This window comes from Arachis ipaensis, chromosome B3 (assembly GCF_059453495.1).
Source record: "Arachis ipaensis isolate K30076 ecotype BB chromosome B3, ASM5945349v1, whole genome shotgun sequence".
NCBI lineage: Eukaryota > Viridiplantae > Streptophyta > Magnoliopsida > Fabales > Fabaceae > Arachis > Arachis ipaensis.
Genome location: NC_142438.1, coordinates 22,814,938 through 22,887,026, shown reverse-complemented (window position 1 = coordinate 22,887,026; position 72,089 = coordinate 22,814,938). Strand labels below are relative to the sequence as shown.

Genomic DNA, 72,089 nt, shown 5'->3' with positions numbered 1-72,089 from the left:
TTATTTTTCTTTTTTTTTTTCAAAATGATTTTCGAAAATTTTAAAATAAAAATACAAAAAAATCATAAAATCATAAAAATAAAAAATATTTTGTATTTCTTGTTTGAGTCTTGAGTCATGTTATAAGTTTGGTGTCAATTGCATGTGCATCTTGCATTTTTCGAAAATTCTCATGCATTCATAGTGTTCTTCATGATCTTCAAGTTGTTCTTGGTAAGTCTTCTTGTTTGATCTTTGCATTTGCATGTTTTGTGTCTTTTCTTGTTTTTCATATGCATTCTTGAATTCTTAGTGCCTAAGCATTAAAGAATTCTAAGTTTGGTGTCTTGCATGTTTTCTTTGCATTAAAAATTTTTCAAAAATGTGTTCTTGACGTTCATCATGATCTTCATAGTGTTCTTGGTGTTCATCTTGACATTCATGCCATTCTTGCATGCATTCATTGTTTTGATCCATAACTTTCATGCATTGCATCATTTTTCTTGTTTTTCTTTCTCATCATAAAAATTCAAAAATAAAAAAAAATATATTTCCCTTTTTCTCTCTTATAAATTCGAAAATGAGATTTGACTTTTTCAAAATTTTTAAAAAAAAAATCTAGTTGTTTTCATGAGTCAAATCAAAATTTTCAAAATCTTTTTCAAATGTCTTAGTTATTTTCGAAAATTTCAAAAATATTTTTCAAAAATATTTTTCTTATTTTTATATCAAATTTTCGAAAATAACAATAACAATTAATATTTTGATTCAAAAATTTCAAGTTTGTTACTTACTTGTTAAGAAAGATTCAAACTTTAAGTTATAGAATCATATCTTGTGATTTCTTGTGAATCAAGTCATTAATTGTGATTTTAAAAATCAAATCTTTTTCAAAAACTAATTTCAATCATATCTTTTCAAAAATATCTTCTTATCTTATCTTTTTCAAAAATTTGATTTCAAAATATCTTTTCTAACTTCCTAACTTCTTATCTTTTCAAAATTTGTTTCAACTAACTAACTAACTTTTGTTTGTTTCTTATCTTTTTCAAAACCACCTAACTAACTCTCTCTCTCTAATTTTCGAAAATATCTCCCTCTTTTTCAAAAATTCTTTTTAATTAATTAATTATTTTAACTTTTGATTTTAAACTTTTCAAAAAAAAAATTACTAACCTTTTTCAAAAATTATTTTCGAAAATCCTCTCCCTCTCTCATCTTATTCTATTTATTTATTCATCTACTAACATCTCTTCCTCACATCATTCACCAAATTCGAACCCCCTCTTCTATCTGTGTTCGAATTTTTTTCTTCTTTTCTTCTTCTACTAACAATAAGGAACCTCTATACTGTTACATAAAGGATTCCTCTTCTTTTCTTTTTCTCTTCTCTTTCTTATGAGCAGGGACAAAGAAAAAGGCATTCTTGTTGAAGCTGATCCAGAACCTGAAAGGACTCTGAAGAGGAAACTAAGAGAAGCTAAATTACAACAAACCAGAGACAACCTTATTGAAAATTTCGAACAAGTAAAGGAGATGGCAGCCGAACCCAACAACAATAATGCAAGGAGAATGCTTGGTGACTTTACTGCACCAAATTCCAATTTACATGGAAGAAGCATCTCAATTCCGGCCATTGGAGCAAACAATTTTGAGCTAAAACCTCAGCTAGTTTCTCTGATGCAGCAGAACTGCAAGTTTCATGGACTTCTATCTGAAGATCCTTTTCAGTTCTTAACTGAGTTCTTGCAGATCTGTGATACTGTTAAGACTAATGGAGTAGATCCTGAAGTCTACAGGCTCATGCTTTTCCCTTTTGCTGTAAGAGACAGAGCTAGGGTGTGGTTGGACTCTCAACCCAGAGATAGCCTGAACTCTTGGGATAAGCTGGTCACGGCTTTCTTAGCCAAGTTCTTTCCTCCTCAAAAGCTGAGCAAGCTTAGAGTGGATGTTCAAACCTTCAGACAGAAAGAAGGTGAATCCCTCTATGAAGCTTGGGAAAGATACAAGCAGCTGACCAAAAAGTGTCCTTCTGACATGCTTTCAGAATGGACCATCCTGGATATATTCTATGATGGTTTATCTGAGCTATCAAAGATGTCATTGGATACTTCTGCAGGTGGATCCATTCACCTAAAGAAAACGCCTGCAGAAGCTCAAGAACTCATTGACATGGTTGCTAATAACCAGTTTATGTACACTTCTGAGAGGAATCCTGTGAGTAATGGGATGCCTATGAAGAAGGGAGTTCTTGAAATTGATACTCTGAATGCCATATTGGCTCAGAATAAAATATTGACTCAGCAAGTCAATATGATTTCTCAGAGTCTGAATGGAATGCAAGCTGCATCCAACAGTACTCAAGAGGCTTCTTATGAAGAAGAAGCTTATGATCCTGAGAACCCTACAATAGCAGAGGTAAATTACATGGGTGAACCATATGGAAACACCTATAATCCATCATGGAGAAATCATCCAAATCTCTCATGGAAAGATCAAAGGCCTCAACAAGGCTTTAATAATGGTGGAAGAAACAGGTTTAGCAATAACAAGCCTTTTCCATCATCCACTCAGCAACAGACAGAGAACTCTGAACAAAGTACCTCTAATTTAGCAAACTTAGTCTCTGATCTATCCAAGGCCACTGCAAGTTTCATGAATGAAACAAGGTCTTCCATTAGAAATTTGGAAGCACAAGTGGGCCAGCTGAGTAAAAGGATCACTGAAATCCCTCCTAGTACTCTCCCAAGCAATACAGAAGAGAATCCAAAAGGAGAGTGCAAGGCCATTGACATAAGCACCATGGCCGAACCTGTGAAGGAAGGAGAGGACGTGAATCCCAAGGAGGAAGACCTCCTGGGACGCCCAGTGATTAATAAGGAGTTACCCTCTAAGGAACCAAAGGAATCTGAGGCTCATATAGAGACCATAGAGATTCCATTGAACCTCCTTATGCCATTCATGAGCTCTGATGAGTATTCCTCTTCTGAAAAAAATGAGGATGTTACTGAAGAGCAAGCTGCCAAGTTCCTTGGTACAATCATGAAGCTGAATGCCAAATTATTTGGTATTGAGACTTGGGAAAATGAACCTCCCTTGTTCACCAATGAACTAAGTGATCTGGATCAACTGACATTGCCTCAGAAGAGACAGGATCCTGAAAAGTTCATAATACCTTGTACCATAGGCACCATGATCTTTAAGGCTCTGTGTGACCTTGGTTCAGGAATAAACCTCATGCCCCTCTCTGTAATAGAGAAATTGGGAATCTATGGGGTACAAGCTGCTAAAATCTTATTAGAGATGACAGATAATTCAAGAAAACAGGCTTATGGACAAGTAGAGGACGTGTTAGTAAAGGTTGAAGGCCTTTACATCCCTGCTGATTTCATAGTCCTGGATACTGGAAAGGAAGAGGATGAATCCATCATTCTAGGAAGACCTTTCCTAGCCACAGCAAGAGCTGTGATTGATGTGGACAGAGGAGAATTGATCCTTCAATTAAATAAGGACAACCTTGTGTTTACAACTCAAGGATCTCTCTCTGCATTCATGGAGAGGAAGCAGAAAAAGCTTCTCTCAAAGCAGAGTCAACTAAAGCCCCCACAGTCAGACTCTAAGTTTGGTGTTGGGAGGCCACAACCAAACTCTAAGTTTGGTGTTGAACTCCCATATCCAAACTCTAAGTTTGGTGTTGGGGGAGTCTCAACAATGCTCTGAACATCTGTGAGGCTCCATGAGAGCCCACTGTCAAGCTATTGACATTAAAGAAGCGCTTGTTGGGAGGCAACCCAATTTTTATTTATCTAACTATATTTTTCTTAGTTATATGTCTTTATAGGTTCATGATCATGTGGAGTCACAAAATAAACAAAAAAATCAAAAACGGAATCAAAAACAGCAGAAGAAAAATCACACCCTGGAGGAGCATCTGTCTGGCGTTCAACGCCAGAACAGAGCATGGTTCTGGCGCTGAACGCCCAAAATGGGTAGTGTCTGGGTGCTGAACACCCAGAACAGGCATGGTTCTGGCGTTCAACGCCAGAAATGGCCAACAAATGGGCGTTGAACGCCCAAAATGGGCACCAACCTGACGCTGAACGCCCAGAATTGTGTGCAAGGGCATTTTACATGCCTAATTTGGTGCAAGGTTGTAAATCCTTGAACACCTCAGGATCTGTGGACCCCACAGGATCACCTCAGGATCTGTGGACCCCACAGGATCCCCACCTACCTTCACTCACTTCTTCTCACCCCTCTTTCACACAATCCCATAAACATTCTCCCCCAAAACCCTTCACCAATTACCTCAATCTCTCTTCCCCATCACCTCTTCACCACTCACATCCATCCACTCTTCCCCATAAACCTACCTCATAAACTCCACCTACCTTCAAAATTCAAAATCAATTTCCCACCCAAACCCACCCTAAATGGCCGAACCTTAACCCCCCTCCCTTCCCTATATAAAGCCTTCCATTCTTCCTCATTTTCACACAACACAACCCTCTCTTCTCTTCTTGGCCGAAACACAACCCTTCTCCCTCTCCTCCATTTCTTCTTCTTCTTCTTCTATTCTTTCTTCTCTTGGTGTGGTAAAAGCATAAGCTTTTTGTTTTTCCATTACCATTGATGGCACCTAAGACCGGAGAATCCTCTAGAAAAGGAAAAGGGAAGACAAAAGCTTCCACCTCTGAGTCATGGGAGATGGAAAGGTTCATCTCCAAAGCCCATCAAGACCACTTCTATGATGTTGTGGCCAAGAAGAAGGTGATCCCTGAGGTCCCTTTCAAACTTAAAAGAAATGAGTATCCGGAGATCCGACATGAAATTCAAAGAAGAGGTTGGGAAGTTCTAACAAATCCCATCCAACAAGTCGGCATCCTAATGGTTCAAGAGTTCTATACTAATGCATGGATCACCAAGAACCATGATCAAAGTAAGAACCCGGATCCAAAGAACTATGTTACAATGGTTCGGGGGAAATACTTAGATTTTAGTCCGGAAAATGTGAAGTTGGCGTTCAACTTGCCAAACATGGAAGAGAACGCATGCCCCTACACAAGGAGAGTCAACTTTGATCAAAGGTTGGACCAAGTCCTTATGGACATATGTGTAGAAGGAGCTCAATGGAAGATTGACTCCAAAGGCAAGCCGGTTCAACTAAGAAGATTGGACCTCAAGCATGTAGCTAGAGGATGGTTGGAGTTCATTCAATGCTCAATCATTCCCACTAGCAACCGGTCTAAAGTTACTATAGACCGGGCCATCATGATCCATAGCATCATGATTGGAGAAGAGGTGGAAGTTCATGAGATTATACCTCAAGAACTCTACAAGGTGGCTGACAAGTCCTCCACTATGGCAAGGTTAGCCTTTCCTCACCTCATTTGCCACCTATGCAATTCGGCTGGGATTGACATAGAGGGAGATATCCTCATTAAAGAGGACAAGCCCATCACTAAGAAAAAGATGGAGCAAGCAAGAGAGCCCATTCATGGAGCTCAAGAGGCGTATGAAGCTCATTACCATGAGATCCCGGAGATGCCTCAAATGCACTTTCCTCCACAAAACTATTGGGAGCAAATCAATACCTCCCTAGGAGAATTGAGTTCTAATATGGGACAACTAAGGGTGGAACATCAAGAGCACTCCATCATCGTTCATGAAATAAGAGAAGATCAAAAAGCAATGAGGGAGGAGCAACAAAGACAAGGAAGAGACATAGAAGAGCTCAAGGACATCATTGGTTTCTCAAGAAGGAAACGCCACCATCACTAAGGTGGATTCATTCCTTGTTCTTATTTCTTCTGTTTTTCGTTTTCTCTATGTTAAGTGTTATCTATGTTTGTGTCTTCATTACATGATCATTAGTAGTTAGTAACTTTGTCTTAAAGTTATGAATGTCCTATGAATCCATCACCTCTCTTAAATGAAAAATATTTTAATTCAAAAGAACAAGAAGTACATGAGTTTCGAATTTATCCTTAAACTTAGTTTAATTATATTGATGTGGTGACAATGCTTCTTATTTTCTGAATGTATGCTTGAACAGTGCATATGTCTTTTGAAGTTGTTGTTTAAGAATGTTAAATATGTTGGCTCTTGAAAGAATGATGACAAGGAGACATGTTATTTGATAATCTGAAAAATCATAAAAATGATTCTTGAAGCAAGAAAAAGCAGCAAAGAACAAAGCTTGCAGAAAAAAAATAGAAAGAAAAAGCAAGTAGAAAAAGCCAAAAGCTCTTAAAATCAAGAGGCAAGAGCAAAAAGCCAATAACCCTTAAAACCAAAAGGCAAGGGCAAATAAAAAGGATCCCAAGGCTTTGAGCATCAGTGGATAGGAGGGCCTACAGGAATAAAATCCTGGCCTAAGCGGCTAAACCAAGCTGTCCCTAACCATGTGCTTGTGGCGTGTAGGTGTCAAGTGAAAACTTGAGACTGAGCGGTTAAAGTCAAGGTCCAAAGCAAAAAAAAAAAAAAAGAGTGTGCTTAAGAACCCTGGACACCTCTAATTGGGGACTTTAGCAAAGCTGAGTCACAATCTGAAAAGGTTCACCCAATTATGTGTCTGTGGCATTTATGTATCCGGTGGTAATACTGGAAAACAAAGTGCTTAGGGCCACGGCCAAGACTCATAAAATAGCTGTGTTCAAGAATCATCATACTGAACTAGGAGAGTCAATAACACTATCTAAACTCTGAGTTCCTATAGAAGCCAATCATTCTGAACCTCAATGGATAAAGTGAGATGCCAAAACTATTCAAGAGGCAAAAAGCTATAAGTCCTGCTCATCTGATTGAAGCTATGTTTCATTGATAGTTTGAAATTTATAGTATATTCTCTTTTTTTTATCCTATTTGATTTTCAGTTGCTTGGGGACAAGCAACAATTTAAGTTTGGTGTTGTGATGAGCGGATAATTTATACGCTTTTTGGCATTGTTTTTAGTATGTTTTTAGGAGAATCTAGTTACTTTTAGGGATGTTTTCATTAGTTTTTATGTTAAATTCACATTTCTGGACTTTACTATGAGTTTGTGTGTTTTTCTGTGATTTCAGGTATTTTCTGGTTGAAATTGAGGGACTTGAGCAAAAATCAGATTCAGAGGTTGAAGAAGGACTGCTGATGCTGTTGGATTCTGACCTCCCTGCACTCAAAATGGATTTTCTGGAGCTACAGAACTCAAAATGGCGCGCTTCCAATTGCGTTGGAAAGTAGACATCTAGGGCTTTCCAGCAATATATAATAGTCCAATTCTGGCATTCAACGCCAGCTCTCTGTCCAATTCTGGCGTCCAGCGCCAGAAAAGGATCCAAAACCAGAGTTGAACGCCCAAACTGGCACAAATGCTGGCGTTCAACTCCAAGAAGGACCTCTACACGTGCAACACTCAAGCTCAGCCCAAGCACACACCAAGTGGGCCCCGGAAGTGGATTTATGCATCAATTACTTATTTCTGTAAACCCTAGTAGCTAGTTTGTTATAAATAGGACTTTTTACTATTGTATTAGACATCTTTGGATCATCTTTGGACGCCTGGTTCTTAGATCAGAGGGGCTGGCCATTCGGCCATGCCTAGACCTTTCACTTATGTATTTTTAACGGTAGAGTTTCTACACTCCATAGATTAAGGTGTGGAGCTCTGCTGTTCCTCAAAGATTAATGCAAAGTACTACTGTTTTCTATTCAACTCATCTTATTTTGCTTCTAAGATATTCATTCGCACTTCAATCTGAATGTGATGAACGTGACAATCATCATCATTCCCTATGAACGCATGCCTGACAACCACTTCCATTCTACATTAGATTGAATGAGTATCTCTTAGATCTCTTAATCAGAATCTTCATGGTGTAAGCTAGAATGATGGCGGCATTCAAGAGAATCTGGAAAGTCTAAACCTTGTCTGTGGTATTCCGAGTAGGATTCAATGATTGAATGACTGTGACGAGCTTCAAACTCGCGATTGCTGGGCGTAGTGACAGACGCAAAAGGATAGTAAATCCTATTCCAGCATGATCGAGAACCGACAGATGAATAGCCGTGCCGTGACAGGGTGCGTTGATTATTTTCACTGAGAGGATAGGATGTAAACCATTGACAAGGGTGATGCCTCCAGACGATTAGCCGTGCCGTGACAGGGCATTTGGATCATTTTCCCGAGAGAAGACCGAAAGTAGCCATTGACAATGGTGATGCATCACATAAAGCCAGCCATGGAAAGGAGTAAGACTGATTGGATGAAGATAGCAGGAAAGCAGAGATTCAGAGGAACGAAAGCATCTCTATTCATTTATCTAAAATTCTCACCGATGATTTATATAAGTATTTCTATCCTTTATTCTATGTTTATTTAATTATTATTCGAAAACACCATTATCAATTTATATCTGCCTGACTGAGATTTACAAGGTGACCATAGCTTGCTTCATACCAACAATCTCCGTGGGATTCGACCCTTACTCACGTAAGGTATTACTTGGACGACCCAGTGCACTTGCTGGTTAGTTGTGCGAAGTTGTGAACCATGGTATTGGCATCATGTTTTTGGCGCCATTACCAGGGAAAGAAAGAGCGATGAATTTTACATAATCAAAGTGTAATCACAATTTCTGCGCACCAGTTATAAAGGCAATACGCTTTGATAATGCTGTTGAATTTAGATCACAATCATTTAATGATTATTGTGTGTCAACTGAAATTACTATAGAAGAGCCTGTTTCTCATGTGCACACTCAGAATGGTCTAGCAGAAGGGTGGCTGATTTGTTAGTCCCAACTATCTTTAGGACTAACGTTAGTCCCTTAGTCTAATTTTTAATTTAAACTGTTAGATCATTTTAATATTATATCTAACGGGTGTAGATTAAATACAAATTTATATGTTTAATTTTATTAAATACTCCCTAATATTTAATGTTTTTACAAATAATTCTCTTCATCTTCCTCTTATTATTTGTTTTGCAGATGGGGTCTCTTCTTCTTCTAATCTTCTTCTTCTTCTTTTTCTTCTTCACCACTGCAATGAACTCCGGCACTAACAGCAACTACTAGAGTCTGGATGGAGACTACCCATGAACGCATGCAACTATCAGAGCCTGGATCGAGATTATTCCGCACCCCTGCTCACCTCGCCACTAAAATTTGTGATGTTCTTGTCGTCTGTATGGTCATCGACGTCGTGTGGTGTTTTCCGAGGAGGAGGTCTTTTTCATCGAAGCTACCACACATACATACATAGAGACACACATTTCACACTTGAGACAGAAAAATCAAAAAAGAAGAAACAAAAGAAAAAAAAAGGAAAAAAATGTTTGCTGAAGAGAATGGCCTCAAAGGAGACCCACGACTTCCAGCCATTTCTCAAGCATCAGAGTCGTTCTTCACTTCCCCAACTAAGGTTTTCATTTTTTCTTTTTCTTTTTTCCTTATAACGTTTTTATTTTTATTTTCATTTTTTAGAATAACATAAAAAAATATTTTATTGTAATTTCTTTAATTTTTGAACCTTCTTCATCAATAGATCTATAGCTGTGCCTGTTTGGGTTCATAATATGCTTAGAAGTTTGAAATTGATGGTATGCCACACAAAAGATCAATGAAAAGACATGCATGAGACCAACTATAAGCTAATAGAATAAATCTAGCCATGGAACAAGAAAGGTCAGTAAATAATATTGCATTTTTCTTAATGCAATATATTTGTTGAAACTTATGGTTGAGCAGGACATAATTGAACTTTGTTAATTAGAGGGAGTGAGTGAAGGATTGTTGATGAATTTTTTTAATAGTTAATTGGTATTAAAAATACATTCATGAGAATACTCATAACTCTTTAAAAAGAGTTACTTAATGATAATAATTGAACTTATTTAACAGGGGTAAATATATAGATCATTTAGTATGATGTCAATTTTTACTCAGTTTAATCTCAAGTATGGCATATATTGTCCTGTTTTATACATCGAATAGCTTGTATTCACTCATTTATTTTGTTTTTATGCTTACGGAGAAAATGATTGTGAAACTAATGGAAAAAATAAAGCAAATAGAATCCTAGGAAGACTATTTATAGCTCAAAATATGCTCATATCACATAGAAAATAATGTTAGCACTATGGTTAGGACAACAATAAAGAAAAAGTGATTTTACTAGAATTGGTTTTACTAGAATTGAGTGAAAAAATTTGTATTAAAAATTTGAATGCCTCTAGAGATAGTTGTGATAAATATAACATGTGCTTGTGAAGGATTACCATGTGTTCATAACACGCAGCGGAAGAAAAGAAAGTAATCCTTAAAGATCTATTTTGTGTTTAAACTTTATTCCAATAATATATAGATCAGATCTAAATACCTTTAGACGCTTTAGTAAAAATCACTTTCTCCTTCGATGGTACGAAGGCGCTATGCGTATCCACACCGAGACCAACCTTTGCTGTCAACTCCTTGACCAATGGACATCTGATCTAAATTGAAAAACCTCTTGCAACTCTTTGCACGCCATAAAATTCTTTTCCAATAATCAGGCTCACATACGTTTATGTCTGTAGCGGTAAAGGAATAAAACCCTTATGTTTTATTCTCTCTTTTCTGTGTTTCCTGTACTCTTGGCATACATATATATAGTATGAGATTTGTTACTGATTTTAAATTTGATTCTCAATTCAAATTTAAATCATATCTTTAAATTCCAAATCTGAATCCTTCAAATTTTATGAATCATATCATAACAATTTAAAACATAATCAATTTGGATCTCATCCAAATTTATAATTCAAATTCAGAAATAGAATAACTAATTATTCTCAAATCTCATTTAATACTTTTAATTATTATATTATTATTATATTCTTGGTGCTAGCAAAGAATATAATAATATTTTATTTGAATTAAAATAATTATTTATTTGATCAAATCAAAATAATAATTAAATAATTCTACAGCAAAGATTAGAACACTCGTTAGTGTGTGACCCCATAGGTTCAATACTAAGCGGGTAGTAAATTATAGTCATACTAAATTTACTAATCAAGGTTTGCATCTAGCAACACTCCTCAACGACCCGATAGTTTGAAGTAATATATTTTTACTAAGAACCTTAGAAGAACAAAGTATAATTCCTTCCATCTTTCCAGCTCTTGGTTAACCTTTAGAGTATGGTTTAATTGTCAAACTCTAACTTGTTACCATTATTATAATGAACTGTGAATGACTTAAGAAACTCATTTCTTCATTCATTCAATCCCCTTGGCCAAGGTTTTATTCATCTCAGTCATTATAATCATAGAGCTCAAACTCTTTACCGAGAGTTGACAGATTCCTTATTGACTAATCATTAATTCTACAAGTATTTAAATCATACCCAATATCCATTCAACTAGCACCCTAGGGTATTAGGTGTCCGGAATCAAAGTATAATAAATACATTGTTAATTACTATGATAGTCGCAGGTCAAAGAAAACTCTATTACTATGTTCATCTTGAGAATATCCTATTGACAACTATGCGGTAATTATAACCATTAGAAATTCTCAGAGTGAGTCAGTTCAATGGTCATATCTCTATATGCACCATCTATATATATAATTTAATAAATGAGATCTATTAATCTTCATCTAATGAAGACCATTATATATATATTGATCTTTCCGGATTATTAATGTCCTTTTTAATAATCCTATAACCAAGAACAATTTAGATTAAATTATAAAAGATTTATCTCTTAATATTATGATCACTATCACAATGATAAATCTCTAAATTTAATCAAGGACGTTATTATATTAACATTTTAATATAATAACAATAGCAAATTATATGACATATGATTGATTAGATTATGGTCATACTCCTTATTCCCAACAGCTTGTATAATAAAAAAATTGTCAGTGTTCTTTTTAAAGAGTTTATTAATGAGAATAATGAAACCTCATTATTTATGAGTGAAGGGTGTTCTCTTATATGGTAACTTGGTTGATTTTAATAGTTAATTCATGTCTTCATGAAAAGTCCTAGAAATATCCCTGATTATTTTTAAATTTAACTTATAAAAAAATATAGAGTTGGTTTAAACTTAGGAAATGGCTCAAATATGATGAAGATAGCATATATTAGTTCAAATAAGTAATATACATGCATATATACATTAAGTCAAGTTATGAGCCAACCAGTTAAATCCGTCTTTATTCAAGTTCCACTCACTAATATATGGATCCAACTTCTTAAACTATTAATGAGTTTAGTTCAAATAAAGGAGCTCACGGATGCAGTTCCATTAAATCAAACTTATGAGTTAGCCAAACTCGTTAGAATAAATGTGTTAAAATAGTTTTATATTTTATAGTAGAGTAAAATATTTTTTATATATGTGAGTTGAATTTATACTTGAGATTAAAGTAAAAAAGAAAAGTTACAATATTCATAAATTTAGTGTGTTGTGGTTGAATTTATACTTGAGATTAAAGTAAAATATTTTTTTATATATGTGAGTTAAATTTATACTGCAACTTCCGTAACTACCCTATTTTTTTATTTCAGTTTTCTAAATTTGAATTTTGAAATTTGACATATTAAAATTTGAAATTTAAAATATAAAACTTAACATTTGGAGTAACATCCAGATATTTCCAAAAATTGAATGCTCATGAATGTGATAGCAAGTTTCTGTATTTGACTTTGAATTAAATGTGTACTGGATGACTTTATTACCACGTTCCTTTTCCTATTTTTGATGAGTGATAAAATCTCGCGATATCTCAATTAATTTCACTTGATTTGTTTCCTGTAATTGTTCCTTTATAAAATCCATAACGGCCAGCCAGTTATAAACCCTTTTTGTTGTCAACCTACCTAACCTTGTCGGCAGTACGTTTTACAATTTCAATGGCCATTACAGAGAATGTCACTGCAGTTGCACCTGATTCGGTCTCAAATTCCAAGTAAATAAATTTACTTTTCATCAATTTCAATATTCATTTTACGTATATTAACAGTTAATGTTGCTAATATTTGGTTGCAGGTTTGAAGCTGACCCTTTTATGCGTATAAATGGTGTGGAATTTGTTGCAACGAGTGCAACCCCTACGCAAGACCCGATATTGCCGCAACTGTAGAATGTTTCTATAGATGAGTTATTTCGTGCAATTAAAGTATGTTAGCCATTAGATTATATTAATCCAATAATCCAAAGGAATAAAATCATTTAAATAAGTCTCCACTCCCTACTTGATTAGCCATTAATATAGACCTTGGTGATGTTTATTTACAGGACTTGAGGAGAGATGTGAAGGACCTAGGAGAGCTAAATAAGTCTATGGAAGAACTAACCAAGGCTTCTGGCAACATAGAGAGATCACTCAAGGTGATGGAGTTTAAGCTGTACCATAATGAAGATAAGTGCAAAGACCATGATGAGTACAACACAAACCTACCTCCCAAAGATTCAGTCAGCAATGTTGATTTTACTCAGCAAAGTGTAGACAGGAACCCAATGATGACACCAGTCACTGATCCACTATTGAGAAAGAGGTTGAGATGCAGCCCGGCACAACTCGACAATGATGTCACCATTGATATCTCTGATGCCAAAGATGATGCCACTATATCAGATAAGCATGAATCGGGGTTGTCTCAGGCATCATAATCTTCACGAATTGACAGCATTAAAGGAAAGTCCATTGTCAACCCTCAACTTAGAACCAAGGCTAAGTCTACAGGTTTCCTTGCCAGCAATTACTGTAGGACATTGCCCACTAAGGTAATGGAACCTTGGTTATTAAAACTTTGTCTTTTTTTTTTACTTGCCAGCTTAACCTCAAACCTCATTGCATTATTTCGTAGGTTGAATCCTCATTGACTCGAGGAAAATTGCTCACCTCCCCATTTCCTAATATGCAAGTTGCTAAGATGACAAAGACAGGGGATGCCACATTGTTTTCTGTTCCACGTCGACTCCCTGCTCAATCGGCTGGTGTGCCTTGCCTCCAAGGTGAGAGGTCACTGCCACCAGTATCTAACCCTAACCAAATGGAGAAATCACGTTACTATAAAAATTTATTCAATTAGCACATAATAAAAATTTATATAATATTATAATGAGAACTCTTCACTAAGTTCCATGTCGGCACTTGCATCAGAACCTCCTGCCCAAAACTCTTGATCTTCATAATCTTCTTCAATATCAGATGCCCAAAATCCCTACAAACAAAATATTGATCAATCTCCACTCTTATCAATGAAAATTATATAATTAACATGTGGTACGCAAATCATTAAACCAAGTATTACCATTTCTGCATCTGCATCCAAACCTTCCTCAAAAGGGTTCCTATTTATGCCACAAAAAGTTGCACAACTTGCATTGGTCTGCTGAATGTCCTTTGCCAATGGACAAGATTTTTTATTATGCCCTTCCATGCGACAAATACTACATCATTGTGGTTTTCGTTTTACCTTTTCACCTGGATGACACTTAGACCTACAATTTTGTGGATTCTTAGGAAAAATACCATCTGAATCATTAGCTTCAGCACCAACTTGCTTTTCTTGTTCATCTTTAATCTCGAAATCTTCGATTAGGCTCATAACAGTGTCTCGAACAAGGTTGAATCCCTCCTGCCTTCGACTAGCGACATAGGATAGTTGCCGACACCAATCCATCAAGCATCCATATTGACTCAATATTATAGACTCCCAAGTAACGCCACTTGAATCGAAAGTGCTTGTCTTGGCATTCTTCGACCACCTTTTCAACACAAGAGACTTTGGCAGCTCAAGGATGTTAAGAAACACTAGCACACAAACTATATGCTCACACGGAATTCCAAAAGAATCCATCCTTAAGCATGAACAATTAAATTTCATCATTTCATTATCCACAGACACCTCTCATGAACTATTTAGACTTCCATATTTAGATATTGTATAAAGTACAAATGAATCAAATGCCACATCTTGCACAACCTTCATTCTTGCAGCCCTAACAAGCATTGGTCAAAATATAAAAACTATCTCTCGTGTATAGAAATTTGATGCAGACCTTTCCAGAGGTTCTAATGCTGTTTTAAGTACCGAAAGACCAGATATGGAAACATAGTCAGCTTCAACCTCCTTATATCTTAGGTAGGTAAGACACCGCTTAAAATGCTTTATGAAATCAACCAAATTGTATTGAGATTTAACATATTTTGCAATAATAGAGTGCAAACCTTCACATCGAGAAGTTGTCCTAAATCCCGCAAAAAACTTGCCTCAAATATGTGCAGTGGCCCACATATGGCTTTTCTCGTACATGTCAATAATCCAATTCTTTTCAGCTACACCAAACTCCTCAACCATTCCAAACTACTTCTGCTCAAACACACTAATCTCATAATCTCCTAGCATCAATTTTTAAACATAGATGTAAATTTTGGGTTTCCAACATTACTTGTGGCGTTCCGAATGAGGTGCCAAGCACATAATCTATGATGGGCATTTGGGAATACCGCCTCAATTGCAAACCTCATTGATGGAGCACCATCTGTAATCACAGATACAGGTGCTTTTCCCTTCATGGCTGCCAATAGTTGTTGTAATAACCACACGTAGACCTCCTTACTCTCATTGGTAACTAGAGCACTTCCAAATACCATTGTTTGGTTGTGATGATTCACACCGGAAAACACTACTACCGGACACAAGTACTTGTTCTTCTTGTATGTCACATCAAAGGCAAGCACATCTCCAAATACTTCATAATCTAATTAGCTTCATCCATCACACCAAAATAGAGCTCGCAATACCCCCTTTAGCATCAACTATGTGCTCATAATAGAGGCAAGTATCTTCAGCTTTCTAGTTTTTGAGGTATCGCAATGCCGCTCTAGCATCACCTAGGACATGACGCCTTTGCCTAGCAATCTCATTATACATATCCCTTAAGGTATAATTAACATTCTCATAACCACCTGCTTGATTAGCTAACATAGCATATATATGGGATGTGCTAATGCCTGTCTGCCATTTTTCTATGTGTAGAAAGAAAACCAACTAACATAGAATCAAGGCAATCATGATTGTGCAATTCAACAAACAAAGCCAAATGCCATCTTCCAGTGTAAGCCACAAAACGAACTACAAACCTAGCCAGGCAACCACAACGAGTCTCAGATTTTGGCTCCCTTTTTCTATTTTCTATATTATAATATTTCTCTGGTCTAAATTCCTCACGAGAGCACACAAAAAATTGCTTCACATATTCTCCTTTGCTATTTTTCCAAGTCTTACTTTTTCTAGCACCAAAACCAACAAATTTTGTATAATGGTTATAGAAATCAAATGTTATCTGAAGATTAGGAAAATGAAAACATTCCATCTCATGAGCACCTATGTTCAGAAAATCAACCATGGCAATATTTTCAATATCTTATATTCAATATAATTCATCCACCTCATGTGAAAAACCGTTCCCATCAAACATTGCTTGAAATTCTTGCTTCCCTAAATCCTCAGAATTCACCGCTTCCTGCTCAATTTCATCTTGATACATTCCTTGAAATTTCTCTGTATCATCTGACTTTTCTATCATCTCATCAAAGAATACTCTTTCTTCCATTTTATCATTCACTTCAAGATCCTACTCAGCAATTTTATTTGCAACCGGAAAAATATAAAATAAATAGTATTCTAATAAATCAAAGTGCAGAGACCACTAACATGAAAATAATAGCAGTGTTCTGGTTCTATATTTTTTTATTTATTAAATTCTAAAATAAGTAAAATAGAAGAAAGCGTTGAACATGTAGAAAACAATCTCCCTTATGCTATCAAACCCAATATCGATTAAAAAAACAAAAGGAAGAAGAAACATTAATGTCCAAGCAAGAAATATCGACAACTATGTACAAGAAACGGATTTAAATCTATGAAAAAATGAACAGGGAACCATTAATGTGGAAGGAATAAGAAACTATGTGATAAAATACAATATTCATGCATTAGAGAGGACTTACCGGTAGTCGCACTTCTCTTGTGCCACCGTCTGAACTGCCATTTCTACCTCCATTATTAGATGCGTGCTCCATATGAACCCTAAGAGGTTTCAGATTTTCTGTTGTTTTGTTATTTAAATTAGTCATTAATATAATTTTAATTGGCCCAATAAAGAAATAGGGATATAATGGTAAATGATTAATACTGAGTTATTCTTGTAATAAATAAGAGATATAGTACTGATGTTGCAATAATAGACTAAGGATGTTTTTGCAAAAAAAAAAAAAAACAATTGTGTTAGACAAACATTATGATGGACCAACGTAAATGCCACCTAGCAGAAGCATTGATTAAACGCCTAGTTAATAATTAGACCATTACTTATGAGAACTAAACTGTCCATTTTAACATGGAGGCATGCTGTTTTGTATGCTGCAGCACCTATATGCTCAAGACCAACAAGTTACCTAAAATCCTCCCTTTTACAACTGGCTTGCGGTCAGGAGCCAAATATTTCTCATTGTAAGATATTTGGATGTACGGTTTATTTTCCAATTACTCCACCACAACGCACAAAGATGGGACTCCAAAGAAGATTGGGGATATATGTTTGTTATGAATCTCCGTCAATTATAAAATATCTTGAACCCATGACGGGTGATTTATTTAAGGCAAGATTTTTTGATTGCCACCTTGATGAAACAAAATTTTCAAATTAGGGAGAGAAAATAAGCAGTTGGAAAAGAAAATTATTTGGAATACATTGTCGTTATTATATTTAGATCATCGCACTAGACAATGTGAAATAGAAGTACAAAGGTTAATTCATATGCAAAATATTGCAAACCAATTGCCAGATGCATTTATTGATCTAAAGAGAGTAAAAAAATCTCACATTCTAGCTGCAAATGCACCAATAAAAAGAAATATTTTGGAAGGTCAAATTGTTAGTGCAAATGAAAGCAATCAACGCCTAAAGCGTGGAAGACCAATCGGTTCTAAGGATAAAAATGCTCGAAAAAGAAGAGAGATAATCAATCATGATGGTCACAATATGGAGGAAAATACTCAAAGGGGATCTGAAGACATAAATATTGATGAAATATCTGAAGAGGTTCAGGTACCTAAAAATGAAGAGATCTCGATAAGTTATGTCACTACCGAAAAAATATGGGACCAAAAGAATACTGTTGTCGACAACATTTTTGCTTATAATATTGTTGTAGAAATAGCAAAGCAAAATAAGGATCATGAACCAAAATCTGTCAAAGAATGCAGACAAAGAGATGATTGGTCAAAATAGAAAGATGCAATTCACACTGAATTAACTTCACTTAGAAAACGTGAAGTTTTTAGTCCTATAGTCAAATCCCCTGAAGGTATAGAGCCAGTGAGATACAAGTGAATTTTTGTACACAAACAAAATGAGAAAATGAAATAAAAAGATACAAAGCTCGACTAGTAGCACAAGGGTTCTCACAAAAACCTGGTATTGACTGTGTGGAAACATATTTTTCTCTGGTGGATTTAATAACATTAAGATATCTGATTAGTCTAGCTGTGAATTTAAAGCTTGACATGCGCCTAATGAATGTTGTTACAGCCTATTTATACGGCTTAATTGATAAAGAAATTTATATGAAAGTCCCAGAAGGACTCAAAGTGCCTGAAGTATACAATAATTCTCTGGAGATTTGTTTAGTAAAACTTGAAAAATCTTTGTATGGATTAAAACAATCTGGGCTTATGTGGTATAAACGTCTCAGTGAATACTTATTGAAAAATGGATACAAAAATGACCGTATATGTCCATGTGTATTCTTAAAAAAATCTAAATCCAAATTTTTTATTATTGCAGTATATGTTGATGATTTAAACATCATTGGATCACCTAAAGAGATTCCAAAACTGTAGATTATTTAAAAAGAGAATTTGAAATGGAAGATGTTGGTAAGACAAAATTTTGTCTTGGTTTACAAATTGAACACTTGAAGGACGATATATTCATCAATTAGTCAACTTATACTGAAAAACTTTTGAAAAAATTTTACATGGACAAGGCACACCCATTGAGGACTCCAATAGTGGTAAGATCACTAGATGTGTATAAAGATCCATTTTGACCATGTGAAAATAATGAGGAGCCTCTTGGTCCTGAAGTACCCTATCTTAGTGCTATTGGTGCGCTAATGTATCTCGTTAACAATATAAAATCAGATATAGCTTTTTCAGTAAACTTGTTATCGAGATTTAGCTCCTGTTCAACTAGAAGACATTGGAATGGTGTCAAACATATATTAAGATATCTTCAAGGATCTGTTGATAAGGGTTTATTTTACTCCAACGAATCAACGTTTTAATTTGTTGGATATGCAGATGCAGGTTTTCTTTCTGATCCATATAAAGGCAGATGACAAACAGGTTCTCTATTTACATGTGGTGGCACAGTTATATCTTGGTGCTCAACAAAACAAATTATAGTTGCAACATCCTCAAATAATGTAGAAATATTAGCAATTCATGAAGCAACTCGAGAATGTGTTTGGCTTAGGTCAGTCACCCAACATGTTCAAGATATATGTAACTTACCTGTGAAGAAAATGCCAACAGTCATACACGAAAATAACTTTGCTTGTATACATCAACTAAAAGAAGGATACATCAAAGGAGATAGAATAAAGCACATTTCACCAAAGCTCTTCTACTCTCATAATCTTCAACAAAGTGATGATATATAGACGTTCAACGAATCCATTCCAATGATAATTTAGCAGATATGTTCACTAAAGCACTACCTACTTCAACATTTGAGAAACTAGTATAAAAGATAAGAATGCGCCAACTAAGAGATATCAAGTGATGTAATTATGAGGGGGAGTAATACGGGTTGTACTCCTTTCTTTAACCATGGTTTTTATCCTACTTTAGATTTTTTTCTGGTAAGATTTTTAACAAGGTAGCTACCTAACGTATTATAGGACAGTGTACTCTTTCTCCTTCACTATATTTTTTTAGTAAGATTTTTTAATAAGGCACTAGTCTACTATTACTATTAGGGACATCCAAAGGGAGTGTTATAAATATATTTATTGTGGATGCGTTGGTCCCTTGGCTAAGAATTGGGCTCTTGGCTATAAATAGTCCTTCTCATATTCTCTAATGTACACAATCAATAATAGAATTAACTATCATTCTCTTTATTCTCTCCTCTTTTCTTTAAATCTTAATCCTTATTTTCATAACAAGTTCTTGTCATTTTAAAAATTTTCAAATGAATCAAAGTAGAAAAACTAAAAAAAATGTTTGGTAGTTAACTTTATATATTAATTATGTACTTCTATTATAATTAATTACCATCAACATTAAACTAATAAAAATAATATTAAAACAGGAAAAACATAAGGATGATGATGAAAGCAACAGACCTCATTGATACTATTTTGTGTGTTGTGCATAAATGATGATGATATAGAATATATATAGAGAAAGAGAGGGTAAAACATATACATAAAGATTGCTCTTCATCGCTCAAATTTGGTTAGAAATAAGAGACTAAATTAGAGAAATGATTTGTGTATTATTGAGTATGAGTATATTCAAGTTGTATAGAATAATACAATATAATATAGAAGGGTATATATAAGTACTAAGAGAATCGAATATATATATATATATATATATAAGGTCCCTTTTCTGTACAATATTCAACCAAATTGACCAGGTTTTTATGATGCAACATTTCCAACAACATAACTTCGATTCTCTTAGTACTTATATATACCCTTTTATATTATATTGTATTATTCTATACAACTTGAATATACTCATACTCAATAATACACAAATCCTTTCTCTAGTTTAGTTAGAGCCATGATATCCTCCTTGAAGAGGATAGGTTATTTTTCTCCCGGTAAAATCACCGTATTTTTCACACTTTTTCTCTATGCCATTTTTGTTTGTCTTTTGTCACTCTTATGATACTTTTTCACCTCACCGATTAACATATTATCTTCGTCTTGTGTCTTTCGGAATCTAATGAATCAAGCACCACTGTCATCCGTTACTTACTTATTCTTATGGAGAAACTATATATTTTTCGTCACCTTCCGATAGTTTGTCATATCTTTGCACTTTATTACTTTTCTGCAGTTTTTTGGAAGTTTGCCATATTTTAAGCAATTTTTTTGGTAATTGGCCACTCTCGCAGCAGTTTCATCTGCGCTTTCTTCCAGCAATTCCGTTTGCGTTTTCTTCAGACAGCGACAGTTTCATCTGCGCTTTCTTCCGGCAATTCTGTCTGCGTTTCCTTCAGACAGCGACAATTTCATCTACGCTTCCTTCCGGCAGTTTCATCTGCACCCGTTCTATCAGTTTATGCATCTTTTTATTTCATTGTTTTTTCAAACTCAAGTTATCACTTGAGTTTGAGAGGGGATGTTAAAATATAATTAAGATCAATTAAGATCAATTAGATCAATTAGTATTATTTAGCATATCTGAATATTTATTATAGAATATTACGTCTTTATTATTTCGATTCTCTTTGTACCTATATATACCCTTTTATATTATATTGTATTATTTTATACAACTTGAATATACTCAATAATAAACAAATCTTTCCTCCAGTTTAGAAACAAGAGACTAAATTGGAGAAAGAATTTGTGTATTATTGAGTGCATTCAAGTTGTCTAGAATGATACAATATAGAAGGGTATTTATAGGTGCTAAGAGAATCGAAATAATAAAGACGTAATATCCTATAATAAATATTATGATATAGTAAATAATGCTAATTGATCCTAATTATATTCTAACATCCCCCTCAAACTCAAGTGACAACTTGAGTTTGAAACTTATTGAAAACAATGAATAGAACGAGTGCAGACGGAACTGCCGAAAGGAAGCGCAGATGGAACTGCCGCTTGTTTGAAGGAAGCGCAAATGGAACTGCCACAAAGAAATGCAGACGAAACTATTTCAAGGAAACACAGACGGAACTGCTACGAGAGGACGCAGACGGAACTGCCACGAGAGGATGCAGACGAAACTGCCACGAGAGAACACAGATGGAACTGCTAAAAGAGAGCGAAAACAATATGATTTCTTCATGAGAATAGGTAAGCAGCGGATGACAATAGTGTTTGATCATTCGACTTGGAAAAACATAAGACAGAGAGAACAGGCTAGTCGGTGAGGTGAAAAAGTATCAATTAAGTGACAAAAGGTAAGGAAAAATGACATAGAAAAAAAGTGCAAAAACAATGGTGATTTCACCGCAAGGAAAATAACCTATCCTCTTCAAGGAGGATTGCATGGCACGGAAGAAAAGTATGAAAAATACGGTAATTTTAACCGAAGAAAAACAACCTATCCTCCTCAAGGAAAATACCATGGCTATTGCCACACTTTTTTCAGCTTTTCGCCACGCTTTAAAAGCGTGGCAGTAGAGCTGTTTTCTTGTAGTGCATGTTAGAAACAAGAGACTAAACTCGAGAAAGAATTTATGTATTATAGAGTGTATTCAAATTGTTTAGAATAATACAATATAGAATGATATTTATAGGTGTTAAGAGAATCGAAATAATAAAGACATAATATTCTATAATAAATATTCTGATATGCTAAATAATGCTAATTGATCCTAATTATATTACATATATATTTGTTTTTGTGTTATATTTTCAGTTTTGGTGTTTGGAATTGGATATATGATTTAAATATTTAATGATTGATGGTTGGGATAAAAAAAAGTTTGGTGTTTAACTTTATGTATTTCTACTATAATTAATTATTATTAATATTAAACTAATAAAAAAAATCTAGATAAAAATTACAATATTTATTTTAATTTTTTACTCTCAATCAAACTTTTTTTTTTAATTTATATTTGAAATTCAACTATCTTTTAAAATTGTCACTTTTTATTATTTCAGTTAATTAGAAAATACATATTAAACTGACGTTTTTCATCATATAAGTCACATATTTAAATATATATTTTATCTTAATTTGTTATTATTATATATGTCATATATACTATTAATCCATATTTGAATTTTAATGATGAGTACATAACTGCAAAATTCTATTTATAGTTTTATGAATTTTAAATATAAATATTAAATCGAATAAAAATTCTATCGAAAAGTTACAAGAAAAATTTTTGCATTTTATTATTAGCTATGTATATTAGTACTTAGAAGCATAACTTAAAAAGTAAAAAGGGATAAATGAAATGCAGTTTTGGGTTAACTAGTGAAATAAGAGTTAAATTTATTTTTAAAGCGGTTTGTTTTGAGTTAAGATGAAGAATTTTTTTTTTTTTGGTTGTCTACAGTATCTCCTAATCCGACAGGTTAAGGACTAATCCGTCGTGGATCTGAGTTCCATTTAAGGGTCTGCCGCTGGTCAATGGGTTGCTGCATGCATAAGGCGGGATTCGAATTCCGATACTTGTTTAAACGGACGAGTGAACTAACCACTCGACCAACTCAAGTTGGTTTGAAGAATTTAATTTTGACGCACTGTAATTTTACACGTGCATTTAATTACATAATACTACATCAGCAAAAATAATTATTTTTTGCATTGATTGCGTGTAAAAATAAGAGTTAAATGTACTTTTAACGCGGTTTGTTTTGAGTTAAGATGAAGAATTTAATTTGGATGCACTGTAGTTTTACATGTGCATTTAATTACATAACCTCACATCAACAAAAACAACTATTTTTCGTATTAATTGCGTATATGGTCATTCAAAAGAATAAATATGATTGCACAACTATAAAATTTTTATACCTTCAGTGCATCAAAATTAAACTCTAATATGAATGGGTTCATATTTGTTATCGGAAAAAGTTTGGTAACCAAAATTTTTCAGCCATAATTAGCCAAAATTTTCCATAATTCACTTCATTTATATCATTTAATATTAGTTTTATTTTTTATCTCACTCTCTTATCATTCTACTTATCACCGTTCTTATCAAATCTACTTATTAATGATATTAATTATAAAATCATATCCCTTTTTATTAGGCATTATTGTAATCAATACTTAATATTCCTTTTTATAATTTGATTTTTATATATAAAAATACAATAAAGATTAATAATAATTATATTTAAGAACGGTAATTATAATATCAATTACATTAAATAATTGCAATTGATTCTTTGTTCGTTATGGTATTTATCATTAATTATTGGAGATATGAAACATAAAACCTATCCTAATATATACTTTATGTTAATTCAATCATATTCATTCAAAAATCACAAGAATAACACCATTGCAAGCACAATAGTGTATAAGCCAAGAAATTTTACAAGAAATTGTTTTTAACTAGTTTTGATGAGGTATGGTAATAAACCGATTTTTTTTGTTTTTATGTGTATTTATAATTATATTGTACTACTATGTTCATACACATAACATTCATACGTTTATATACATAACATCCACAATTACATACAACTAACATCTAAAAATTAAATTCATGTTTATTAGATATTACAACCATACACGTATCATTTTTTAGTTATTGCATAAGTAACTATTAAGTTAACACAGATATTTTTAAATTTTATCATAATTAAATTTAAAAAAATGTCAAATTCTTAAATTAATTTATTCAATTGATAAATTTACTCATAACATCCATAAATTTATCCACATAACATCTATAATTTCATATTAATAACATCCATAATTTATACTCATAATATTCATAATTTCATACTATGATGTCTATAATTAATAAATTTTTATAATTAATATTATCAAATTTTAAACTATACGTCTTATTGTATTCTTCAAATTATCTCATATGTGCACTAGTAGGTCGTTATTTTAATTATTTTAATATTTTTTTAATATTTATATGTATGCTTATTTATTGATTTTAATATGACGAGTTAATAATTATTTTTAAAAAATTATTTTTAAACTTTTTGTTTATATTTTATATTTTATTTTTTATTTTTAATAGTCTATATGTAAAATATAAGTTGTATAGTAAAAGTTGTTAAAATTTTTTAATTATTTAATTTTCATAATTTTTGCAGAGAATTATTGTATTTAATGGATAATAATGTGATTGAGAGATGTTAGAGATTTGATTTGAGAGAAAATGAAATTGATTTTGGAAAGAACATTAATGACTCTAAATATGCAGCAAAATGATAGGTGATAGAGAGAATAAGTGATAAGGAAGTGTATGTCATTTGCTTATCAAGAGAATGAAAATTTTTACATGATATTTCTATATTGTAATTATTTTTTGGCTACCTAACATTACCCTTTGTTATCTGCACTAATAAATATTTTCAATTTTCTTTTAAATTGATGCCCGTTAACATAGAGTATTTTACTCTCAAAATAATGAAGGATATCGAAGAATTTACCTTGTAATTAATTAACAGTATGATAACTCTGATATATATTTAAAAACCTTTTTTTTTTAAATATTGGATTAATCGCTATACATTCAAAATATAAACTTACTGAAAAAAGTTTCTAGAATGAGAAAGGTTGTAAAAATAAAATAATGTTTTAATTAGTTTTTAAATTTATAACATTTATGATTTATCATTGGAACTGATTTATAGAGCGGTGGTCGGTCGAGCTTTGTTTGGTGTGTAAGACAGAGCCTTCATCTGGCTTTGGATATATATATTTTTTTAACTGTGTGATTAAAGCTACTTTTAGAATTTTTCTTATAAGTTACAAGTGTCGTAAAATTTCAGGATCATTTGAAAATCACCTCTTTGTATGCTGTTGAAAAAGTAGGCCAAGACCACACGATTCAGACTTGAAATAAAAGATTTGGTGAGCACATCGATTTTAATAAATTATGACTAACATGTTTGCCAATTTATCTCATTAGATTAAACACTTGTTAATAATAGAGTTTTTATTGTGATAAAAATTAAGATTGGAAAAATTTACAAGGAACTAAGAATTTGACAACAAAAACAACTACAGAACATACAGAAAAGTGTGTGTCATTCAAGAAATCTTGAACAAATTACAATACTTATACAAAGTTGATGTAGTCATCATCATCTCATGTTGGAGGCAGGACTTGAAACTACAGTTCCATTGAATACCTTCCTCCTCTCCTTTCTATGGAGTACCCGCAAATTTGGTGACTTAGGTTTTGTTGTGTCTTTGGTAGACCTAATATGCAACAGCGAGTGTTAGTTATATTTTATTATAAGAAAATATTTTTCAATAAATAACCGACACAGTTCAGGGATATACTTTTGGGGACAAAATGGATGATCAAATTTAGGAATAGGTCTAGCATGAGGAACCATTGTCCTTCTCAACTGTTTCAGAGCCTTCTCTTCCTCTATCTGGGTTGTTCACAAATTTATCACAAATTTATCACTATCAAAATGTTAACAACACCAAGATAATTATGACAATGTACCAAAGTTCACAAAATATTTATACCATTCTTGCTGCTTCACTTTCTTCTCTGTATCGTTTGTACATCATTTCTTTCTCCTTAATCTGCCAAAAAAAGAAGCTATATTAGTACCAATAACAACATACAACAAAAAAAATTCAGGCAATTATTATTTTCAAGTGAGATTTTTTACCCTTTCATCAAATTGTGCTCGATCCACAGCACGATGTTCCACGTGTAAATTAAACTGTTGAACTTGTGTAAGGGGTTTCCGAACCTTTTCTGGAACTGGGATTGGGTCCCTGCTTGCAATAATATCCACAAAGACTATTAAACATTGTATGTCTTCATACACGTCAGGAAGAATAAAACTCTGAATTGTTACTCACTCATTTAAGATTGGCTGTGCCTTGAATGTTCTCATCTCGGCCTCTTCTTTCTCCGTTCTTAGTCTTTCTTCCATTTCCTTCTGCATTTCTTCCTCATGTCTCACTAGGCTCTCCAGTTGGAATGGTTCTGGTTTTGTGCATTGCTTGGGTTCTGGTTTTGGCGGAATCTGCAAAGACACCAACAATTTTATATATACACTATCAATTAGTAAACATTAATGGGGCGCCGAAATTGACAAACTTCTTACCACAGGGTAGTCAGTGGTATAAGGATATGGATTAGCCTTGGGAACCCTCGCTCTTTCCTCCTCCCACTGTTTTGTTAGAAGTTCTACCAACAATCTCTTTTCTTTTTCAGTGCCTCTTTCCTAAAACATGATTAAGAATGTTGGTACTAGCAAAACTAGACTATTCACACCATGCTATATTAATCTTCCATGAAAGGTGAAGTAATGAACCTCGGTCCGGAGATGAAATGGATTTGGAGTTGTGTTTCTTGGAAGAGGATTATGGCTCCGTGCAGATTCAGATGACTTCAAAGACAGCTGCAAACCACAAAGCAAATGAATCTCTTAACTGATAATAAATATCTAGGAGCAAAATTTTACAATTTAACTCTAATACCTTGTCAAACAAATCTGCCACAGCAGCAGGTGGTGGGATCCTCTCATTTGTTGCGAAGTTAAATTCTTGAGGCTCGGTAACATTCTTCTTTGCATTGCAGAATATGCCAATGTCCCCTTTACTTTCAAAAATCTGACAAGAAACCATTTTGGTTACATAAAATTCCTGAAGGATAGAACAAGATTCTTACATAGGTAACATCAAAGTTGGACCATTACCTTCTTATTTAGCGGCCTTGCCTTGAATTTGGGGGCTTTCTCAAGCTCCTCTTGCTCTAATTCCATGGAGCTCTTCACCTTGGGTGGGCGGGCCCTCAGTGATGTTTGAAGTACAGGTGTTTTAGGTTCTGTAAGATGATGAGGCTTCCATGAATTATCCTGTGTCAAAGAAGGAAAAGACATGACCTAATGAATCGAAGTGAATAAATAAGCCAACATATCCAAAATGGATAATATAATTCCTGTTGCTCTAAATTACCTTCTGAGATAGCTCTGTTGAAGCGACTGATGCTGAATCTACATTCTGATGGGCCCTGGCCATTGTTTCCAAATGAAACTCCTAAAGAAAATAATAAATAAATAATTGTTAGTACTAATACATCACATTAAGCATTTCTGATAAACATATTTTGATGTGGTTTACCTTAAACTCTGGAGGATGGGGTGTACTTCTTGGTATTGGAGGCAAACTTGAAGTCTGCAAAATCTATAATGGATAAAAAAAAAAGTAAATAAATAAATTTTATCAATCTAGGCATAAAAGATAACATTCACGTACAGTCCCAAAGAGAAGAATGAAAATGTACCTTCTTATTCAGTGGACGAGCCTTAAACTTTGGCATTTTAGCCATCAATTCTTCCTCAAGTTCAGCACTACTCTTCACCCTAGTTGGGCGAACCCTTTGAGTTGTCTCAAATTCAGGTTCTTTTGGTCTGGTCAATGTTAGTTTCGGTTTCGTCTGGTCATGGAAGCAACATTTTCCCGACTAATTAGTCAAAGATGTATTTTAACATGCACCATATGATAAAAAAAGGAGAGAAAAGAACAGATCCATATCTTACATTAGAAAGAGCACTGGGCAATGACAGGTCTCTGGTACTGGACTGAAATCTTTTAAGTATTTCTGCTGTTGATATAAATGGTACAGGTGCTGTTTTTGGTGTTTCACGAACATAAACCTATCATATACAGACATAGATAGTTCAATATAAAATGATTCAGCAGTAAAATATAAAATTATAACAAAATGGATCTTTTATTAATATATGAAATTAATGACCATCACAAACCTTTCTGTCTTCTTTGTTAGTCTTGCTAGTACTTGAAGAGATGTTGGCATTGCTAGTGGTTAATAAACCCAATTTAGACTTATGAGGCAAATTCTGATGTTTGACATTCAGAATCTGGAAAGTTTTGAAGAAGAAAGAAAAAAGGATACAGTCAAGATAAGACATAAAAAAAAAATTAAACGGGAAAATGTGGAAGAAAAACGGCAAAATTTACCTGTCTACTCTTTCCTCCTTCCAATTTTTGCCTTTTAATAGCTTGATTCTCTTGGGCCAAATGGGGAGTCCCAGTAGTGCTGGTTTTCATGGATGATGACTGTAACTGTGGTTTTTTACTGGTGCCTATCATTCTAGCCGTCTCTTGCTTCTTGGAGGTGGTGGTTGTCAATCTTTTCTGCAATGTTGGTTTGGGAGTGCAAGCATCTTTTCCTACTTCAGCAGACCCATCTCCAGGTGATGAAATCCCTTTGCAAACATCTTCACTTCTTTCCGTATCAGCAGGAACCTGATATTCATTGATCATAATTGTTATATGAGAACTTAAGTCAATAATCAGGGAACAAATTTTCCAAAAGGCATGCTCAGATTGCAGTAATAATTACCACATGAGAAGTAGTTGTGTTGTTTTCTTCTTTGACTTCACTGCAAGGTGCATCATCTTCCTTTATTTCAGTAGTCATGCTCTGTGGCTGTTTAATTGTTTCCTGAAAAGTCTCCTCAACATTTTCGGATGTCTAGTAAAACAATATATGATCAGTGATGATAATTCAATCAAATTTTAAGCACAACATTATATCATCAATGTAGAAGTAAGAGTACCGTGTCTATTTTGTCAGCTTCACTAAAATCACACAAGGTATCTACCGTGATAGATCTACCAACCTTGATTTTTGGCATGAATGCTGCAACAATTTGAAGAACCAAGTAAAGATCAATCACGTAAAGATTTCATATAATAAACACCAATTAGAAAACAAACTAAACAATAGTTTGAACTTTTTATCCTGATAGCCATCCATTTAACCTTTCTGTAGAGAGAACAATATGTAACGTTTAAAGAGGATAACCCCCCGCAACCTAAAAGGTATTGGTGCAAAAAGAATTGAAATTCCTATTAGGCGAATTATCCAATATTTACTTGAAGAATTTGCAGAATAGCAGCCACAGGAGAAACCACTGATAAGATATCAGCAAGGATTCTCACTACGATGCAAGACAAACGAGACAATTTGACACAAAAAAGCGAATTATCCGGATCACTAGTATCAATCATAAAGGAAAGCTAACTTCTCTTTTTCATTTCAACAAATCCCTCCATCCAAAAGAAAGCAATCAATCAGTGACTACCACAATTTCTTGGCAGAATGACCAAAATAAAATCTTGCTATATTTCCAGAAAGAACCTACGCAATAAACCCTAAAATTCACGTTGAAACTATCAAATAAGAGATCCGAGCCCATTGAAAACACACAATTCTTCAACATAACATTCACGCAAACAAGCCCTGCTTCGATCCTATGTGTATTACCTTAAACCCTAAAATCCCAAATTTTCACCCAACGACAAATTAGAGGAACGAAACTTACGTGAAGGTGCGTAGGAGAGTGCAGTATCGAACCATAGCTGAGCCCTGCGCTCGTCCTCCTCGGTTTCCCCATTGATGAAATCAAAGAACCTCGGCGCCGAGAACTCGTAGGTCTCATCGATCATGATCATCGTGGAGCCGCCGCCACCACTGATGTTACTACTTCCAGTTTTCTCCGACGCCGCCGCTGCCATGTCCAATTATTTGAGTACAACCTCGAATTGAGGTGAAAGAGGGTTTTTCTTTCCTCCAAGTTTATGTCTCTGGTTGAGTTCGATTGGTGCTGAGTTTGATATAATTTTTAAAGTAGATATTATGAGATGAAAACAGAGAGATCGTGTGTTTGCTTTGCTGCTTGCTACTGAAGAAGGAGGGAGAGGGAGTGTGTAAGTGTAATGTTGCAAGAATGTAACGGTCAGTTTTCTCTAACGGTCGAAATACCAGAGAAGAAACTTTTTAAAAATAAAGTTATTAATAATAATAATTTGTGCCATTTGTGGTGGTTTAAAATCATCATAAATTATAAAAATAAATCCCACAAAATCAATCTGTTACTAATAAACGAATTTCGTATAATCCTAAAATAATTTTGTTAGAAGTCGAAATATTCTTTTTTTAAAGACAAAAATTGTCTCATTGTTTAAAAAAAAATAGATAGAAATCAAATTGAATATTTAAAATATTTATATATTTGACTCATGTTATTATTATGTATTTATTTATTGGTGTCAAAACTTTTACTAATTTTATAAGAGTTAATATTCAAAATCGTCCCGGAAAGATATTCCGATCTCCATTTTGGTCCTCGAAAGATAAAGTTAATCAAAATCGTCCCCGAAAGATACACGACTTGGTCACGTTAGTCCTTCCGTCAGTTGGATGATGACGTGTCACGTTAAGTGCCACGTGGCGCATGATGACGTGGTGGGTGATGCTACGTGTCACGAGATGATTGGTTGACATGTCAGGTCAGTGACACGTGGCATGTCACGTGTCACTTTCCATGTAAAAAAGTTATTTTTAATCAAAATAGTTCTTGAAAGTTCAGAGGTAAGTCATTTTCATCCCTAAAATTTTAAAAAATAATCAAATTAGTCCTTATATAATTTTTTTTAATTTTTTCTTGATAATATTAAATTTGAAATATTTTTTGGAGTAATTTACACATATAAAATAAATGAACAAAATCTTTACGCAAATACAATATTGGCAATTTCCAGACGCAAATGCAACAAACGCAACTATATATAATCCGCTACACCCTGTAGCGGAACTCAATTGCACGTAATCCGCTACAAGCTATCGCGGATTACGTTGAGAGTTGCGTTACTCATAAACCGCTACACCCTGTAGCGGTTTATGATCATATGGTGCAAGACTCATAATCCGCTACACCCTCTAGCGGATTATGAAGAGTGTAGAAAACCGGGTTGGCTTATGTTTAAAAAAATTATACTTTCTAAAACCGGGTTTGTTTTGCATAGAATAAAGGGCATTTTAAGCCATTTTCTATGCAAAACAATTTAAAAAAATGACTTAAAAAATGTTATGAGTACTATAAAAGTTTGTAACATCTTAGTAATTTAGGTAAATACTGGTTATAACTATATTTTTCTTAATTTTTAAATTATTATTGGCTATGTAGAGTATTTCTTTAATATCCTAAGTCATTAGAACATTACAAATTTTTATAGTACTTCTAACATCTTTTAAGCCATTTTTTATTATTTTGTATAGAATAAAATATTTTTTTATAGTATAATTTAAATAAATTTTTTTCTCAAAAGATAAATTTTATTGGTGCAATAAAATAATAGGCTCATTTTGGACTTACAGCAAAAGAAAAATGGGAATTCCCCAACTAAGCAAACGTGCTAGATATTAACTCCTGATAAAGACATGGAACGTTACTAAAAGGCGTGAAAAGGGTAAAGTGAAAAAGAAAGAATTTTTGGAGGAGGAGCGTCGTTCATCAATGGAGGTGAGTCACTGCTTCCAGAGTTTCGGACCTTGTATTAAAAAAATATTCATGAGCTATTAAAAATGGGCAAAAGAGTATGTATGAAATTCGAATTGATAGCTCATTAATATTTTAAAGAAGTCTCATAATTAAATATTTTGTTAGTTTTTTTTAATGCATGAAATAAAATATATATTTTTTAATTTTTAAATTATTAATTTTTTTAATCAATTATTAATTTTTTAATAAAATATATAGTTATAACCAATATTTACCTAAATTACTAAGATGTTACAAACTTTTATAGTACTCCTAATATTTTTTAAGTCATTTTTTTAAATTGTTTTACATAGAAAATGACTTAAAATTGCTTAAAATGCCCTTTAATCTATGCAAAACAAACCCGGTTTTAGAAAGTGTAATTTTTTTAAACATAAGCCAACCCGGTTTTTCACACTCTTCATAATCCGCTAGAGGGTGTAGCGGATTATGAGTCTCGCACCATATGAGCATAAACCGCTATAGGGTGTAGCGGTTTACGAGTAACGCAGCCCTCAACGTAATCCGCGATAGCCTGTAGCGGATTACGTGCAATTGAGTTCCGCTATAAGGTGTAGCGGATTATATACAGTTGCGTTTGTTGCATTTGCGTCTGGAAATTGCCAATGTTGTATTTGTGTAAAGGTTTTGTTCATTTATTTTATTTGCGTAAATTGTCCTATTTTTTGATACTACTAATTTTAATAGAAATGTAATTGACAAACAAAAAATTAGTAATGGTATCTTTTCTTCTTTCTCCTTTAAATCTTCTCAAAATCTCTCTTATTCTTTTCTATTCTAAAATCTTTTTCTTACATTATCACATTTTGCTAGAATATATATATACTCAAAATTGAAATGTATGTATTGTTAACTTAAACAAAGTTATATACTCAAAATCAAAATTTATGTATGTATTGTTAACCTAAACAAAGTTATATGCTCAAAATCAAAATTTATGTATTAAAATAAAAATTATATAATCTACCTCAAACATATGAAACACACAAAAATTATATAATCTTTCACAATTATAAATTGAAACTAATTAAATTTAGAAATTTCTAAGAAAAATTGAATTTCTTTTCAAATTCATTATTTAGAAAAAGTAAAATGACACTCCTTCGACCCTTGAATAACATCACTTATAAATTTAGATGTGATAATCACGTAATTAGTTTAATAATTTCGTTTGTGCTATTTTATATTTGTTTCTTGTAAATATTTAAAAAAAAAAAGAAAATATTTGGATTTCTTAATAGATCTATTTGACTCAAACCAAAATAATTTGACAACTAAGATATTAACGCTGGTAACGAATATATATTATGACCAGATTAATATTTTCTTTAGTACTTCCATATAGTTAAAAATATTTAATATTTTGTGTGTTTCATATGATTGAAATAGATTATATAATTTTTCTTTTAATACATAAATTTTGATTTTGAGCATATAACTTTGTTTAGGTTAATAAATATATACATTTCAATTTTGAGTATATATATATATATATTCTAGCAAAATGTGATAATGTAAGAAAAAGATTTTAGAATAGAAAAGAATAAGAGAGATTTTGAGAAGATTTAAAGGAGAGAGAAGAAAAGATACCATTACTAATTTTTTTGTTTGTCAATTACATTTCTATTAAAATTAGTAGTATCAAAAAATATTTCAAATTTAATATTATCAAGAAAAAATTAAAAAAAATTATATAAGGACTAATTTGATTATTTTTTAAAATTTTAGGGATGAAAATGACTTATGTCTGAACTTTCAAAAACTATTTTGATTAAAATTAACTTTTTTACATGTTAAGTGACACGTGACAGGCCACGTGTCACTGACCTGACACGTGACGTGCCATGTGTCACTGATCTGACACGTCAACCAATCATCTCGTGACACGTGGCATCACCCACCACGTCATCATGTGCCACGTGGCACTTAACGTGACACGTCATCGTCCAACTGACGGAAGGACTAACGTGACCAAGTCGTGTATCTTTTGGGGACGATTTTGATTAACTTTATCTTTCAAGGACTAAAATAAAAATCAGAGTATCTTTTAGGAACGATTTTGAGTATTAACTCAATTTTATAATGACCCCGACGTTATAATAATGATAAACTGATAATGTAACACTTCAATCCCTCAAATACAACCACAAACCGAGACTTCTCTACCCCATGAAAACACGATCAACTCCTTGGACAGTGGGCGATAGTAAAATCACATCGGCAGAGTTTTGACCGGAAAATAAACGTTTTTTTTTTTTTTGTCAAGTGGATTGGACAACCCCCAATCCTAGACATTACACCTATGCATACATACACACACAACACACTCACACATACTACATGAATACACTACTATTAACATGGGTTCTATATTCCTCACTGAAGATTCCAACCCGGGTGCAGCTCCCAGCGAGGCAGATGATGCTGCCATTGATCCAAGGCCTCGACTGCGAAAAAATAAACATTTGAATTAACTACGATTTTAATTTCTATGGTTTAATCTAAAAATCAAATTCATCCCTAAGATTCTTTTATTTAAATTCGTTCTTTAGATTCAATTTAATTTTAAAATTGTCATTTCTTTATTTAATTTTTGAACAAAAATTACCTTACACTCTCTCGCTCATCTTTTCACTCTCTCACATATGCACACACCTCCAGGGAAAAAGATAAAATAGGGGGAGAGAAGCATGGAAAGAAAAGAGAAAATAAATAGGGAGGGTGCAGCATCAGTGTCCACTATCATTGGCGCCGTGAAGGAGAGCAATGAGAGAGAAAGGGAAGACTGAACCCAACATGGAACGAGAAGTTCGTGTACAGGGTCGAGATCTACACCGACACATGGCTTCGCAATGTTCTCGTCGGCACCGTCGGCGTCCTCGTCAGCAACCTCATCCGCCCTCCTCTCGCTTCGGGAACCACAAGCCAAACCTCCAATTCGTCGTGCTTCAGATCCGAAGGCCCTCTAGTCGCCCTCAGGCGATCCTATGCTCCTCGATAGCACAAAGAGGAACATGCCGATGTATTTCGAACTCAGCAATTACTCGTCAGTTATTGGAATTTGAAGGACCCTAATTAACAAGATGATAAAACACCAAAACGACGACGCTGGGAGCTAGGATAGCGGTATCAATGATCCAAAACTCTTGACGCTGCAGAGATGTCAGAGTGAGAAGAACAATTCAACAATAGGAAGGATATTAATTTGTTGAATTGAGTCTTCTCTTTGTTGTCGTGTTAATTTACTTGATTAATTTGTTTGAGTTTCAAAAGGACAATAGTTATATGTGGCTATTGTTGTTAGAGTTAGAGGAGATATGAAAAATATGAAGGGTGATGGAGGAAGTGGGGAGAGAAGAAGAAAACTTTTGAGAAGTAGAAGACTATGATGAGAAGAGAGAGAAATGAATATAAGGGTATTTTTATCTGAGGATGATTTTAAATCTAAATTCAACGTTAGGAACAATTTCAGATGAAAAAAAAAAAAATCATAGGGACGATTTTGATTTTTGACCAAAATTATAGGGATCAAAATCGTACTTAACCCTAAACGTTTTATTGTTATTGTTAAGTCCTCCTTTTCTTTAAACCTTGGTGTTATTTGACGAGATAAATATTGACAGTCGATAACTCGAAGACGATTTTGTAATTAGAGGAGATCGAGAAAAGATTTGATGAAAGAAAAAGTGGAAAAGAATTCAAGTTTAACACTATTGTTTATATATCATCGATTTGTAAATGATTTGATGTGGTCTCAATAGTATAGTATTTGAAGGAGATTCGATTCTTAATCGTTTAGACTAACTGATAGGCTAATTTTCAAAGATGGTGAATGTGGCATAGAAAACCGTTATCAGGTGTGTATTTAGTGAAAGGGTCGTTCTACGGTATAGATTCAAGTTCATACAGATTTATAGATTTTCTGTGTAAATGAACATAAGATTGACACATCGCTCTTTTTTTTTTGCAGGGCTTGTCTCATGGTTGACGTTAAGTGTTGCTGAGCTGTTAGCTATGGGCATTCGTGTGCAAACACTAGTGCTGAATCTGTTGAGGTGGGCTTTGGGCATCAACAAAAACTGGGTATCCAAAGAAGAAATTTTTTTTTTACTCTGTGAATGGGAAAGAAAAAAAAGGAGAAGCGATGTTGGCCTGCATCCATGGAGGGTGATCAATTGAGGAAGATGTGATCCCCAGAAACGAAGACCTAGGTTTCTATGAGAGGGATAAAGCCGCTGAATGGTTGATGTGGCGGAAGGTCAATACTGGAAACCCTCTACAATTGAAGTTGCGGTGTCGTGTCTTATCCCGCGTTGGTTGCGTATTACCGTCAACCGCTCCGTCGGAGGCCGGACTGGAAGCTGCTGCTGTTCTAGTTGGGGCCTCATCGTAGGTATGAATTTCATTGTTTTTGCTCTGTTGCATTATGTTGTATCCAAAATGGTGTATTGCTTCTTGCTCTATGTGGTTCGAGCATTGGTTGTGTTGAATTGATTAGAATCCATAAATTTGTTGATAAATTCCCTTTCGATGTTTTTGGTTTTCGAACTCGCCTAGGATCATCAGTAGCTGGTTTATCCGTCTCTGTCTTTGTGAACTTTACTTTCCTCGTCACAGCGCTTTCAACCAGACTTCGTTGCCCACTTTTCGTGAACATTTAACTTCTTTCGGACTTTCTTCCTTTTGAATTTCTATCAATGGAATTCCCAGTTGTATCGGTTAACCGTAGTACTGAATGCTGGTAGTAATAGACTTATGGGATCATTTATACTTGCTTAGTCTGACTCAGATTTGTTTTCTCTTTTTCTCTTTTTATGTGTAACGCTGTAGTGTTCCTGCCATGCCATGGATAGCCATTGTATAGAATACACGAAGTCATTCATGTACCCGATCGATAGCCATTGTGTATTCATCACCGCTATTGCCTTATACTACATTTCAACAAAGGAGAGTTACCTGTAAGCACATATTAAACAGGAGCAGGTCCTCATCAGTTATTTTTCACTTTTGTCAGTTTTATTGGTTTCTTCAACTAAATCATTCGTATATTTACCTTGTTTAGTAATAGTTCTTCTTAAACATTCCCTTCTAACTGATCCTGTTGATGCAGAGAAAGAGGAGCCCGAGCATTGGAAGAGAGGTTGGTTGCTGCGCGCATTGCTGGAGAGTCACAAAAGAGAGATGCTGTAGAAAATGTATAATTCATCAGCTTTGGTAAATTGGGATCGGTTCAGTCAATATGAAACTATTACAAGTGACCTTTTCGGAGGGGGTACATTAGTTACAACATTTTTGTGTAGTTATGTAACATTTTTATGTGCATTTTCCGTTGGACAGTGATATTTGTGAATCATAAAAATTTTTCTTTCTTCTGATAAATATAATTGACTCACATATGTACTTAACCAACATATAGAATAAAAAGATTCGTTGTATTTGTTATACCCATATCAATAGTAACTTTCTCATGCATCCAAGTTTTTGCTCTCCTTGGTTGTTTTGTTACCGATAACCTGGCATATTAGGTATTCTGTTTTTTGAAAAATAAATTAATCGTGTACCATGTTACATGGTTTTTGGAAAATATTTCATCCCACTGATTCGTGAAAAATTATAATGTTTAAAAGAAAATTTACATCTATATTTTAATTAAGATAACCACGCAATCCAGTTCTGAGAAAGTAGAGTTGCTTGGAATAAAATGGTCTCTTAAGTTTTAACACAGCTTCATAATTAAGATTAGACCCCAAAACTTGTATAAGTAAGTACAGTCCTTACCGAAAAGATTGCAATGCTAAGTCTCAGAGTCAGGACATAATGCAATAGAATTTCATCTGTGTTTCTACCTAAATAATGTAACTAAAGAATGTAAATGTTGCTTTAGTGGACAAAGAATCGCATATTCTATACCAGAGTTAAGATTGTATATTGTAGAACATAATTCATAAAAAAGAGGAAGAAAACATTTATTAGGATATACTCAAATCTCAAACCTTATGATAGTTTACTGAAAGGCAATTCATGTTTAAAAAAATTGCACAAACAAGAAGCACACTGGCTCCATTTTGTAACTCCAAAATGAATGGATAAACGGAAATGAGTAACCTATATTTGGTTGAAGAGAGTTAACAAATTGATAAGCATAACATAAGGTTGCTTAATCCCCGGCTTTTTTGTATTCTGGCTTCAGTTCATAAGTGCCTTGATTAGTTCCTTTGTTATTGGAGACACACAGATCTTTAAGTATATCTTTCAGAAATTGCTGCAGAAAAAAGTGTGTTAGATCCAACACATCAGTTATATAAGGCACTACTGAAATTATATATCTTGCTTAAAATAAATAAATAAATGCCAGATGGAGAGATAATGGTGAAGTTTTTTCATATCCATGTGTAATCGTGAGATATCTACTAATTGAACAGAGTAAGATTCATAACAACAGCAATAACACCAGAGTCTTTGCTCACTAGTCACTAGATAGGCAACAGCACAGAATAAGATCTCAACAATTAATGGTACAATACTAGTCTCTCAGAATTTCTCAGCATGATATATACAATTTCTTTGAACTAATGAAATCTACCTGGCACATTTAAGTCCTCCAATTGCATACGTATTAGGCATCTAGTGTACATGCATAACCACTAGAAGCAACAAATTCCTATGGTAGGAGTTTATGACTCTATGTTTCTGACGATTGCTCCATAAGATTATCATAAAGTAATATCCAATAGACTAAAGCTGGATATTAAGAAAAAGATATTAGTCAAAGCACATACTTCAGGTTGGTCGGTTTCTTGTATGAGATTTCTTAAACTCCAACACACGCGGCCCAACGCCGCCTGATAGGCCTCCCACAATGAAGACGCCACCCAAAGGTGCTTGTTCCCGTCGCTGCTTCCACTCAACCATCACAGGTTCTTTCCGCCGATTGATCTTCCCCTCCGATGCCAAGACCTGATGCCGTTCAAAGCGACTCCATAACTGCAGTGTTTGGTCACACCCATGAGCAACCTGGAAGACGTATTTGGCCCTACAGCTTCAACGAGTCCACCCACCATGACCAAAAACAAAACACAAACAGCATCGGCCCAGCCCAGGTGCGTCAATCCAATTGGCGATCTCTCAAATTGGCCCTTTCATTGAACCCTAAACAAAAAAAAATTAGGCCATTATTCAATGATTCCATTAGCCGGCTTCCCCCTCCAACTAGCATACCAGACAAGTCTGCAAAGCTCTACCAAACCTGTTTCCTCAACCCAACGGCTTACCACTTGTCAACATATCCTTCGATCTGTATAAATAAATCTGTACGTACCGTATAACTAGCCTTAGTGAAAACGGTTATTTTTGAGTTCATTGTCAGATCAACATATGACAGTGCATGTTTAGTAGAAGATACCGATAAATAAAGTAGTGAGCGATGAACAAGTGGTCGGAAATACACTTTCACAAATTCTCACATCTTATTAACTTTGTGAGACTTTATCTTGAGTTATTTTTTTATAGGTTTTCTTCTATCTTGCTTTTATTTTCTTTACAAATCCTATATTTTACAATTACGCAGTTTACTTTAGTTTAAAAGTTGATTTCTTTCTTTTTCACATGTTATTGATTTCATTATTTTATATTTATAGCACTTTGATTTTTTGTAACACAATTTTAAGTAAAGACAATTCTTTTTCTTTGTATCATTTATCAGTTATTAATTCTGCGAATTTCTTTCTTTATTGCTGATATAGTAAAAGATTTTAATGTAAGCAAAACTAATATCTGCAAAGAGTTTGCTTTCAGATATTAAATTTTGAACTACTTGAATTGATTGAATGCAATTAATCCTTATTTCTACTTGTTGAAAATCTGTAAAACACTTGCTGAATGTGAGATGATGATGAAATGTCCTGTTGTTCTTGAGATTCTTGGATTTAGATGGAAAGAGAGTGAAAGGAATTTTGCACCTTGAGGATGAAGAAGGATCAACATTGTGCACTTGCAATATGGCAAACATAAATGAAATATCCTCACTTTTTCAATCTTTGGTATCAAACACTTAATTTAACGTTGCCTTTTTTATTATCCACAAACCACAAACACAAGGGAAACAGTTACATTATTCAGTATTCACACAACAACAAATATGCAATCTCACCATCCAAATGAAAAGGCAAATTAATTTCGCAATTGTTGACGAAGCAGACCAAATGCTTTAACCAGAGAGATATTTGGTCAGAACTCCGCCGATTTATTTTCGTCATTAACCACCGCCAAAGGAGGATGGTCGTGTTCCGATGGGGGTAGAAGATGCCTCCGCCAGTTTGGAGTACGATGGGTTTTGAGTTATGCCAAGTTATATATGTGTGGAGTTATTATTATTATATTATTGAAAGTTCTCTGATCAGTGGCGGAACTTGAAACAAAATTTTGGGGGCCAAATAAAAAATAATTGTCAAAATATTTTTTTATATAGACCTCATTTAAGATAAACTCGTCTAACCTCATCTCTCTGGTTTGGGTGATACTGTCAAATTTAAAGCCCTTTTTCAAGATCTCGTTCTAAAAAGTTAAAGTTAAAGTCATCAGATATAACTTTTTGAACTTTTGAAGGTTATATCTCACTTTCTTCGTAATTCATTAAAGTAGAAGAACTATCTACATGTGTTGATATTGTAAAAGTTATATGTTCTCCTTCTTAAATATTAGCCTTCCTCTTAAAAAATGTATCAATTCTTTGATTTTTCATTATTATTTTATATAAAAATTTGAATATATATCCTCTAAAATATATAAAGAAGAAGTTAGAAGGACAAATATTAACATTTATAATATTTATTGAATTTTTTTTATCAATTTATACAAATACAATAATATTAATACTTATTGAATATTCTATTATTTTTTATCATATAAAAAATTAAATTAAATAAATAGTAAAATATAAAATAATATTAAATTAAATAAATAAAAGATATCTAATTTTTTATATTTGAACCTAAAGATAGAGAGAATGTTGTTTATTTAATTTATTAGATACTTTAAGTTATAGTAAAATATTTAAATTAATTGAACTATTTTTTATCTTTTAAAAAAATACTACTAAATTTTTTATAAAAAATTTGGGGGGACCATAGCCACCCCTTGTCTGAACTAAGCTCCACCACTGTCTCTGATGTCAATAAGTAAAAAGATAATAAAGATATGGGGCAAATGCATAAATAATTGGCCAATGCTACGGTGATGAAGAAATTATTCTTCTTCAGCTGCTCAATTGTTCCCCATATAGAGACATTGGCTGTTCGGATTTCGGAAGCAGATGTTAGTTGGACAAAATAAAAAAGTTTTTGGTGAACATTATTCTTAATTATTGAAAGAAGTATAGGAAACGTTTCAAGTACTCCAGGGTGTTTTTCTAAAGATCAGTATGCCAAGTACGGTTATGTTGCAAGTTTTATTTTGTCTTAGAGTGATGCAGGAAATGACCAGTTTGTCCTTGGAAAGTGAATGAAAAGGACAATAAGGGGCAGCTGCTATGCGAGACGGAGAGAGAGAAAAATTTTAAATTCATCTATTTTATCACCACATTTTTTTTAAAAGAAAAAAAAATCTATTTCATCATCAAATCTACTATGAATAGAAAAGGAAAAATAATTTTTTTCTTTAGTTTTTCTTTGAAAAATAAAATTTGCGAATTTTAGTTAAATTGAAATAAAAAAAGTTGAGAACCTTATTTTTTATCAGACTTATTGAATATTAAATTTAAGTATTCATATATATAACTATATTTTCTATAAAAAAATGAATATGAACATTTTTATTTTAATAATATCATTTAAAAAAATACAAATATACAATATAAAAAATTATATGTGAAATGACATTATCAAAAATAGAAGAACCATTATTATTTATTTTTTTATGCATTATTTAGATAAAAATATTATTGTATATACTAAAAATTAGCTATTAAATTAACCATTGTATATTTATGTATATTCATATATAGGTTCATATATATATTTTCTCACTGAATGAATAATTAGTTATAAGAGGAAATAACCAAAAAAAAAGACTCTATTATTAAAAATGATGACTAAGTAAATAGAAAAGAGATTTTAAAAGAGTTCTACCAACAAAAATTTATTGTTTGCTTATAAAAAAAATAAATTAAAAAAAATCCAACTTCTATATTAATATATTAATATTTTTACAAAAATACCAAGATTAACGTAGAAGTCCCGAAATGATTTTATATATGAAATATCAAGTAGTGTAATTTAAATATCATATTTTTTTCCTTTAAATGCTAAGATTGATGAACATAGTTAAAATAATTAAATTCTATAAGTTTTTGTGTATTAAAATATCTAAATTAAGAATAATATTTTATTGAAATTATCATAAAAAAAATTCTATTAGAAAAATAGCAAATTATTTCTAATAAAATAAAATCTTTTTTGTTTTTAAAATTATAAATAATTTAATTCCTCAATAATATATTTTTTTTTTAAATGAGAATTAATTTATACTTTATAAAATTTTACAACAGATTATTTTTTAAAATAAAAATCTTAATTTTTAAATTTGTATTATAAAAAGGTAATTTATATTATCTATATTATTTATTAATTTTACTGTACATACTAACAAATTAAGAAAGAAATGAGTATTTCAAAAACACAAACTACAAAATTATAAAACAACAAAAAAAATCACTTTTATTTTTGCATGTTATGTAAGTAAAATCATATAGTAAAAGATATTCTAATCATAAATTTTAATAAAAAATATTTCCGTTTGTATTTAAATAAAATAAAAAATAAAAACTAATACAAATTAAAATCTATTTTTTTAATCAAATTTATTTATAAAATTATGTTTTTTTATAAATTTATAACTTTAAATTACACATTTTGATTTTAAAATAATTTATCTAATAATATATAATTTTTTAAGGTGGCACGGGAATTTAAACTTAAGAGTTTAGAATAACAAATAATTATAATAAAATAAAGTAAAAATACTAACTAAATTTATGCAATTATGATTTTGAAAATAATTAAAGCATAACATTAGTTAAATTACTATTTAATTTGTAAAATAAATATAGTATAACAAATATTTAGATATTATTATATATTAGTTCAAACTGTAAAAATTTTAACTTTAAATTTATATGTCATATGTAGGATTATATGTTAGGTGTATCTATTTAAAATAAAAAATTTTGGTAATGATTCCATGGATGATGATAAATTAAATGATGATTTATAATAAAACTTAAAAAATCATTATGAATTTGTTTTAAATTGATAAACTTATAAAAAGTATCATTTTTAATGAATTTGAATTAAAACACAAAATTTAGCTTTTTATTATGTAAGGTCTCACAACGGTTGGAGAGGGGAACGAAGCATGCCTTATAAGGGTGTGGATACATCTCCCTAGCATGACGCGTTTTGACCAGTGAGTGTGGGGCTTTGGCCATCATCCCTATCGTCAAAGACAAAACTGTGAGGCCTTGTGTGCCAAAGCGGACAATATCGTGCTAGCGGGTGGTCTGGGCTGTTACAGATGGTACCATAATGTAACACCCTAACTTTTAGCACGTCATGATCATACCAAAAGTGAGGCGTTACTTATTATATTTTATTTTTATATTTTATTTAAATTCAAATAGAAATATATATTTTTTATTGATATTTATATTTTAAAGGGTATAAAAAATAAATGTTTAATTTAAAATAATATTTTAATATAATTAAAATTTTTTTATGTGATTTTACATGTATACTCTGTGAAATAAAGATGAATTTTTTGTTTTAATTTTTAATTTTGCAGAAAATACTACTTATGAAATATATTTTTTTTAAATTTATCAATATATCTCAACAAAATAAGACTGTTTGTTAAATAAAGTTACCCACAAAATTAACAAATAATATGCATAAGACTATAATAAATTTGTTCTTTTTAACACAAATTAAAAAATATTTTTTTTTAAATAAAAACTCCTAATATGTTTGGTATTCTAAAAAATTAAAAACTAATTTATTTTTTTTATTAAAAACTACTTTGTACAGAAAAAATTATTTAAAACCAATTGAAGTATTACTAAAAAATAAATGAACGAATTAAAGTCTTAAAATTAATGTTTTCTAATATAAGCCAATGTTATTTTTTTTATTGTGTTATGCAAATTTTGAATATTTTATCAATTGAAAGTGTTATTATTAGTCTATGAAGTACGGACACTTTGCTGAATTTTCGTGTTCACATGTCGGACACATTTTGGACACGACACTCACCGACACTCGTCCGACACGCGTGTCTGCTGTGTCCAATCCTGTCTTAATAAAAAATAAAAAATTCTTCTTCGGACACACTTAGACACACCTAAATACCATCACGTGTCAGCGTGTCCAGTCTTATTCTTAACATATATTCTTAAAATAAATTTATATATAGTATATATTATTATTTATTAAAATAAAAAGATATTTTAAATATTTGATATAATTAAAATAAGACATTAAAAATTATTAAAAAATTAATTTATATTTTAATATCAATAAAATATTAAAATATCATTACGATTTATTTAAAAAAATACTTTATATTTATATGTATACGTGTCTCCGTGTCTTATAAGATTTTAAAATGTGCGTATCGGCGTGTCCCGTGTCGTGTAGTGTTTCATGTCCGTGTCAGTGTCCGTATATCATAGTTATTAGTTGATAAATTGTCAATATGTGTATAATAAATTGAGTAAAGATGCAAGAGTAATGGGAATTAGATGAATATGAAATTTGTAATAGATATAATCGAAAATTGGCTTAAATGGACAAAATTACAGATTTTTTTCTGTGTGTTTTTAGGAAAAAAAAATTTAGTGATTTTTTTAAAAGGTAAAAATAATTTTATATTTAAATATTTTATGCAAAAATATTTTATTCTTTGTTTGATACGGTAATATAAAAATATTTTTTATTTATTTATAATATTAAAATTAAAATATTTTTAAAGTTTTTTAATTTTTATTGTTAAAATTTTATTAAATATATTTAAAAAATTATTAAAAAATATTTTTATTTAACAATTTAATTACAACCAAATAAAATTTGGCTCACCATTTCATTGTAAGCCAACTACAGGCACATGACATAAGTCATAAGCTAGTCCACATCATCACACCGTAGTGGATATTATGGACTTTTTCCATACCTATGAACTTGACAATGAAAAAACAGGTTAACGGTCCACCATGCACCCATTTATCTCATTTTCACAACATTCCTCTCTCCCATAATCTCATTCCTTTATATATTTTATATTATATCTTAATGGTTCAGAGGCATGGCGCACTAGACTTCCAATATAGTACAATGCCTCACCTGAAATGCTTCTCCAGAAGTATATATATATATATATATATATATATATATATATATTGTTAATGTAGTAAGAAAAATTATAAATAAAATTTAGAATGTTATTTTACATCCAATAACTACAATTTTGATAATTTGAAAGGTTTAATAGAGGGAATTTTATATGTAATTATCTTTAGTTTTTTATTTAATATTTAATTTATTTTTTTATTATTTTGGTGTAGAATTTAGGAATATTATTTAAAATTTATTATTTAGGATTAATTTATATAATTTGGACTTTGTAGCTTAGAATTTTAGGTTTAAGGTTAGGATTATTGTATATGATTTAAGATTTGGGAATTAAAATTTAGGATTTAGAATTTATAAATTATGGTATATATGGGGTTTAGAGTTTATTAGATTATGATTTGGTATTTATTAAAGTTAAGAGTTTAATAAATCTAATTGAATGTTTAGAATTTAGGATTCAAGATTTAAAGAAGAGTAAAGTATCGTTTTTGTCCCTGACGTTTGGGGTAAATCTTATTTGTGTCTCTAACGTTTAAATCGTCCTATTTGTATCCTTAACGTTTATAAAAGTGATTCAATGTTATCCTACTATCAATTATACTAACAAATCAGATTATATTTTTTAATTATTCTCACTTGGATGTATTCATTCTCAATTAGGTCTCACTTGGATGTGTTCGATTTTAATATTATATCCACTATTTGTGTTTAGATTCAATTATGTCTCTAGAAAAGTGAATTATGTAAATATTGTAGGAATTAGTTTCAACATTTGATGAGCTATTTTTCGGAGTAGATCATAGATTCTATCCAGACATTTGTATTCTAATTTCAAGAAGAGATTTTTAAAACTCAAACTAAAGCGCTTATGATGTGTAATTGATGGCAGGATAAAATTGAATCACTTTTACAAACGTTAGAGATACAAATAGGACGATTTAAATGTTAGGAATACAAATAGAATTTACCCCAAACGTTGAGGACAAAAACAATACTTTATTCTTTAAAAAAATTAGTGTTGAGAGAATTTAGAATTTATACTTTAGAATTGAAGTTTGAAGGTGAAGGGGGGAGGGAGTTAGTGTTTAAGGTCGAAATTTGAAAATGGACAAGATTTAAGATTCTAAATAGTTAAAAAATTATGACATTGATTTAAAGAAAGAATTGTTTCAATTAAAATGTAAGTAGGTGTTCATTAAACGAACTAAGAATGATAAAAAAATATCTAACGAAAATATAAAAATATATTTAATTTCTTACGTAAATTGTTTTCATTAATATATAATTGATAAAGTATGCATTAATTAAATTAAATTAAAAGAATTTATAATCACTATTGTGCACTTGATTTTGTTAAAAATGGTGAGGATGAAATATTTTTAATTTTAATTCCATTTTCCGTTGGGAGAAATAATTTACTTTAATTTTCATTGTGAATGAAGTTAAATGACACAAACACACATATATATTAAAAAATATTAAGTGAATAAATTATTTTTATAAATAATTTAATTATTATTATTTTTATGTTTTTTATAAATTATTAGACTAATTTAATTGAACTCAGTTATTAATTAAAATAATTCAATTATATAATATCATCGTATTATATTATATATTATATATTATATTTATTTATTTATTTATAATTTTTAAATAAATTGATGAAGTTTCTTTTGTTAGATACTTAGGCGGTCATTATTTTGGTTTTCAAAATTTTTGTTGAAAATTGGAAAGAGTTGAAAATCTAAAAAGGTATTTTCTCCATCAGAATAGTTGTATAGCCGAAAATGTGCCTTTTTATTATTATTATTATTATTATTGATAAAAAGGTACTTTCTTCTTTTTTGTTTTTTTTTGGGACATCTTCTTTCTTAATTTTTTCTTAGCTGCTACTTGCTAGTACGATTGGTTTTTTCAAAATTTCATGTTTTTTTGTCAACTTTTTCAAAATTTCGTCCAGAAAATTCTCACTGTATCCAATATTATATCAAATTCAAACCCACCAATTCTAACAAAAAATTGTCTGTTGCCCAACAAAAAACCTATCAAATTAACTCTTCTCGTTAATAGGCTATTACACCAGTTTAATTGGCAATCAGGATAATAAAAGAAACACATTCTGCTCGCAGAAGTTGTTTGGGACTATAGGACCCTATCCATCACATGCGTCGTCCTTACACTACTGCCATGTCTCTTCAGTAGGTGATGAAAAAAATACCTTAGGACCCTATCCATCACACGTGTTGTCCTTACACTATTGCCACGTCTCTTCAGTAGGTGATGGAAAAAAATACCTTCATCACAATAGCATAACCCCTCCTTTAAATCCTAAAGCTGAGTGTAACCCTCTCTGGAGAGAAAGCGAAAGCATCAACGAACATGAATAGGATCAGTTTTTTACTGGATTCTATTTTGTGCGACATTCTCTCATACCTCCCAACAAAATAAGCTACCAGCATCCTCTCTCGCAAGTGGCGCCATATTTAAAAGGATCTCCAAGTCTTTGACATAGATGTAAAAAGAATCTTTTGCTCCTCTGAAAAATAGGTAAAATGAAAAAATTGATTTGATTCGTATGTGAATGGTATTCTAGCTCAACGCAATGCAGATTACCCCCCATTGAAAAGTTTCGCTTCACTTGCTGTCAAATTTCAGAGAGTCTTATATTAACATGGTTTAATGCCGTCATTAGTCCCCATCTTCAAGAACTGTATCTCGACATTGATCTAGTGTCTGGAATCAACTTGCCTGAAGCCATACTCACTTGTCCATCAATTAAACCCCTTATTTTGAAACGTGATTGTTTTCCGTGTTATTATCCAGGGTTTAATGTGAACCCCAACAAGTTTTAATCCGGTTGCCCTATTCTTGAAAATCTTAAGTTCATTTTACCGAATAACGATTTTTGTTCTTTTTATATACCCATAATCCAGATGCCTCGCATATTGAAAAGTTTAATCTTTGAAGATAACATTACATTGTTTAATGACATTATCCATTATGTAATAGACACGTCATCTCTTAAATACCTCGATATGAAAATAATGACCTCACGGACTCTGAACTAAAGTTTTCTTTCAGCAATTTTTCTAACACGATGAAGGCATGTTAAACATGGTGACTGGGTGCCCGACTTTCTCCATGCACTCTATGAAACAAAATTGTTGGCATTGAAAAGTTACACAACACAGGTAACATGCTTATTTAGTGTAATTATAACTGTAATTATGAATTAGAAATTATAATTATTATTTTCGATAACAAAATACCGTTTAAACTAGATTTCACAGCTTAATTTAAAATATTTCTATCCAAATATTCAAATCACATAAAAGAGCATTAAACTTGAACAAAGAGAATGTAAAGAATGACGAGAACAAAAAAAAAGAAAAGAAACGTAGAGAATGCAGAAATGAAACAGAACTTAGAGACATAGAAAATGTTAAAAAAATTTAAAAAACAAAATAAAATCTACATGAAAAAAAACAGTTATATATATATATATATATATATATATATATATATATTAAAAATAATGACATATAAAGGTGAATTAAGTTAAAATTATTTGTTTGGATTTATATGTTAAAAATAATGACATATAAAGGTGAATTAGGTTAAAATTATTTGTTTGAATTTATTGGTTAAATAAGTTGTATGTAAACATTAATTATTAAATTTTTTATTTTAATTTTATTTTTATTTTTATAATTTTATATTTTTATTTAGTTATAACAAACTAATCTACTGAATGAACTAATGACACATTTATTTAAGATTTAAGATTTAGCTTCGATTTGATGACTTTATTTTGTTATATATTAAAAAAATATTAGTGTAATACTTAATTATTAAATTTTATAATATTTTTTAAAATTGTGAAAATAAAACAATACGCCTATAATTCTAAAAAACACCATAAAATCTAATTGAGTCACCAACATCTTTTCAATATACAAAAAAATTAGCCTCGGTTCGATAACTACGTTTTACTTTTTTTTTTTTTTTATTCCCTCAGTTGAAATCAACATGAGTGCCCACTCCCAGTGAAGTGAAAGAAGGCGCAGCAATGGAAGAGACAAGGAGAGGAACGGTGACGTCACTGGCCTCTCTCTTCCCCGTCGAGGAGGCGCAGAAGGCCGCCAACCGCGTCCAATACGCCATCGCCGAGAAGCGCGCTGAGCTCGACCGTTTGCTAGGTTTCGCAGACGACAACAACAACCTCATCAACCTCGTCCACAAGCTCCCTGAAGAACTCTCTCACGACATCATGGTAAATGACCTTTCTCTCCTCTTTTTATATATATTATGATGTCGATGTAGATAAAGTTTCAAATTTTCGGAATTGGGGTTTTCAGGTTCCGTTTGGGAAAGCAGCGTTTTTTCCCGGTCGGTTGATTCACACCAATGAGTTCCTGGTATCTTACGTACTTGGTTCTGTTGTTGCCTTGTTCAATTCTTACATTTTTGCTTTCCATGTTTGAGAAGTGGTTTTGTTTTGTTTTGATTCGTAGGTTCTTTTGGGAGAAGGATATTATGCAGAGAGAACTTCCAAACAGACCGCTGAGATATTGAAACGGAGAGGGAAGGGATTAGAGTCACAGCTTGATTCTCTGGAAGCCATGATCAAGGACCTTCAAGCAGAGGCCATGTTTTTCGGTCAAACAATTGCTGAAGCTGCGGTGCGTTTCTAATGTATAGTTTGGACTTAAAAGGCATTGTTGAACCTGTTGATGCATATTTTTTCTTTATTATTATTATTATTTTGAAGGATTTGTTTTTATTTGATTTGTTAATTTTGTTTTCAATATTTTAAAGCTGGGAAATGTGGACCTCTGGTGCAATGTAATGTACATTACTCCTTAGCATATGACATTGAAAGCAAATATATTCTTGTGATACATTTTTAATGGGACTTGATCCGTCTTGTGCTTTCATCATGCATGCATATGAAAGTGTTCATGAAGTTTTCTTAACTGATTGATTTGCTGTGATGATATTTGATTTTGGCACAGGAGGGTCTTGTGGAGATAAGGGAAGACTATATAGAAGATTCTCACAAAGGGGAAACTAAATCAGGTATGTTCATGGCTTTTTCTGCTTTACAAGGTCTAAGATTATTTTTAGATGAGACAGACTTGCAATACTACCAAAACTCTTAAATTTGGAGCCGTGGTGCAAAGGTCATTCATACTGACCCTTCTCTAGAGTCAGATAACTCTAGCACCTTTTAATTTATTTTCGTGGTTATTTAATATACTTTTGTATCATAAGTTTTTCATTGATTCCGGTACTTTCGTGGTTTTCTTTTACCTTTTAATGTTGCTTCCTGAAAAGGGTTTATCTTTCTTTTATTTATACAATTATACTTTGTTTCACATGCAAGACTAAAAAACAAAGCATGAAATCGATGACTGTACTTTTAAACTTCTTCCTAGTAGTCGACCCATTTAGTGGGGCAAGGCTTATTTTTATTGTTGTTGTTGGTGTATCTTTGAATGAAATGCTAATTTCCTTTTTCAGGTCTACTGAAGCAAGATGCTCCTGATCTTGAAAAAGCTAAACCTGATGATGAATATGCTCGAATGCTGTCCAGAATGGATGAACTCGAGAAAGAAGAGCTTGCTGCAGAAAGTGGCGGTGACAATGGCGAAAATGAGCAAACTACAGAGGACGTTGATGATATATCATATCAAAGACCTGTTGATAACGAACCCCACAATTCAGAAGTAATAACTTGATTAATAGTGTTTCAATTTCCTTGTGACTGCTAAATCATAATCTGGAATGTCGTAAGCTACAAGAAATAAGTTTATTCCCAAACTTTGGTTTAGGAGTTTTCCTAACAGAAAACCAAACATTAGAATTTGTTGAATTCTGGTTTATAAATATTAGTTAGAGGATATTAACACATCGGACTTTGATAACTTATTACTCATTTTCTTACTGTCCAAATAGGACTTCCATAAAGGCGCACCACCAGTGGACCAGGCTAACAATAAAAGTATGGCAACCAAGTCTGTAGAAAAGCATTGCAATCCTGATATAGCTGATCAGTTGAATGTAAGTTAGTATCTTCCTATTTCCTTATTTCAGCTTTACATATGTTTAATATATATATGATATATAACTTTCAGCTAAAAAAGAGCATGGTTTTGCATTCTGATTTTCAAAATGCAGTTTGCAAGCCTGGATTTGCAATCAAATGTTAGAGGTTGGTCTTCAATTTCAATAACCTCTTAATTCTCTCATTTTATGGGCATAGACATGTTTGCTAGTTATGTGTATCATAAATTAATATCCGTGCTAGCTGCCTCCATTCTGGGAAAATTCTTGTTGATTTGAATTCAGAGGGGAAGAATGCTGCTAAAAAGGTGAAATTTGTTGATCATATCGAGAAGCCTCTCATACACCATGAAGAGAAGCAAGTTAAAGCAGCTACTGCATTGAAAAGTGAGGTATGTATGTCTTGTGATGAAATTCTTATCATATCTGTATGTTGTCTTGTGGGCTATATTGATTCCCTGGTCATTCATAATCGATTCATGTGTATTCTCTAGTCCTAAGTAACATGCAATGTTAGCATTATTCACTATGTCCTGAATTATTTACTGACATGGCCTTTTTGCTTAATCTGTGGCCTTTATTCTGCAGCTCAGTCTGTGATCTTCATTGATTTCTTCCACCCTATGAGCACAAGATTTATTTGTTTATTTATTTATTGATCTGGTCCTTAATATTTATTATTTTTTCCTTTGCAGGTTCAACACCAACCTTCACAACCATCATTTGATAGCCACAAGGTATGTTTACCCTTTATATACATTGCTAGGATTCACTTTCACTAAAGGTAAGTTTGGATACACATACATTATCAAATAACTTATCATGAATTTTAACTCTCTCGTCATTGAATTAAAGATGTCACTAGGTAGATCAATTGCAAAAAATTATATACAATTTAAAATATAATTTGGCATAACTGGATAATTGTAACTCCTAGAACAAATGAATCCCTTTCCTAAAGGTGCCCGGTACTTCACAGTATGTACCCTCACCTCATTTTGCTCTATAACTAAATGGTTTGCTGCTTTTATCTTTCTCCAATATATGTATATTCTACAGGCTTTTACAGGCTCCATCGTAGAGCATACTGAGAATATTAAAACCTCAAATGGACAAAGTTCAACTTCATCACAGGTAGATTTATTGATTTTATGTTGTTTCAGTAAATAAAAGAATTGATTTTGTAATTTATATTGTAATAATAATCACATGCTGTGTTATCTTTATTTATTAAAATATATGATGCCTATCACAGGTTTCTGGTTCTCAGCCTTCAAAACCAGTTTCCAGATTCAAAATGCAGAGAAGATAGTGACAAATAGAATGAGTAGCTTGCTAGAAGCTCTTCTTATTTTTTAGCCAATGTAATTTTGGTGGCATATGTGATCATTGCATGTGATATGCTTGTTAGAGTAAAAAACTGGAGCGGGATAAACCAATATGAGGAGTGTGGGGTTAACTAATGGAGCTGGAATTTCCACCTTTTTTTTTGTTGCAATGGTTGTGATTAAAAAAGTTTACCTTTATGATTGAATTTTAATAGCTGTCCATAGATATTAACAGGAACAATGCGATGTTTCTCCTACTTTAATTATTAACAGAATTTTATAGCCTTTTTTTTGTGTATTTTGTTTTATGGTGTGATTACTACGAAGTCTTAACCTCATTTATTTGGAACGATTATTAAAGGGAAGATATTCACACTTCATAGTTGTGAAGTATTATTCATTTCGACCAAGTCAAAATAAATAAATAAAATCCATTTCCTCTCTTTGAAGTATATGGCATTATCAAATTAAAAATAATTCACGGGAATCTTACCAACCTTCCAGTCGCAAAGCTCGATGTGAAGATTCATCAAATGTACGAGTTAAATATAGCATATTCAATTTGAGAAAAGGAAACCTAAGCCTGAAGTAACAATTAAAGTTCATCATACACAAAAGCTACAACCTTTGGAACAAGATACATTTTTCATATTCACTTTGTGAAAATGGTAAACTACTAAAAAAAGGGTGGTATGCTATATTTGCCATCTGTACATAATGTTACAATCAGTAATGTTTTTTATATTGTAATCGTAGCAACATAACCATTTGTTTTGCCATCTACATGAACCATTCCTTTTAACCATTAGGCATCTTCTTTTTCTTCTTGAAGTCTTGAAGCACTTCCTCCCTCTCCTTAGGAGTTGCTGATAGTAACCATTTGCTAAATGCAAGCTCTTCCATGCCCATAGAATGTGCAAGCAAGCTATATTGGGTTCTCTTCCTTTCATCAATCAAAGGAGCTTTCTGTTTTTTAGGTACACAATCTGGTTTATTTCTTTGGTTGACTGAAGAGATGCTTGCCTTGACTAAGCTATCACTCTTTGAAGGGATCCTGCTATCTATCTTCCCCTGAATCACAGGTCCACAGTTGACAATGTCTTCATTTCGATGAGCATACACAATTCCTGAAAAAAATATGCTCTTTTTACAAGATTTATCATGGAACATTATTAAATTTTTTAAGAAAACCATAAACCATAGAAGCTTTATTCCCACATTTCAAGGATTTGATGCCCTGAAGCCTGAGGGTGATGACTCCACTTCTAGGTATGTTTGGTTACCATACTAATTTTAGAAGGAAATTTACAAGAGCAAATTTTATCAGCAGGAATATTAATAGCTTAAAATTGTCAATTGACATATCGTTTAAGGATGCCTTGAACCTTGAGGATCTCAATTTTCAAATTAGACGAAAGATTCAAAACATTAACAGACACAAAGGCTACAATTGCTATGATTGGATGTACACAGCAAGAGCTTTTGCAACAATTAAGTACTCTTCCTATGTCTTGTTAAGTTATTGCCACTTTTCATTGTAGAAAGCAGAAATTAACCATGAAAGAACACCAAACATCCAAAAGTTACGCTAGTTTTGGTTGCATGTTATCACTTAACTGTTTTCTCGGTGACAATAGATTTTATAATGGGAAAAAACATGGAAATTCAGATAAGTTTAGGCATCTTTAAACTTACCAAGGTCTTCAAAATCTGGTTTACTTGCTACGTTGCTTGCAGTTCCAGCACATATTTCAGTGTCAGAAGCCGATTTTAGAGAATCAGTTTCTTCTAAAAGATTTTCTTTTTCCTGTTCTATTGTATTGTGATGTTCCTTTCCCATTTCATGCAGTTTAATGATTTCACTAGTAAATAGCTTGTCAGATAAATCGCGAAATAAATTGCAAATTCCAAAAAGCTCCCCTTGAAATTCTTTGCAGTCCTGCAAGCAAATTAATGAGGTATATATGAGAACTAGTTTAAAAATACTAAAATCAAATGAAAAAAAATGCAAAACTTAAATGCATATGTATTTCATACCTGGACACCTTCAAAATATCGTTTTTCCATCTTTCCTGAGACAGCAATGTTTGAAAGCTGCTGCTTATACACCTGACGAGAATAAACAAGTTCTTCAAGCGAACCAGCTGCAAGAAGACGGAACACCAGAACATGTCGCTTCTGCCCAAAACGAAAGGACCTGTCCTGAGCCTGTAAGTCTTGTGCAGGATTCCAGTTGGGATCAAATATTACAACCCGGTTTGCACTGACAAGGTTTAACCCAAGCCCACCGGCACGAGTTGATATCAAAAATACCTAAAATAATAAATAAGAGTCCACAAATTGAATCGGAAAACTGCTCACTCAATCATTGGGTTTGAGACATACTTGTTTGCTAGGACTAGAGTTGAAATCATCAACTAAAGACTGGCGCAAATTTGTTGGAGTAGACCCATCAAGTCTTGAGAAGCAGTAGCCTTTCCGTATGAGAAATTTCTCCAGTATGTCAAGCATCCTGGAAAGTGGAAAAGATAATTAAGTTCAATTCAATAGGAAAACATAAGCACATGCAAACACCAGTTTTCTACTGCAAATGATGTTCATGCAAAGCTTTCCAAATGCCATGCTAATAAGTCCCGTGAACAATACATACAAGGGAGCACTCTACATAGTACAATCTATATTTATAATTTAAGTTTGAAAATGTGTAAGAGAATTCTAAAGAATTCTGCAGATAGAGAGAGTGATTGACCTAAATGTGATACTTCCATTATGATTCAACTAGTGTGTACAACCATATTCATAGGTAGAGATTTTGCAGCTTGATCTGCAAGCTCTAGAAGGGTACAAGAGTAATTCTAGCATATGATCGTCACAGTTAGATACTTGTGACAAGTTAGATACTTGTGACAGCTGGTACTAAATGCCTCAATGAGGAGAGGAGAATCCTATTCTACTACAGTATTTTTAATGAGCATTCTGCAGCTTACCAAAGCTTAGGTTATCTTATTCTATTGTGCCCCTTTAGTTCCAAGCCTCTTTGATCCTGGGGATTCTAATTGTTAGCTTTACTCTATTAATGGAAACTTAAAATGCATGTTTCAAGTTGCCTAAAATTTCAATCTCTGTTGTGCCATATCCATCCTAACTTAAATCAGCAGAAAAAGTATCAAACAACAAACATAACTTGAGGGGTGTACTATGTATTCACCTCACCGAATAGCTAAACAAAAGAACTTTGTCACCATGTGAAATCCATGAGTACAGAAGCTTTTCAAGTGCTCGCATTTTTCCACAATGTTTCACATCACTTAGATCCATGAAACTCTCACTCTGCATATTTCCGCCAACCAAATCAATATCAGAGCCAAAGACAGCAGCAGCAAACTCTGCATCTTTGCCTTGCTTCTCAGGGTCATCTTTGGGGTTTGGCTTAATCAGCTCAAGGTGATTGCTTATCTGAAAAAAGATTTAAAAAAAAAATACACATGAATAGTCAAATTAAATAAAGTAACAAAGCATCATGAACATGACATCTAGGTAAATCTGTATTATTGAGTTGAACCATGATAAATATTAAAACCTAGAACGCAGAAACTCCTATGAAAAATAAAGATGAAAGACATCCAACGGTGTGAATAAGTAGCTTTTGAGAGAATTTATGCAAGCAACAGTACAAACAGAGATAGGCAAAGATATCTCAAAGATTAAGCTTAACCTGTTGAAGCTTGACAAGGCACGGAAGGACAATGCAGAAAGGGCATGAATCACAACCATCAGGGTTATCTCGGTGAAGGTAAGGCCAAATAATTCCATTTGGTACTGTCCTCTTACAACATTCAACTTGTGTAAGTGGGCTACCACAACTACAAGGCAGGTCCTTGTTTATAAGGCATTGGATATCAGGAAGCTGTAACATTCTCTTGTAAACACGTCTTTGCAAATCACTCATGGCACAGAACACAATGTTATCTTCCTTCCCCATCATAAGATGTCCAATTGTCTCTTCCTTTGTCCTTCTCAACAAATATTTATGAAGAACATTCACAAGGTGTTGTTTTCTTTTATTAGCAATTTGGACAAACTTGTCAGGAGCAGATGACCTCTGACCATGTTTAAGGGGTTCATCATAGAACTCGCGAAAGTGCTCCCGTGTCCCAAGTGATCCAGGTGCAACCCAGTCAAAGAGATTAAACAACTCCATTATCTTATTTTGCATTATGGTCCCTGTAAGACCATAACGTCTAGGGGTTTTAATTTCTAAACATGCTTTATAGAGTTTTGATTTCTCATTCTTAAGCCGGTGAGCCTCGTCAACAATTACAATGCCCCATTCGAAATCTGACAAGGAACTTCCGTGAATTCTGTAAGTGTCAAAACTTGTAATAAGTATCTCCACTCCATTTGCTTCTAGTTTCTCATGTATCAGATCCCGGTTTGCACCATGATAAATGGAAACACTGAAATTAGCCCATTTAGAGAACTCACTCTCCCAGTTATGAATGACAGAAGTCGGACAGATTATCAATACAGGGTCTCTCTTCTCTTCGTCATTTTCACCCAGCATAGAGTCTCTTTCCTTACCAAAGATAGCAGCAAGAAATGCTATTGCTTGAATGGTCTTTCCAAGACCCCTGTTTGAAATTTTAATACGCTCAAAATTAACCTCAACTCGGTAATTATAGTTGTATGGCACTCTATAAATAGTATAAATAGTATATAGACACAAAATAGAAGATCCAGAAATTTAAAATTCAAAGGACGTTGACTGAATCATGATATATGTGGTATTATAAATTAAACAAGAAAACTCAGAAGATATAGACAAGAGGGCAGACATGAGTGAATTAGATGAAGAGCACTGCTACGCTGTCCAAAATATTTTTGAACAAATCCATTACAAACAGATGTGCTGGTTTACCTAGTTAAATAATAAGAGGAAATCAACGATTTGGGAGGAAAACATACTATTTCCTTTCATATATTAGTTGCGGAAGCTATTTGTACTATTGAGCCTGTTTCTTTTGTAAAAGGCTCCAGAAACTAAACAGAAATATCTCATTAAAAACACTTAAAACACAAATCTTATCTTTATAAAATTTAAAAACATGATATCATTTTATGTTGAAGATGCTGCCAGTTCTTGTGATCTATATTCTAAGGAGAAGTCATGAACATGTACTTCACACAGGCCCATGAGTAAAAACGAAATTTTTCACAGGGTTCTCAATTAACAGTGTTGCATGCAGTCATGCACTAAAATTTGAATAATATCCATGCATGACCATTGTTTTATGAGCATGTGATTGGACAAAACAACCAAAAGAAAAAAAATCATTATTTGAATTGTAATAGAACCCTACCTGTTAGATTTTTCAAAATCAGAATTTTTGCAAACACACACACACACACACCCCTTTCAATATATAATGCATTTGATGGTGCTGAAATAACCACATAGAGTAGTAGAGGAAAAAACCAGAAGAAAGAAATGCAACCAGATAAAAAAGGCAAAAGAGTGCGAGGAGCAAGTGATAAGATGTAACTTACATGTCATCTCCAAGGATACCACCATGATTGTTTTTATACAAACCATACAGAAATCTCACTCCCTCTCTTTGATGCTCAAGTAGTCTACAATTTATAGATGCTGGAACCTGAAATCCGATCAGCACCTCACAGTAAATATCTCAATTGTGTTTCAAATCTCTACACTCCTAATATCATTTATCAAAGTGTTTCAAATTTTTTATCTGCAATTCCTCTAAATATTGCACCACTCAGTCACATATATGAGCACTACACCATTTCTTTTTTGGCCAAAAAACATGTAAGTTCATAATCAGGAACATGCTAAACTAAAATAAAGAATAGACTATCCAAAAACAAATATAAAACCTAGTAATCTTTAGGTGACCCACTTGAACCTGCCATTATGCAATCTATTTACCGTAAACATCCAACTGATTTGTTTTACTTCTGGTACGTATTCTAGTTGATAAATGCTAGTAAGTATTCTAAGTTGATAAACCCTAGAAATACTAGTATGTATCTGGTTGATAAATGCCAATGCCAATGCCAATGCACAAATTCAACCAAGAAATACTTGCTCCAATAACATCTACAATCACACATTTTTATTCTAAAGCTTAAAAATTACATGAAAGCAGTAAATTATTGATTGTGAATGTTACTCGAGCGTACATTAAATGTGTTCCAAGAGCACACTTTGCAAGATTGGAACTTGGAACTAATATACCAATAAATAAGAAAGCCCCAATAAACAATGTCAATTAATGCATTCAATTAATTGCATAAAAACTTAAAAATGCTATAAGTAAAGGGGAACCTGAATGACTGGAACTTCTCCACCTGAAGAAAGGACAAGAGGCTCAAACGGTCCAGTGTGATCAAACTGAAACTGTGAAATTTTCGCTATTCCGAATTTTCCCCTCTTCACCTGCAGCTCCTCCTGTTCTTCTCCATCCTCGTCATCACCATCATCAGCTTCTTTCTCCTCCGGTTCTCGCTTCTTAACCGAATTGTGGAGCTGAAGCGGCGGCCAAGAAATTGTGTGGTCGTCGGCGTCGTCTTCTTGGAGGCGGCGGAGCTGCTGGGAAAGAGTGGATTTTGGGAGTTTTCTTGGGATGGGAAGGTGTGAATCGTGAAGAAAGGAGTAAGGGCGTGTTTGGCTTTGGGAAATTGATAGCGAAGAAGAAGAAGAAGAAGAAGAAGAAGAAGAAGATTGTTGTTGTTGGGTTGTGGTGCAAGGTCTTAGTAGAGTTTCCTTGAAAGCGTGCAGTGACATGGAATGAGGTTTGGATTGAACAACGCGCGCAAATGTCAGCGTTCCGCAGGGAGGGGTCTCTTTCTCCGTTTCTCCTGAATCCCCTGCAAAATTTCAATTCATCTATGATAATGATACATTTAATAAAAAATTAATATTAACTTCTCGTACAATAATTTTAAGTAATTAAGTTACATTATTTTTTATTTAATAATCTCATATAAGCAATTTCAATTAGATGGCAATAAATAATAATCAATTCATTATTTTTATGAAAAATAAATTTATAACTTTAACTTCTTTAATCAATCAATTAAATTTATTACTTATCAATAAATATATACAATAAAAATGTCATAATAATAATAATAATAATAATATTCAAATTTTATGTTATTTAATTTATTTATACATGTTTGTTATTATTTTATTTTATAATCTCTCACACATTATTAAAAATCTCGTTCTCATATTTAAATTTGATACATCTTTCTATTAAGTACACTCTGTCACTCTAACATATCTTGATTAATTAGGTTAATTCATAATTTTTTTCGTATTACTTTTTATTTGAATAACTATATTAAATATATACAAATAACTAAATTAATACTTTGTACAATTTTTTTAACAAAAGATATTTAAATTTAACATCAATTTACATATTATCTAATCAACTCATAAATAAAATTTATTATTTTTGACTATCAGGTAGTCATCAGTATTTAAAAATATGAGATAAAATATATTATTAAATTACTAAACTAAAAGAGATGAGTAAATAATGACAAAAAAAATAGATTTTGATGGTTCATTATATTTCTCTTTATATCATATATCATAATTAATTTATCTTTTCAGGTATTATGCAAGTCTTAGTCTAGTTTATAATAGGTTTAATTACTCTGTTGGTCTCTATAATTTTGTGAAATTTTTAATCAGGTCTTGTACTTTTTTTCCTTTTAATTAAGTCCTTGCACCAAAATTTTTTTTTAATTGAATCTCTACACTTTTTTTTTCTTTTATTTGGGTCCCTATACTAATTTTTTAATTTTAGTTGAGTCCCTATAAAATTAAGTCAATTACTGCTAAGAGGGACTAATTGAAAAAAAAAATTGGTACAGGAATCCAATTAAAAGAAAAAAAAGTATAGGAATCTAATTGAAAATTTTGCGAAACTATAGAGACTAACAGAGTAATTAAACCTTTATAATAATATTAACAAGAATGAGTCTTAGGCTGTATTTGACTGTTTGTTTATAGACATGAGACACTGAGATATAAAATCGTGTTTGACAGATGAAACATGAAATTAATCAAAAACACAACTTATTTTTTATTATTTTATTATTTTATTAATTTTTTATAATTATATTTTTTATTATTATATATTTTTTAAATTTTTTAAATAAAAAAATGAAAATAAATTAAACTTTAATAATTTATTTTAATTTATCACTAAATAAAATATAAAAATACTAATTTTTGTATTTTTATTCTTTATATTTTATTATCAATATTTTAACTTATCCTATCCTTAAAATTAAACGCAACCTAGTGTTGAAGAAGGTGCCAGAGAGTGTTGTAAGAGCAACTCCAACGCTCCCGTTCTACTAACATTTTTTCTGATAAACAAACATAGAAACCAACCCAACGCTCGCGTTTCAATAACACTTTTTCTGATAAACATAGAAACTAATCGTTGGAGGAAAGAGAAGAAGGGTTCCGCATGATTTTTAAGAGACAAAAGTCCCTCTAAATGAGGACTTGTGATAACCAATAATAACTTGCCAAATGACAAGTTATTATAAAAATAAATAATTATATAAAATTTTAATTAATTAAATAATTATATTAAATAATTATATTTTTATTTATTTAATAATTTATATTAATTATTTAAATAATAATTTAATCATAATTAATTTATTAATAATTATAATAATTAATTAGATTAAATAACTAAATTTTTATTTAATTAATGATTTATATTAATTATTTATAATTAATTAAATTTATTTACATTAAAAATAAATTTAATTTTTACACTTTACAAAATAATTTTTTATTGGATTGGTTATTTTTATTTTTAAAATTTAAAATGCTAACCACATTACTAAAATTAGCTGTTGCAAAACTAGCTATTGTAAAATTAGCCGTTGAAAACTAGTCGATAGTATGTTACCGTTATTATTAATAAATTAATATTTTATTACTCTATATATACCACTTAGATACACTTCTATTCTCACACTGTCTTCTACTCGTCTTCATCTTCTTCCAAGTTTAAGAAATCAAAGTTCTGCTGATATTATTTTTTGTTCGAAAAAATGGATCCAAATCAATTCAACTCTTTTTTCAATTACTTACAAAACTTTTCTCAAATTCCAAATACCCAACAATCTCAAATCTCAAACTCTCAAGTTCCAAATCAAAACTTTACACTACCAAATACATTTCAAAATTCAAATCCACAAAATCTTTCTAATTTCAATTTTCAAGCTCCTTATAATAATCAATTTCCTATATTCCAACCACAAAATCAAAATTCACAAACACCGCATTTTTCATTTTCAGCCATATTTAACCCCTCTATCGAAAATGTTACTCTAACTTGCTTACCGTTTCCAACTCAATTCAGTGCATCAAGACATAACTCATCTGGTGTTGGTGGCTCTTTTAACCCATCCTCTCATACTCCTATACAATCTAGTCCAAATTTGCAAAATTCAGATTTTGCCAACCCTCGTGGATTAGATGCTATCGACCTCAATGATGATGATATTGAAGATCGGAGGCAAGATAGTATTTAACACTGGCATTGAAAAGATGATAAGATGCTGATTAGTGCATGGTTAAATGTTTCAATTGACCTATAGTTGGTACCGATCAAAAGGGAGAAACATTTTGGAGTCGAATTCACAGCTATTGTGTAGAATTTTGTTCCGACATGACAAGGGGGTAGTTGCATGTAAGAAACGATGGTATAAGATCAACAAAACTGTTGCACAATTTGCTGGTTGCTACGATCAAGCTAGTCGAAATATAAGGAGTGGTTCGAACGCTGATGATATAAAGGAGTTGGCCTATAAATTTTATTCCACAAATTATGGTCAAAAATTCACTTTTGAGAGGCATTGGAACATGCTTCGTTTGGAGCAAAAATGGAGAAGCCAACTACCTACACAGAGTGGAGGCTTAAAGAGAACCGAAGTTAGTGCAACTGGAGCATACTCATCCTCATCAAACCTAGAAATACCGTTGGCTGATAAACCCGGTGTGGACTCTCCCGTTCGCCCACAAGGATCAAAGAAGAGCAAGAAAAAAGGTAAGGAAAAAGCACAAATGTCTGAAGATCTTAGCGAAAAGAAATCATCGGTTGTTACAAAACTATCCCTCATGAAAGATATTAAGAATGTTAGAGAAAAGGAACTAATAGATAGGGAAAAAGAAAGAGAAGAGAAGAGGAAACATAGAACAAAGATTATGGCAATCAAAGAGAAGGAGTTACAAATTCAAGCGGCAATGAAAGAACAAGAATTACAAACTCAGATGTATATTAAAAAAAATGGAGATAAATGCAAAAGAAAGAAAAATGAAAAGGATGGCTAAGGAAAGGGGAAATGGATATGCAAATACTTAATGCTGACACGTCTACAATGAGTAAAAAACGACAAGCTTTTCATGAGATTGCATGTGAGAAAATAATCGCTAAGTGGTTTATTTAATAGTTCCTTGTATTTGTAAAGTTATGTAGTATGTTCTTATTTTTATTGCGTATTACTGGTATGTGATGTAATCTGTTTTATTTATTTCTGATGTAACTTTTCAAATTAGTCAATATTATTGTGTCGTTATTGTTCATGAAAGTGACCATTGCAAAACTAGCTGTTTTAAATTTAGACAAGAAAAAACTTGCCATTAAGTAGCCGTTGCAAAACTAGCCGTTAAGTAGCTGTTGTAAAACTAGCCGTTGAAAAGTAGATACTTGTTGCAGACACACTTATAAATATCAACTATCAATGACTCTGCAACTCCATTTCAACTCTTGTTTCTCACCTCGAAAGAGTACTAAAAATTACATTTCAAGATATGGCTAGAAATTTTGATGATATGTTTAATGAGGCTTTGTATGGCAAAAGAAGACGGCAAGATAACACACTCATGAATCATTGGATCGATGAGTGTTTATTCGAAGATTCAAAAGAAGAATATATCGATAGAAGCTCTATCCAAACTCCTCGTAGATGGATCAACAGAGATCGAGAAGTAGGACATGATCGCCTTTTCCAAGATTACTTTGCAGATGAAGCAGTGTATAATGCTGACATTTTCCGACGGAGATTTCGAATGAGAAGATATGTGTTTCTTCAGATAGTAGACGCTCTCTCAAACGTCTATCCGTATTTCCAACAGAGGGTTGATGCAACTGGAAGAAGAGGCTTGTCACCACTCCAAAAATGTACCGCTGCAATACGGATGTTAGCATATGGCGTAGCAGCTGATGCTGTTGATGATTATGTGCGCATAAGCGAGAGCACTACAATTGAATGCTTGAAAAAATTTGTTGAAGGTGTCATTTCGGTGTTCGAGGATGAATACTTGTGAAAACCAAATCCAAATGATGTACGACGCATGCTACAATTGGCGAAGGGTCGTGGCTTTCCTGGCATGTTAGGTAGCATTAACTTCATGCATTGGTAATGGAAAAATTGTCCAAAGACATGGAAAGGTATGTACATGAGTGGTTATCGTGGGTTGCAACCATAGTACTTGAGGTTGTAGCATCTTCAGACCTTTGGATATGACATGCATTCTTTGGAGTTTTTTGTTCAAATACCGATATCAATGTGTTAGATCGTTCTCTATTGTTCGATGATATTCTAAATGACCGTGCTCTGGAGGTAAATTATACTATTAATGGTAATAATTATACTATGGGATACTATTTAGCAAATGGTATTTATCCTGAATGGGCCACATTTGTCAAATCAATCTCAAAGCCACATGGGGAAAAACGCAAGTTATTTGCATAATACCAAGAAGGGCAAAGAAAAGATGTGGAGCAAGCATTCGGAGTGTTACAAGCACGCTTTGTAATTATACGTGGTCCAGCTCGCTTTTGGGAAAAGAAGAAGCTTGCCAACATAATGAGAGCTTGTATTATATTGCATAATATGATTGTTGAGGATGAAAGAGACACTTATGCAGGAAATTTTGCTCAAAACTTAGAGTATGATGATGTCGAAAATGGCTTATCACAACCTCAGCTGGGAGAGAAAGATTTTGCACCATACCTAGGGGTGAGCACGGTTGCGGGTACCCGATTATCCGTCCGAACACAAACCGAACCAATTAAATTGGTTTTGGAACCAACGGATAATCGGGTCCAACCCGAACCAAACCAATGACTCTCTCTAGCAATTGATTCGGGTAACAATTTTGGGGGTGCGAAACCCGAACCAACATGTAGATCCGATTATATATTAATTAAATAAAAATTTAAAAAATATATATTCCTTTTAATATATTTGGATTTTAATATCTTTAGTGTTTAATATGTTTGGATTTTAATGTGTTTAGTTTTTAATGTATTTGGTGTTTAACATGTTTGGATTATTTTTATTAATGTTACATGTTTATTATACTTACAGATTTTTTAAGATAAAAATTTTATTTTTTTATTTTTTTTTATGAATTTATATTTCATCGGGTATCTAATTACCCGAACCGAACCAATCCGTTTTCAATCAATTTGGTTTGGTTCGAGTACACAAAAAAAAATATAAATATGAACCAAACCGAACCAATTATAATTCAATTGGTTCGGTTCTAATTTAACCTTAAACCCGAACCAACCCGACCCGTGCTCACCCCTATCCTCAAAGAATTTCTTGTACTCTTTGTAAAATATGCTGGGAAGCTCATGGATGTTCTGTAACCATAATATAAAATTAGATTTATGTATGAATATGTATGGAATCAACTAAACATTAGGAACAAACCAGAAATATTAAATAAATAAAAATCAATAACGAAAAGGTTCTTGTTGTGAGGGAGCATATAATACCAAAAATGGGTTGATATATAGGTAAAAAATACGACTCTCTTCCACCAATTTATGAGAGCTTTGTTGGGTCTCCATCCGATATGAGAAAATGTGAATTATTCTAGCAAGATAAATAGCACAGACTGGTAGTACTGAAGTAAGAACTAAAACAATAAATGAACTGAAGCTGGATATGAAAGTTTAATAAAAGAAAAATGCAAATACCTTTTGGGGAAATAAATCTTCTAGAGATACACAAATGTAACTATTTTATTAAAAGTAACATGAATGAAACTGGTGAAGAGGACAACAACATTTATAAACTTAACCATATGTTTTTGTAAATGCAAAAATCCTTGTAGTGCTGTATTTATAGAATGCAATTGAAAGAAAAAAGAAGGAAAGAGTATTGCGTAAAAAATATAAAATATAATTTTTAAAATGATGATACTATGGATGTCAATCTGTGAAGCTATAGCTTAGAGATAATTATTGAATGACTTTTTACGGATAGCAAATGAAGATCAAGAAGAAAAGGTTACTATTTCATCGAGAATGTAACAGAGTACTATGTAAAATTCGGTTAATTAATGGCTAATTAACCCATAAATGAGAATTTATTATAGAAAGCAAAAAATGTGATTTTTATGGTTTAATATGATAGAAGAGATTGAGTCGAGAATTTCGATACCAATTTTGTAGAAATCGGACCAAGATTGGACCGAACGAACCAAACCGGGTCAACCGGACCCATAGTGGGCCCTTGGCCCAACTAAACTAAACCTAAAATCCTAATTTTTAACACTCTCTCTCCTCACATAACACTCTTACACGCTGAAATAGAAAGGAAAGGGGGAAGAACACTCTCTTCCATACCATCAATTTCTCCAAATAAATGCCCAACTTCAAAATAGGCAGCAACATAGACAATTGAAAGAGGACTTGATTGAACACGTATGACAATTTCACAATGCTTGTCGTCAACTATAGAGCTTAATTATATTTTTCTTTGTATTAAGTAATTTTACAAATTAGTGTAATCCCGAATTATATATTATGTATTATTGTTATATATGAATTTTTTAATATTAATATTTTTTAATAATAAATTATTATTAAATTTATAAATTTAAATAATATTATTAAAAAAATAATTACATTAATTTTAAGTATTTTAATTAATTAATTAAGTGGGATCACAATAGGGACTAAAGTTAGTTCTTCCTAATGGAGAAGAGAGAGATACTGAATTCCTATTTACTTTATGACACAAAAACTGATGTGGTGTTACTTTTTATAACAGATAAGCCACACATAGGAATTAGGATGAGTTACTTTTTATAACAGTTTGGTCTCTTCTTCGTCCGAAATAAAGTTTCGTTGTTTTGATCAGAAGGCTTCAATTAGTATCAGCATTGTTTGATGAGGATTGATTAGTCTTTTTGGTGTTCATTTGTTCTATTTTACTTAATTCAAGAGAGTTGATAATAAGCCAGGTTCATTAAAACAAGCAAAATTTGTTATGGTTGAAAGGAACCATGTTCAATGAAGCACTTATTCATGAGAAATCTTATTTTCAGTATGTAACATGAGATTTCAATTTCTTTAAATAATTTAGAAAGATAATTAGGTTAGAGTATTGTGGCAAATAAATTTAGTTTCCTTTGGGAACAAGTGTTGAACAACAAAACAAGATTTTGTAAGTGGTGCAATGTTTTTCTTTACTTACTAAATTATAATTTTTTTAGATCCACTAGCCCTAAATCTTTGAGTATCCATTGGCCGAAAGCCTATTATTCATTGGCTTTTTTTATATATTTAAATATAGAAAAAACTTTAATTCCCGGAATACGCACCAAATTAAAACATTTATGAAAAACGCAGGGCTATCTCATAGGCGTCGCCCACGAAATGGAGAAGCATGCCAACTCACTCCTGGTGGCCACGAATTGGAGCTGACACGGACAGCTTCCATGTCTAGTACGGTGCCTGCGAAATGGAGGAGAAGCCAATTAGTGGCTGACATCCACAAAATGGGAAACTCTGGGGCGGCGGGCACGAATTGGATCCATTTCACTGTTAGTGCATGCGAGATGAGGCACCTTATGTGTACTGCACACGAATTGGGACCTCATTGTGGCTATATAAACGCTGCTTCCTCCACCGAAGAAGGCATTATCTCTATTCTTCTCTAAGTCTCTGAAATTGTTCTGAACCTCACAAGCTTCTTTCTCTCTAAAAATTCTTCCATTGTTAAGATTGGGTTGCTTTATGTATGGCTTCGGAGAACGTTTATGTGATTATATATCCTAATGCAGAAATTTCTCATACGGCAGAAGGTATTACATTTGTATGCGACGATCCACTATGGATAATGATTCCGCCACAGACATCGTTGCAAGATCTGAAGAATCTGATTCTGATGCATACCGGCATGGTGGGGAAAAAAGAAATCACGAAGCTGACTTACAGGATGCCTGTTGTGGTGGCCAACTCGTTCGTGTATAAAAAAATGCAGATAAAATGTGATCAGCATGTGTCGATGATGTTTTCTTATCATCGCAGCATAGGAAACATCTATTCATTGGAGCTTTGTCTGAATCTTTAGGATATTGGTGGAAGCTCTTCCAGTTCCAATAATGTAGAGGGTGTCAGAAATCTGGGAGCGGCTGATTTTGTTCCGGGTCGGGATAGCAGTAGGACCCGTAGTCCAAGCTTCAACGCGTTTGTTACGCCGGAACAAAATGCAGAGCGATGATGAGGCAGAAGCCGTACGGGAAATGCAGCCTCTGCATGGCGACTTTGTTCCTCCAACACGTGTCGAACCAGTAGGTGGTGGTATATCCTCCAGCATACTAGCATACTACTTGTCCTTAAATCTTGGAGCAATGCATTTGAGCAACACAGAGGATAGACCGAGCAGCTATGCTGTGTCAGTCGAGATGGAGCTGGAGATAGGGTTGAAGTTTCTTAACCGGGAAACAACGATGCTGGCAGTCAAAAACTACAACATCCGTAAGAATGCAGAATATAAGGTGGTAGAGTCAGACCAAAGTCGGTATGTTTGTCGATGCAAACAGTTCGGGGATCAATGCCATTGGATGGTACGGGTTGCGAAAACAAGGTCTTCTAGATTTTAGGAAATTCGAAAATACGAAGGGCCTCATACTTGTTTGGCAAGTTCAATGTCTCAAGACCACACTCAACTTTATAGCAATGTGATCTGCTAGCACATATTTCCCATGGTGCATACTGATGCGACAATTTGTGTAAAGGTGTTGCAAGGATCGGTTGAGTCAGTGTACGGGTACAAGGTGTCTTACAAGAAGGTTTGGCACACGAAGCAGAAGGCAATTGCAAGGATCTATGGTGATTGAGACGATTCGTATGACCAGCTGCGTAGATACTTCAATGCGCTGCAAGCTTTCGTCCCAGGTATTAGTTACAATTTACCATCGTTTGGTCTTTTCTATTGAGTGTCAATTTGCTCGTTTTCTTGTTTGACAAACCAAAGATTTTTGCAACAGGGACAATTGTTGACCTCCAAACGTGGCCGTACTATGTCAGGAACACTCTAGATCGTGATAGTGTCATGCTTCACCAAGTTTTCTGGTCGTTCCCTTCATGTGTTCAAGCTTTTAGGCACTGTAAGCCCCTGGTGTCCGTGGACGGTACACACTTGTATGGTAAGTACGCAGGCACCCTTCTCATGGGTATAGCACAGGACGGAAATAACAACATTCTACATGTCGCTTTCGCACTTGTCGAAAGAGAGAACACAAATTCATGGTACTTCTTCCTCACCAATTTGAGAGACATGTAGCAACTCGGCCAGGAGTTTTGCTGATCTCGGATAAGCATGTGGCAATAAAGGCCGCATTGGAGCGCGAAGGATGTGGCTGGAACCACAATGTGTACTGTGTACGACATATTGCCTCCAACTTCGCAACAAGTTTCAAGAGTAAGGAGGCCAAAAGACACCTGGTTAATTCCGCGTATTCGAAGATGCAAGAGCAGGTGCAGTACTACCTTGAGTTAATAAGTAGCGAGGATCCTGTGACATCTCCTCAGATGATGGGTTGGATCCGAGGCTTAGAGCCACCTAAATGGCTGCAGCACTTGGACGAGGGCCGACGATATGGTCATATGACGACCAATCTTTCCGAGTGTATCAACTTCGTCCTCAAGGGCACCAGAAATCTTCCGGTGTGTGCAATTGTGAAGTCTACCTACCATCGCATGAATGAGTTATTCGTCGTGAAGGGCCAGCAAGCACAGGCGCAGATATTAGCGGCACAATGGCGGTATAAAAATCTCCATGTGGGTGGCCGAGAAATTCAACCGGAACTCTAGACAGAATACAGGGGTCCATGTACGGTTGCCATATAAACTACAAAAAACACCAACCCCATCACACAATGCACATTTGTATTTTATTGGAAAGATATTAATAACAGTCAGCACCAACCTCATCCACCTGCAAATTGTCCAATCTCAGACGGTGCCTCAGTAGGCGCTGCTCAGCATAGTCATTCTGTCCTTTTTTCCCTTCCCACCTGTTGTGGAACGACAAAATTAAAAAAAATGAATATCCAGCCTCAAAGGATAACTGATAGAAGTCATAAAGGACATAATACTGATAACATACCTCGTGGCTAAAGGAAAACTGTATAGCGTCGTCACATTCGATGCCCAAAAAGGTAATCTATAGTATATCCATGACATGAGTAACGTATGACACCCGGCCATACCCTCAACACTGTAATTTGTTGCTAGGCATATAGCACGGTATAACCAGCTGAGGACGGCACTACTCCAACTGTAGGTACCGATGGCATCAAAGTCAGCCAATAACGGCAGATATTGAACATGCACCGTGTTGTTGGCCTTGTCTGGAAGAAGCACGCCTCCTGATGAATCCATATTTGATGATGTATCTTGGTTTGATTCGAATGGATTTCATTACATAAACTCACACTTATTCACTAAAATAGCATGCTTTTGTATTTTCTCCCTAAATTGTGCTTGATTATGAGAACATGCTCTTTTGCACTTATTTTGACTAATTTTATTCCATTTACCTTCCATTCGATACCTTGATATTATTTGTGAGTGATTTCAGATGAATAAGGTAGGAATGGCTTGGTAGGAATGGAAGAGGAGCATGCATTTGGGAGAAAGTATGAAGAAAACAAAGGAGGAGAGCTCAGCCATACGTGCGTGCGCACAAGGATGCGTGCATACGCACAGAAGGAATCAGCATGCGTCTGTGCGCACAGCTACCCGTGTGTACACTTAGGTGCGCACGCACACATTTACATTTTGTTACATGTTAGGTGAAACTTTTATAAGTGCATATGGACTTAAGTGAATTGACTTGAAATTACTTGTTCATCATGGTTTCCATGTTAAATTTATCACATGACTGGTACTTGCTCCTTGTTAATGCTTGGCATTTGTTTGAGTGACTTCACTTGATTGCTATCAAGTGTATCACTTTTTGTAATAAGTACATATACCATGTGACTCTTTCTTTGTGTTTCATGATGAATAAGTAGTTTTCTTTTCCTCATTGCATTGGTTATTGCTTGTTGTGCTATTTTATCAATCTTGCACTTTCACTTACACAATATCGATAACCAATCTCTCATAGATTCAATTCACTGTTGTGGTTACCTAGGGTTGCTTGTACCTTAAGTTTTGCTTATTCTTTACTTGCAACCTAGGCAATTTAATTGAGGAACGTATGCTATTTCTTTAGATTGTGTGTACACCGCTTTACCCGGCTAATGTGTCTGTTCTAAAGTGTGCGCACACTTAGAATACACACATTATCTTTTATCATACCACACTCATATGATCTTTTCCTCAATTGTTGTTCACTTATGTATACAGCAACCCGGAACCACAACATCCGCCAACTAAAGGTGGAGGAACTTGAAAGACATTCTCTCCAGATTGTGTTCGTGCGCAGAGGACCGTGCAAAGCTTAAGTGTGGGGGAGGATTCGTCATTTTGGGGCGTAAACTCTCTTTTCCGAACACTTTTCACTTTATTTTTATTTACTTTTATTATGTTTCTTGTAGATATTTGTTAGTATTTTCTTTACTATTGCATCCTTACTCTAGTTAATATATATATGTTGCATTTGCATGGTATATATTTATAGATAGAAGTTGT

The 72,089-nt window shown here is 33.0% G+C and overlaps 3 protein-coding genes, 1 non-coding gene and 2 pseudogenes across 4 annotated transcripts; 2 read left to right on the top strand and 4 right to left on the bottom strand.

The window, feature by feature from the left end:
• Positions 1 to 1,914: 1,914 nt before the first annotated feature.
• LOC148570052 (small nucleolar RNA R71) lies at positions 1,915 to 2,022 on the bottom strand. The gene has a single exon (XR_015908681.1). It is a non-coding gene; the product is annotated as a small nucleolar RNA R71 (small nucleolar RNA).
• Positions 2,023 to 14,076: 12,054 nt separating this feature from the next.
• On the bottom strand, positions 14,077 to 16,582 carry LOC148570051 (protein FAR1-RELATED SEQUENCE 5-like; annotated as a pseudogene).
• Positions 16,583 to 25,787: 9,205 nt separating this feature from the next.
• Positions 25,788 to 30,625, bottom strand: TPX2 (targeting protein for XKLP2). The gene is made up of 18 exons (XM_088509118.1): positions 30,264 to 30,625; positions 29,496 to 29,578; positions 29,279 to 29,410; positions 28,894 to 29,181; positions 28,680 to 28,793; positions 28,452 to 28,568; positions 28,196 to 28,348; positions 28,033 to 28,095; positions 27,868 to 27,948; positions 27,609 to 27,767; positions 27,391 to 27,522; positions 27,225 to 27,311; positions 27,015 to 27,134; positions 26,767 to 26,933; positions 26,571 to 26,679; positions 26,422 to 26,481; positions 26,227 to 26,321; positions 25,788 to 26,142 (listed from the first exon to the last, which is right to left on the bottom strand). Exons 1-18 carry the CDS (start codon positions 30,454 to 30,456, stop codon positions 26,025 to 26,027), a joined length of 2,271 nt encoding a protein of 756 aa, XP_088365244.1. The 5' UTR covers positions 30,457 to 30,625; the 3' UTR covers positions 25,788 to 26,024.
• A 17,436-nt stretch (positions 30,626 to 48,061) lies between these two features.
• On the top strand, positions 48,062 to 48,918 carry LOC148570050 (F-box/LRR-repeat protein At4g14096-like; annotated as a pseudogene).
• A 718-nt stretch (positions 48,919 to 49,636) lies between these two features.
• On the top strand, positions 49,637 to 53,361 carry LOC107632618 (Prefoldin chaperone subunit family protein). The gene is made up of 11 exons (XM_016336286.3): positions 49,637 to 49,955; positions 50,041 to 50,100; positions 50,197 to 50,364; positions 50,698 to 50,761; positions 51,206 to 51,411; positions 51,641 to 51,745; positions 51,863 to 51,896; positions 52,034 to 52,140; positions 52,444 to 52,485; positions 52,808 to 52,882; positions 53,004 to 53,361. The coding sequence occupies exons 1-11, from the start codon at positions 49,752 to 49,754 to the stop codon at positions 53,058 to 53,060; spliced, it is 1,122 nt and encodes a 373-aa protein (XP_016191772.3). The 5' UTR covers positions 49,637 to 49,751; the 3' UTR covers positions 53,061 to 53,361.
• Positions 53,362 to 53,659: 298 nt separating this feature from the next.
• Positions 53,660 to 59,998, bottom strand: SWI2 (switch 2). The gene is made up of 8 exons (XM_016332763.3): positions 59,423 to 59,998; positions 58,624 to 58,730; positions 56,792 to 57,707; positions 56,285 to 56,532; positions 55,462 to 55,588; positions 55,114 to 55,389; positions 54,772 to 55,015; positions 53,660 to 54,203 (listed from the first exon to the last, which is right to left on the bottom strand). The coding sequence occupies exons 1-8, from the start codon at positions 59,879 to 59,881 to the stop codon at positions 53,875 to 53,877; spliced, it is 2,706 nt and encodes a 901-aa protein (XP_016188249.3). The 5' UTR covers positions 59,882 to 59,998; the 3' UTR covers positions 53,660 to 53,874.
• Positions 59,999 to 72,089: the final 12,091 nt, after the last annotated feature.

Coding starts and splice junctions, on each gene's coding strand:
- LOC107632618 (XM_016336286.3), top strand. CDS start 49,752: ATGGAAGAGACAAGGAGAGGAACGGTGACGTCACTGGCCTCTCTCTTC. Junction 51,746..51,862: donor ATATAGCTGATCAGTTGAAT/GTAAGTTAGTAT, acceptor TTCAAAATGCAG/TTTGCAAGCCTGGATTTGCA. Junction 52,883..53,003: donor AAAGTTCAACTTCATCACAG/GTAGATTTATTG, acceptor TGCCTATCACAG/GTTTCTGGTTCTCAGCCTTC.
- SWI2 (XM_016332763.3), bottom strand. CDS start 59,881: ATGTCACTGCACGCTTTCAAGGAAACTCTACTAAGACCTTGCACCACA. Junction 57,708..58,623: donor GGTATCCTTGGAGATGACAT/GTAAGTTACATC, acceptor AATTTCAAACAG/GGGTCTTGGAAAGACCATTC. Junction 55,016..55,113: donor GATATTTTGAAGGTGTCCAG/GTATGAAATACA, acceptor ATTTGCTTGCAG/GACTGCAAAGAATTTCAAGG.
- TPX2 (XM_088509118.1), bottom strand. CDS start 30,456: ATGGCAGCGGCGGCGTCGGAGAAAACTGGAAGTAGTAACATCAGTGGT. Junction 27,949..28,032: donor CCCATCCTCCAGAGTTTAAG/GTAAACCACATC, acceptor TATTTTCTTTAG/GAGTTTCATTTGGAAACAAT. Junction 26,322..26,421: donor AAAGTGAAGCAGCAAGAATG/GTATAAATATTT, acceptor TGAACAACCCAG/ATAGAGGAAGAGAAGGCTCT.